We start from the raw sequence: 59,951 nt of genomic DNA, 5'->3' as shown, positions 1-59,951 counted from the left end.
GGAAATGCCCCCGGCGAACAATGGGGTGGGTGGGCCGGGGCCGGGGGTTAATAGGGGCTATTGTCCAGAAGGGCCTCCGAGGGCGGAAGGGGTCAACGTCATAAAGATCGCATCCAACTCCCCCCCCCCCCCCGGCCTCCCCCTGGGAACCCCAGGAAAAAAGAGGGGAGGGGGGGAGAAAGGTGGGAATCAGCTGCGGCTAAAGGCATTGAGAATAAAATAAGACAGGGCGTAAAGCCAACGTAGTGGGTGATTTGGATTCCCGCTCCCATCGGTCTGAGGGGGCCGGGGCAAGGATGATGGGATTTGCATTGCAAACAGGGGGAAACCCTCAGTTTCTGAGGTTCCGGCGTAGTTTTAGAGAATTCTGTGTCTTGTCTTATCCATCTTGTTTTTTATCAATTTAATTTTCCTTTCCTTCCTCCTTTTCTTTCCTTCCCTTCTTCTTCCCTCCTTTGCTTTCCTTCCTTTCCTTCCTTCTTTCTTCCTTCCCTTCCTTCTTCCCTCCTTTCCTTCCTTCCTTCCTTCTTTTCTTTTCCTTCTTTCCTTTCCTTTCTTTCCTTCTTTTCCCTTCCCTTCTTTCTTCCTCTTCCCTTCCTTCCTTTTTTTCCTTTCTTTTCTTCTTTCCTTCCCTTCCCTTCCTTTCCTTCCCTCACTTTCCTTTCCTTCCTTCCTTCCTTCCTTCCTTTCTTTCCTTCTCTTCCCTCCTTTCCTTCCTTCCTTCTTTCTTTTCCTTCTTTTCCTTTCCTTCTTTCCTACTTTCCCTTACCTTCTTTCTTCCTCCTTTCCCTTCCTTCCTTTTTTTTCCTTTCTTTTCCTTCTTTTCCTTTCCTTCCCTTCCTTCTTCCCTCCTTTCCTTTCCTTCCTTTCCTTCCTTCTTTTCCTTTCCTTCCCTTCCTTCTTCCCTCCTTCCTTTCCTTTCCTTCCTTCTTTTCTTTTCCTTCTTTTCCTTTCCTTTCTTTCCTTCTTTTCCCTTCCCTTCTTTCTTCCCTCCTTTCCCTTCCTTCCTTCTTTTCCTTCCCTTCCCTTCTTTCTTCCCTCCTTTCCTTCCTTCCTTCCTTTCCTTCCTTCTTTTCATTTCCTTCCCTTTCCTTCTTTCCCTCCTTTCCTTTCCTTCCTTCTTTTCTTTCACCTTCTTTCCTTTCCTTTCTTTCCTTTTCCTTCCCCTTCTTTCTTCCCTCCTTTCCTTTCCTTCCTTCTTTTCTCTTCTTCTTTTCCTTTCCTTTCTTTCCTCTTTTCCCTTCCCTTCTTTCTTCCCTCCTTTCCTTCCTTCCTTCTGTTCCTTTCCCTTCCCTTCTTTCTTCCCTCCTTTCCTTTCCTTCCTTCCTTTCCTTCCTTCTTTTCATTTCCTTCCCTTCCTTCTTCCCTCCTTTCCTTTCCTTCCTTCGTTCTTTTCCTTCTTTTCCTTTCCTTTCTTTCCTTCTTTTCCCTTCCCTTCTTTCTTCCCTCCTTTCCCTTCCTTCCTTCTTTTCCTTCCCTTTCCCTTCTTTCTTCCCTCCTTTCCTTTCCTTCCTTCTTTCCTTCCTTCTTTTCATTTCCTTCCCTTCCTTCTTCCCTCCTTTCCTTTCCTTCCTTCTTTTCTTTTCCTTCTTTCCTTTCCCTTTCTTTCCTTTTCCTTCCCTTCTTTCTTCCCTCCTTTCCTTTCCTTCCTTCTTTTCTCTTCCTTCTTTTCCTTTCCTTTCTTTCTTCTTTTCCCTTCCCTTCTTTCTTCCCTCCTTCCTTCCTTCCTTCTTTCCTCCCTTCCCTTCTTTCTTTCCCTCCTTTCCTTTCCTTCCTTCCTTTCCTTCCTTCTTTTCATTTCCTTCCCTTCCTTCTTCCCTCCTTTCCTTTCCTTCCTTCTTTTCTTTTCCTTCTTTTCCTTTCTTTCTTTCCTTTTCCTTCCCTTCTTCTTCCCTCCTTTCCTTTCCTTCCTTCTTTCTCTTCCTTCTTTCCTTTCCCTTCTTTCCTTCTTTTCCTTCCCTTCTTTCTTCCCTCTTTTCCTTTCCTTCCTTCTTTTCCTTTCCTATTCACCTCTGTCCCTCTCCTTCCTACTTTCCTTCCCTTTCCTTCTTCCTTTTCCTTCCCTTCCCTTTCTCCTTCTCCTTCTCCTTCCCTTCTTCTCTACATTATTTTTAAAACATTTTTGCCTCCATCTCGCCACCCCCCAGCACAAGGTGGATCCTTGGGGGAGATCTCCCTCTAATTTAGCTTCACGTCAACCCTACGAGGTAGGAGAGGTTGAAAAAATGAAGCCAAAGTCACCTTCCCAGAGGTGGAATTAGCACCCGTGGGTTCCTCAAATCTCTTTTTGAGGTTTGTATTTAGGGCACCCTATGCTGCTATTGGCTGGAAGAGTCTATCAGAGCTTGGATGGCCATTGGTCAGGGATGCGATAGTGGGTTGGACTAGATGACCTCTGAGTTCTCTCCCAATCCATCCTTCAATGATTCCTTCCTTGAATTGGGATTCCTACTCTGGGCAGGGGGCTGGGCTAGATGGCCTCCAGGAACCCCGCCTATTTCAGATTCAGGGATTACTTCCTTGAAGTCCCTGGCCCAAATTACAGAAAAAATGCTTAGAGGGAATGAGAGGTGCAAAGTAGTAATAATAAACATTTTAATGCAACACACTTAATTGAGGAGGCATTTTCATTTCACTTTGCCTCTTAAACTCAGCGGGAATAATCTAAGCAATGCCCTTCCCTTAATAGTATTTCTTGACCTTAACAATTTTAAGATGGGTGGGACTACAACTCCCAGAATTCCCCAGCCGGCATGGGGAATTCTGGGAATTGAAGTCCATATTTCTTAAAAATGGTTAAAAGTGTTCATGCTAAGGCATAGTAACTTAAAACGGGTTAATAATACGCCTTAGCACCCTTAAATTTGCAAGGATTAATTAATTTGGTGCATCGTAGTCTGTTTTTCAGCCTGCCCTGCTGTTATTTGGTAATTTAATAAACCATATTGGTCAATTCAGAAATAGAATAAAATAGAATAACAGAGTTGGAAGGGACCTTGGAGGTCTTCTAGTCCAACCCCCCTGCCTAGGTAGGAAACCCTATACTACTTTGGACAAATGGTTATCCAACATCTACTTAAAAACTTCCAGTGTTGGGGTATTCACAACTGCTGGAGGCAACTTCTGTTCCCCGATTAATTGTTCTCACTGTCAGGAAATCCTCCTAGTTCTAAGTTGCTTCTCTTCTTGATTAGTTTCCACCCATTGCTTCTTGTTCTGCCCTCAGGTGCTTGGAGAATAGTTTGACTCCCTCTTCTTTGGGCAGCCCCTGAGATATTGGAAGACTGCTATCCTGTGCCCTCCCCCTAGTCCTTCTTTTTCATTCAACTAGACATACCCAGTTCCTGCAAACCGTTCTTCCTATGTTTTAGCCTCCAGCCCCCTAATCCTCTTTGTTGCTCTTCTCTGCACTCTTTCTAGAGTCTCCACATCTTTCTACATCGTGGCGACCAAAACTGGATGCCGTATTCCAAGTGTGGCCTTACCAAGGCCTTGTAAAGTGGTATCAACACTTCATGTCATCTTGATTCTATCTTTCTGTTTATGCAGCCTAGAACTGTGTTGGCTGTCTTTGGGGAAGAAATGGGTTGATATCATTAAAAAGGTTTCTTGATTCCTGTGAAAATCCTGGCTTGGATGTGGATCTTAATCACGCCTCCCAGCCAGTTGCTATTCCCAGATTGCTGCTGGAGGAATTGCCAGTGGGTTGGGCTAGATGATCTCCAAGCCTCCCCCCCACCCCCGTTGTGATGGTTCAGGGATTCTATCATTGAACTTTGTGAATTTCTAATCCCAAAATCTGATTGTATCCATGATTCTTCATTCCGCCATTTAGCTGGGAACCCCTTAGCTGCCCCATAACACAGAATTTTTGGGGTGGGGGGGGCGGGGAACAAGGAAGGGGATGTTTTTGGCACCTCCCAAGAACGGAATAAGAAGTAATTTCAATATTTTAAAGTCAACAACCAGATCACAAGCTGGAAATAAAGCTCAGCAAACGATTGCTGTTAACTATCTGGATTTCTATAACCTTACATCCAACTGGATAGCTAGAATTGCTTTTAAAAAAAACCAAGATTTTCAAGATTAGGGAATTTTTTTGGGGGGGGGACCCGGTGTGAACTGATGTCATTGTAAGTCGACATCTTAGGTGGCCCCTCCCCCTTTGCAAGAAATAAAAAACAGAATGGCTTTGCTCCAGCAATGGAACTGCCATTTACAGAAGCAGTCTACCCCCAAAACCAACCCCCCCCCCCTCACACTTCCATTCCAAAGATCCTTTGTGTTTTTGCATTGGTTGGATGTACTATTCTGGAATCCGAAAGGAAGAGAGGAAAACAACGCACGCATGTTGTGTAAACATATATATATATATATTCTTTATGTATACATATATTTAATTGGCATCAGAGGAATTAAAACCACAGCAATAATCTGAAAGCATCCTCTATTGTTACAAAGTTTTCTGGCCGGTTACTTCCAGCCAGTAAATTGTGGTATAATCCACGATATACTTTTCTCCTTATTAAAGATACATAAACGGCAGAGCCTTCACAAAAGGCGAGCAGATTTCTGACAAAAATGAAAGAAACTTTATAAAGTCCACCTCCCAAGGGAGTACGGAATTTGCAGGACCAGGAGTTCCTTAAAAATGGGAAGAGGGGAGGGTTAGGGGGAGGGAGGGGAAGGAAGGAAGGGAGAGGGAGAGGGAGGGAGGAGAAGGTGGAGAAAGGGGGAAGGAGGAAAGGAATGAAGCAGGGAAGGAAAGAGGGAGGGAGGAAAGGAAGGAAGAAAAGAAGGAAGGAGAAAGCAGGAGAGGAAGGGAAGGAGAAAGCAAGAGCGAAAGGAAGGAAGGAGAAGGCAGGAGAAAGGGGAAGGAGGCGAGGAAGGAAGCTGGGAAGGAAAGGGAGGGAAGGAAGGAAAGTAGGACAGGAGAAAGGAAGGAGAAGGCAGAGGGATAGAGGAAGGACAGAAAGAAAAGGAATAAAAGAAGAAACAAAAAGGAAGAGAAGCAAGGGAGAGAGGGATGGAAGAAAAGATGGAAGAGAATGAAGGAAGGAAATGAAGAGTGTCAACTTTTTTTTGATACAAACTACTCCTTTTAAAGCCTCCCCACCCCAAAGCCCCCTTCTTTCCAAAGGACATCGCATTCCCAGAGGATTCCCACAGCCTTCCGGGCCCCACTCCCCTTTGCAAAGCAGCTCCCCGATTGGACAACGAAGCCCCAGCCCCTAACCCACTGGGTTTGATACAGCCTGGGGTCTTTATAATTGTCTCTCTCTCTGTGTTCCTGCAAAACTCATGCCTTCATTATGAAGGAAAAAAATGGCAAGAAGAGAAGGGGTTCTCTTTTACCCCCCTTCCCCAACACGGGGAGGATCCCCATCCCCCTAATTCTTCTCCTGGTTGGAAATCCACGGATGGGGCGAGTGGGCCTTTCCAATGACCTCTTCCGGGGGGTCTTCAAGGGGTCAGCCACCAGCTCTACCACGGTCTCCAGATGAAGGCTGCGGCTGGTGGGGTGGGCTTCTTGGCGGCGGACGGCTTCTTGGGCGCAGGAGACGAGAGGAGGGAGAAGGTGGCATCGGAGATGGTGTGGATTTTGCAGAAATGTTTGATCAGTCGGGCCTGGGTCTCCTTCTTGGTCTGGCAGAAGGAGAGGAAGCAGAAGGCTTCCCTTAAGCAGCGCAGGTAACCCGTGTGGAAATCGAATTCGGGGTTTTTCACTCCTAGAAAAAAAGATGGAACCACGGTTAGTTTTTCTCGAGCTTGAAAGCGAGAAACGTTTTGCAAATATGCTCCGTTACATTCGTCACCATTTTCTCCAAGGAGTGGCACGACGGCCTAAGAGGCGGAGTGCTTGCCTCACCCATCAGGGAGGCTTGAGTTCGATCCTACCGTGTTTTCCCGAAAATAAGACAGGATCTTATTTTCTTTTGACCCCTGAAATAATCCACTGGGCCTTATTTTCGGGGAGTGGTCACCTCATGGCTGCTTGACGTGTTGCAATATTTTCAGGGGAGGGCTTATTTTAGCACATGCGCTCCAAAGCCCGATGGGCTTATTATCCGTGGAGGTCTTATTTTGGGGAAAACATGGTTGGTAGAGGCAGGTATTCCTCTCTCTCTCGGCACAATGAGGATATATCTGCTGAATAAAAAAAAACTCTGTTCTGGTGACGGGAAGGGCATCTGGCCAGGAAGCATTTCCGCTCCATTCAGTTGCTCAAGATTGCGCCCTGCGAGGGATTATGGGGGTCTTTCAAAGAAGAGGGTGATTTGCGCCAAAGAAAGAGGCCATAATTTGGCCCCGGGGTTGTTCCCAACACCTTTGCAAGGTAGGCAGGAACGAAGGAGGATTGATTGTGGCCTGGGAAGCTGTCATTCTTTGCAAACACCTTTCTTGGTTTGCTATGTCTGTCAATCAATGAACCTCAAAAAGAAACATTTCCAAACTTTGAAGCACAAAAAAAGCTCTCATTTCCTGGCCAGGAATTATTGTTATTATTTATTAAATTGATTTGCCCACTTCCCCCCCACTCTATCTTGTTTCCTACAAGACTGTGGGAAAGAATAAAATTGGGATTTTATAATCCCCCCCCCCCCTTCGATGTCCATCTTAATTTTGCATTTACCTGATTCCTGCATCTGATGCTGTTTCTTCAGATAGCTGACAGCCGTTTCTAAAATGTCAGCTTTCTCCAACTTGGTATTGGGTTGGTGGCACTGGAATTCCCTCTCCAGCAAAACTTTCAGCTGCTCGATGCTGCTGTTAATCCGGTCGCGGCGCATTTTCTCCACCACCGGTTTCCTTAGCTGTGAGAAAGAAGAGAGGAGAGGAGGAGAGAAGAGAAGGGATTAAAGGAGAAGGAGAGAAGAGAAGGAATTAGAGAGAGAAGAGGAGAAGAGAAGAATTAGAAGACAAGAGAAGGAATTAGAGGAGGAGAGGAGAGAAGGAAAGGAATTGAGAAGAGAAGGAATTAAAGGAGAAAGAAGAAGATAGAAGGAATTAGAAGGAAGAGAAAGAATTAGAAGAGAGAGAGAAGGAATTAGAAGAGAGAAGAGAAGGAATTAGAAGAGAAGGAATTAAAGGAGAGGAGAAGATAAGATAAAAAATAGAAGGGAAGGAAGGAAGGGAAAAAACTATTAAAACCTCAGCTAAACACGAAAGAAGCAACAGTCGTGAGATTTTAAGGAAGGAAGGGGACTTTTCCCTTTAAAAAAATACTGTTTCCTGCAATCAAGTTTATATTTTTCTGTTTTTTTTTATTTAGAGGAGGCCTTCAAACAGAGGATAATAGTGCCAAGCTGTATCTGGCAGGGGGGTGAGATTGGATGACCTCTGAGGTGCCTTCCGTTCCATGATTCTACTGGCAAACATCCTTCCCTAAAGAGGTCGAAGTGGACAATTTTTTCCCCTTGCAGAACCTTCCTTCCTTCCTTCCTTCCTTCTTCCTTCCTCCTTCCTTCCTTTCTTCCCTGCCTGTTCCCATTTCGCTGCCTGCCTCTGTTCAAAGAACTGCATCTGAATCGTATCCTGTTCTGATATTATTTTAATTTATGTATTAACTTGCTGAGAGCCATCATCCTGGATGAACAACCAGCCAGGAATCCCTGGGGCAGAGACCCAGATGTTAACAGAATTACAGAATAACAAGAGTCGGAAGGGACCTTGGAGGCTTCTAGTCCAACCCCCATGGCTTTTTAAAAAAAAAAGTCAACCAATCAATCAGAATAGAGCCGGAAGGGACGTTGGAGATCTTCTAGTCTACCCCTTGCTCAAGCAGGAGACCTTAGACAATTCCAATCAATCCAGAATAGAGCCAGAAGGGACCTTGGAGGTCTTCTAGTCCACCCCCCTCAAGCAGGAGACCCTAGGCTGTTTCACTCAATCAGAAGAGAGCTGGAAGGGGACCTTGGAGGCCTTCTAGTCCAACCCTCTCTTGCCCAGCAGGAAAACCCCCTACCATTCCAGACAAACAGCCCTCCCGTCTTCTTTACAAAACCTCCAGGGAGGACCCCAAATTACCTTGTTTTTTTCCTTGGCCAGCATTTCTCCCCGTCCAGGTTAAAGTGGCATCGGGCATTGCCAGCGGGGGCCATTTCTCAGGTCGGTTGGCAAGGAGGGAGCCAAAGAGAGAAGAGCAGAAGGGCAGCCTGTCAGAGGCCAGCTGGATGGGAGCTCCCAAGTCCCATCCCTCTATTTATACCCATCCTCGGCTGGGGAAACGCCGTGAGTTTCACACGAGTTGGCATTTCCCACATCGCCCGGCCAATCCTGGCTCGTGGTGGGGAGGCGGAGGGGAGGCACCGTTTCAACCCACGCTTGACTGATTTTCAATGCCTTGTGGGGGGGGGGAGAGAGTTACCTTCTGCCTCTGGGGGTGGGAGACTAAGCCCCCCTGACCCAAAGTGCCAGAATCTCTGGGAAAAATCAAATCTCTACTCCCAATCCCTCTTGGCCAAGCAGCCCCCCCCCCCCCTAGATCTGGGATCACTAGCATTCCTTCTTTTTCTTCTTCTTTTTTGGGGGGGGGGATTTTATTTATGCATTTTTTCGTCTTTAAAATACATGAGTGCTTGATCAACAGTGTATTACCTGATCAATTTGTTTATACCAAGTATTAATAAACCAGTAGATAGAATAGAAGGGGATAGAACAGAATGTAGAATGTAGAATATAGAATGTAGAATATAGAATATAGATATAGAATATAGAATATAGAATATAGAATATAGAATATAGAATATAGAATATAGGACTAGAATGGAATATGGAATATGGAATATAGAATATAGAATATAGGACTAGAATAGAATATAGAATATAGAATATAGAAATGAATAGAATAGAATAGAATAGAAAAATAAAAAACAGAATAGGATAGGATAGAAATAGCATAGAATTAGAAAGAATTAGAATAAGAATAGAATAGAAATATAGAATAGAAAGTTTTAGAATAGAATAGAATGCAGAATAGAATAGAATGAATAATTCTTATTCTAATTCAAAATTCTAATTCTATGCTATTTATTTCTATATTCTATATTTTAATATAGAATAGAATAGAAAGCATAGAATTAGAATTTAATTAGAATTAGAATAAGAATAGAATAGAAATATGGAACAGAATTAGAATTGGAACTAGAATAGAACAGAATGCAGAATAGAACAGAATGCAGAATAGAATAGAATGCAGAATAGAATAGAATAGATAATAAAATATAGATAGCATAGAATAAGAAAGATCATAAAATTTATACTATTCCATTCCATTCCATTATTATTCTATTATTCTATCTATCCTGCCTTTTATTCTATTCTATTTTCTATTCTGTTCTATTCTGTTCTATTCTATTCTATTCTATTCCTATTCCTATTCTCTATTCTATTCTATTCTACTCAGAAGCGTGGACTTCAACTCCCAGAATCCCCCCCAGCCTGGGGAATTCTGGGAATTGAAGTCCACGCCTCTTTTTTTTAAAAAAGGTCATAAAACCATGTTTTAAAGGGACGGCGCGCGCGGGGCAGATCAAAGCGCGTCCAATTGGCCATGCGGGGTTGTCACCACTAACCAGATGGCCTTTTGGGACAGGGCTTCTCTCCCTCCCCCCTCCCCCCCACCAATGAGGTTCAAGCACTGTTACTAATGTCTCCGATGGTGCCAAGGCACACTTCTATTGTGTCAACGCCGAGGGGGAGTGTGGGAAAGGCGGATGAGCTGAAACCCACCCATCCTTTGAGGGAGCATCTATGCTCCCCCCCCCCCGCAAACAACACGTGGTTCCTTGTTTTTTGGGGGGGAAGATGGGGTGGAACTGTGCAGACGCCAAGGAAAAACACACACACACACACACAAACAACACATACAGAGGACAGGAAGAAAATTCCCCATTTTACTGACTGCGTGGGTGCAGAGAGTCTCTTTTTTTCAAAGGGGGGGGAGCCAAAGTAGCTGGGGAAGCTGGTCGAAAGATTAGGGAAGTAGGCAGAAGACGTAATCTAGGGGGAATTGCCAGAGGGGTGGAAACAGAGGGGTGGGGCAAAGAAGAGAGAAGGGATCTTAGAGGTCATCTAGTTCCACCCAGCTCCGAGGTCCCCTTTTTCCCCCCGCACCGTTGTAACTTCACTTGTAACGGTCACTAAGGGAATTGTTGTAAGTCGAGGAGTGGAAGAGGCCATCGGTCCGCTCTGGGTGAGGAGGGGAGTCAGCCAAAAGCCCCTGCAGACGGAAAAAATACTAAGAGAAGAGAAAAGGAATGAAGAGAAGAGAAGGAATTAGAGGAGAGGAGGAGAGGATTTAAAGAAAAGAAGGAATTAGAGAAGAGGAGAGGAGAAGTGGAATTAAAGAGAGATTAGAGGAGAGGAGAAGAAGAGGAATTAAAGAAGAAGAATTAGAGGAGGGGAGAGGAGGAATTAAAGAAGAAGAGAAGGAATTAGAGGAAAAGAGAAATTAGAGAAGAGGAGGAATTAAAGAAGAGGAGGAATTAAGAAGAGAAGAGAATTAGGAGAGGAGAAGAGAAACGGAATTAAAGAAGAGAAGGGAATAGAGGAGAGAAGAAGAGAAGATAAAGAAAGAAGGAATTAGAGATGGGAAGAAGAAGAATTAAAGGAGAAGAGAAGGAATTAGAGAAGAGAAGAAGAAGAATTAAAGGAGAAGAGAAGGAATTAGAGAAGAGAAGATGAATTAAAGAAGAGAAGTAATTAGAGAAGAGAGAAGAGGAATTAAAGAAGAGAAGAGAAGGGATTAGAGAAGAGAAGAGGATTAAAGAAGAGAAGAGAAGGAATTAGAGAAGAGGAAAGAGGAATTAAAGAAGAGAAAGAATTAGAGAAGAGGAGAAGAGAAGATGATTAAAAAAGAGAAGGAATTAGAGAAGAGAAATTAAGAGAACAGAACAGAAAATTAGAACAGAACAGAATAACAGAGTTGGGAGGGACCTTGTAGGTCTTCTAGTCCAGCCCCCTGCTCAGACAGGAAGCCCTACACCACTACAGGCCAACAGCTATCCAATCACTTCTCATTGCACAATGCCAACCTCACAAAGTCAGCCGTGCCAGGCTGACCTGTGGCTGGATGGCTATGGGTGGCAGGGGAAGACCCTCGCCAAGGCTCAGAGGAGGCGTCACACGCTTCCCCTCCTCATTTCCGCCTTCCCCGTGTGCTTAGCCCCCCCCAAAAAAGTTTCTTGGTATAAGGCTCACTCTCTTGATTGGGTTTACGTGTGTGCCCCCCCCCACTGCCCAAATCCACACGCCCTTTTTATCCTGGCCTCGTGCAATTCCCACCGCCCCCCCTCCCTCCTTCCCTCCCGGGCCTTAAGAGGGATTTATTATTTCCTGCTTTATTAACTCTGAAAAGCTGGGAGGGGGCATGGGGGTGGGATGGGAGCTCTTTGCACGTAAATAGCCGGCATTGGGGGAAACAAAAGCCAGCTTGTGGGGCAGAGTCCCTGTGGGATGTGGAAAGGGCTGACCTTTTCCTCCCCCCCAACCCCCCCCAAAGGGCCCAGCCTGCTGAACAGACTGGTGCCCCCAATGGGCAGAATCAATTAGATCCTCAAAATCTTGCTTTGAGGAATCTCTCCGGGCCGCTGGGAAAACCCCGGAGCAGGCTGGCTGGTGGCCAGGGCTGGTGGCTTTCCAATTGAGACTCAAGATTGCCCTCCTCTTCTTCACCCTGTCCAGGGTTGGGCTAGAAGACCTCCGAGGCCCCTTCCGGCTCTATTCTGATTGATTGGTAGTTTGAAATGGTCTGGGGTCTCCTGCTTGAGCAGGGGGTTGGACTAGAAGACCTCCAAGGTCCCTCCCAGCTCTATTCTGATTGATTGAAATGGTCTGGGGTCTCCTGCTTGAGCAGGGAGGGTTGGACTAGAAGACCTCCAAGGCCCCTTCCAGCTCTGTTCTGATTGATTGATTGATCAAAATGATCTAGGGTCTCCTGCTTGAGCAGGAAGTTGGGCTAGAAGACCTCCAGGCCCCTTCCAGCTCTATTCTGATTGATTGGTTTTTGAAATGGTCTGGGTCTCCTGCTTGAGCAGGGTTGGACTAGAAGACCTCCAAGGTCCCTTCCAGTCTATTCTGATTAATTGAAATGGTCTGGGTCTCCTGCTTGAGTAGGGTTGGACTAGAAGCCTCCAAGGCCCTTCCAGCTCTATTCTGATTGATTGGTTGATTGAAATGATCTAGGGTCTCCTGCTTGAGCAAGGGGTTGAACTAGAAGACCTCCAAGGCCCCTTCCAGCTCTATTCTCATTAATTGGCTGATTGAAATGGTCTAGGGTCTCCTGCTTTGAGCATGGGGTTGGACTAGAAGTCCTCCAAGGTCCCTTCCAGCTCTATTCTGATTCTGATTATCTCGTGTCTATGGAGATTCTCAGTCATCCAGGTTGTCCCAAAGGTATTTTTTAATTTTTATTTCAAGAGGCCACTGGATTTCTTGTTTTTCTCCGAAGACCTTTCGCTTCTCATCCAAGAAGCTTTTTCAGCTCTGACTGGACGGTGGGGAATGGAAGACAGAGTGGAGGAAGCTTCTTGGGATGAGAAGCAAAACACCTTCAAAGAAAAACCAAAGAGTTGAAGAAGTTTCTTGGGATGAAAGCGAACCTCTTCAAAGAGAAACAACAACAAAAAAAAACAGTTGTCTTCTGATTAAAAAAATAATATATTTAGAACTTCATCTTGGGATGGATCAAGGATTGGCTGCATCCTTTAAATCCCCCTCCCCAAAAATCTCTACAAATCTTTCAAGTTCTCCCCCCCCCACTTCTCCTCCATCCTCCGTCCCTTGGCCTCGAACCCAAGCCAGATGTTCAACCACGGTGGGGAAAAGAGAGACAAGCTTTTTCCCAATCTCTTTTCAGCCGCTGGTGATCAATGGCTTTTGGCAAACCACAAGAGCCGGTCAATGCAATGCAGATGGTCCTTTCGAGGGACGCTGGTCTCTCTCCTGCCCCCTCCCCGATTCTCACCCCACCAAAGGAAAGTCAAATACCATCCCTAATTCGGCTTGTACGTGGCACGCTTCCCTTCTCAAGAGCCTTCAATGGCTTGAATGGGGGCTGCGGTGTGGGAAACCGAGGGCCTTCCGAAGCTTCTCGCGGCCCCCACATCTGCTTTCAGCCTGGCGGATGGGGGAGGGGCAGGGAAAGGAGAAGGTGAAATGGTTTGGGGGGAGAGGGAGGAGGAGAAATGAAGAGAAGAAGAAGAAGAAGAAAGAAGAAGAAGAAGAGGAGGGAGGAGGAGGAGGAGGAGGAGGAGGAAGAGGAATGTAATCGTATATGGTCTCCTGCTTGAGCAGGGGGCTGACTAGAAGACCTCCAAGGCCCCTTCCATCTCTATTCATTGGTTGATTGATTGAAATGGTCTAGGGTCTCCTGCTTGAGCAGGGGGTTGACTAGAAGACCTCCAAGGCCCCTTCCAGCTCTTTTCTGATGAAATGTAATGGTATACGGTCTCCTGCTTGAGCAGGGGCTGGTCTAGAAGACCTCCAAGGCCCCTTCCATCTCTATTCTCATTGATTTATTGATTGAAATGGCCTAGGGTCTCCTGCTTGAGCAGGGGGCTGGTCTAGAAGACCTCCAAGGTCCCTTCCAAATCTATTCCGATGAAATGTAATGGTATATGGTCTCCTGCTTGAGCAGGGGGTTGAACTAGAAGACTTCCAAGGCCCCTTCCATCTCTATTCTCATTGATTGATTGATTAAAATGGCCTAGGGTCTCCTGCTTGAGCGGGGGGTCAGACTAGAAGATCTCCAAGGCCCCTTCTAGCTCTTTTCTGATGAAATGTAATGGTATATATGGTCTCCTGCTTGAGCAGGGGGCTGGTCTAGAAGACCTCCAAGGCCCTTTCCATCTCTATTCTCATTGATTAATTGATTGATTGAAATGGCCTTATGTCTCCTGCTTGAGCAGGGGGCTGGTCTAGAAGACCTCCAAGGTCCCTCCCAGCTCTATTCTGATTCGATTGATTGAAATTTTTTTTTTAAAAAAAACCCACTGGTTGCAAAACACAAGATCTTTAGGATTCTGCAAGGATCCGAGATTCATTTGGGCGCTCCTTCTGGAAAATAAAACGAAAACCTCATTTTCCAGGAATTCACATTTTTGTAGAATGGAACAAGCACCAATGGCTAAGAGAGACCCTGCAGAAGGCCATGGACCCCTTTGGAAAACCAGCAAAGGATGGAGAAGAGGGGGGGGGGTGGAGGATTAACCCCCACATTCGTCCAGAAGTGGAATGTCTTCTGCTTTAGATCGAGGGTTGGACTAGAAGACCTCTAGAGTCCCTTTCATTGTTTTCTGCCGCATCGCATCCAGAAGCCCTGTAGCTTCATCTCCACCCACCCACCCCTCACAAAAAAACCCCTCTCCTTGCCACATGGCTGAGACCCTCCGTCCTGGGGGGAGGTTTGAAAACCCTCCGTCGTTCCCACACATTTCCTGAATGGCATCCACCCTTTGACACAACGGCGTGTGCCATTCACAAAAAGCCACATTAGTTCCACTCTTCGACTCGGCTTTTGTCTTCAGTGGGAAAAGAGGCCGAAATGCTGCTTTTTTTTTTTTTAGGGTTTGGGGGTTTTCCCCCCCCCCTCCTCTTTTGAAATCTTGCATGTGCCTTGAAAAAAAACAACCCCAAACATCTGGCAATGATGTGGGAAGACTGTCTTTCAAAGCCACACTGGGCACTAAAAATCGCACGCCGGGCTAAAAAATCCGGAAGCGCCTGTGACTCGGAGGAGCCCCCTAAAAGGAGCAAATTGCACCCTCTTTTTATGTCTTTATGGCCGGGCTATCCCGACTTTTTCTTCTCAAGTCTGGAGAGGCGTGGGAAGAGGAAGCCTCCCCATTTTCCCAGCTGAAAACTTTCAGGCCTCTCCTGGGAAAAAAATGGAAAAAAAATTGCAGAAAAGGTTTGCATACAATTGAGTGTAACAAGTACAAATGAGAGAGAGAGAGAGAAATAAGGTATGTAGGTAGGTAGGTAGATACATGGATAAGAATGGATGGATGGATGATGATGGATGATGGATGGTGATGGATGATGGGTAGGTAGTAGGTAGGTAGGTAGGTAGGTAGGTAGGTAGGTAGGTATAGATAGATAGATAGATAGATATAGATAGATAAGATAGATAGATAGATAGATAGAGATAGATAGATAAGATAGATAGATAGATATAGAGATAGGAGAGAGAAATAAGATAAATTAGATAGATATAGATAGATATAGATAATAGATAGATAAGAGAAAGATGATAGAGACAGACAGACAGACAGACAGAGATAAATGGAAGGAGAGATAGATATGGATGATAGATAGATAGATAGATAGATAGATAGATAGATAGATAGATAGATAAGATGGAAAGATGGATAGATATGGATGATAGATAGTATGATAGATAGATAGATAGATAGATATAGATAAGATAAATATAAATTATATAGATAGCTATATATAGATAGATATAGAATAGATAGAAGAAAGATGATAGAGACAGACAGACACAGAGATAAATGGAAGGAGAGATAGATATGGATGATAGATAGATAAATAGATAGATAGATAGATAGATAGATAGATAGATAGATAGATAGATAGATAGATAGATAGATAGAATGGAAGGATGTATAGATATAGATGATAGAGAGAAATTAGATAGATAGATAGATAGATAGATAGATAGATAGATAGATAGATAGAGGATAGAAGGATGGATAGATATGGATGATAGAAAGAAAAAGAAAGAAAGAAATAAGATAGAGATAGATAGATAGATAGATAGATAGATAGATAGATAGATAGAAATGAGATAGATAGATAGATAAGAGAGATAGAAATTATATATGTTATAATGCTACATCGTCAGAGTGTTAAAAACCATTAAAGAGATAATACACTATTAATCAATTTGGCCATTAAGCGTGTGATAGGCCCATCCACCCGCCTCCCACCTGTGTTTAGCTTTGTTGTTTTTACATCAGGCATGTTAATCGATGCTCCTATTCCTTCCTCCCCTATTGAGCGCAGCTTAATCATCATCATCATCATGTTAAGGTAACGTCGGAAGATATAAGCTGTTCCAAGTAGGGCGGGTTTTTTTAGAATCAGAATGTTCAAGTCTGATAAATTTAGAATTTCCAAATAGCGAGGTATCCCTTTGGGTATTGCTCCAAGGGCTCCGATTACAATCGGGACAACACACACGATTTCTTTTTCCACAGTCGCTCAACTTCCATTTGCAAGTCCCCGTATTTTGTGATTATTTTTCTTGCTGTTTATCTTCAATCCGTGTATCTCCAGGTGTTGCAACGTCAATGAACCACACTTTTTTCTTTTCAACTATTGTTATGTCAGGTGTGTTGCGGGCCAAGTGCATGTCAGTCTGGATTCTGAAGTCCCACAAGATCTTGACTTTCTCATTCTCTAAAACCTTCTCAACCTGATGTTCCCAGTGGTTTTTGCTCTACTCAAATCCAAACTTTTGGCACAATTTCCAGGGAATGATCTTAGCAACGCGGTCATGGCGTTGTAGGTAGTGAGTTTGTGAAATTTTGCTGCACCCCTGATCAAGTGGTCGACTGTCTTGTCTTTCTCATTACAGAAGCCATGTTTACTGTTGGTGGTAACATGTTGAATTTTTGCCTTCATGGTTTGTGGCTAAGACTTGTTCTTGAGCTGCCAAATAAAGCCTTCTGTTTCTTTTTCAGTGCTCCTGATCTTAACCCGTTCCAAGTTAGCTTTTGGTCAGCTTTGCCTTCCATACTTTTCAAGTATTGGCTATGCATAGCTTGTTTTTCCAATTTTCAGCTCGCTTCTCAATTACTTCTTCCTTATATTCAGCTTTTGACTTAGTTGTCTTTAAAAGGCCTCCTTTATTTACTTCCTTAATCATTGGTTCTTCACTTTTCTGGATGTAATCATTCAAGCTGTGTTATTCTTCTTCCACAGTCTGTTTTACTTGTAGGAGTCCTCGACCACCCTCTGCTCTTGGTAGATATAATCGGCCAACATCACTTTTAGGGTGCAAAGCATGATTCATTGTCATAAGCTTCCTTTTTTCTGTCCAAATTGTCCAACTCCATCTGGGTCCAGTCAATTATTCCTGCAGAGTATCGGATCACAGGTATAGCCCAGGTATTTATGGCTTTTATGATGTTTCCTCCACTCAGTTTGGACTTTCATATCTTGCGAAATCGTCGAATGTACTTGGGGATTTTAGAGGCCTCTGACTTAATGCAAACAGAGTCAAGGCTTTAACCTCAGCCTCTGAAATCCCCAAGTACTTGTAGCCTTCTTCTGGTTTTATTGCCTTTTATCATTTCTTCATTCTCAAGTTGTATTCCATCATCTTCTAGGACCTTGCCTGCCTCTTCGGCCCTCTACAACTGTGATATCGGGCGTGTTGTGCTCCAAATGATGATCCGTTTGTGTTGTTGTTGTTATTGATCGCACAGTCAGCCAGATGTTCAGTCTGGGTTTGGCATTTTACCTACCAAGTCTTTACCAAGGACCTGGAACAGGCAAATTATTATTATTATTATTAATTCATTAATTAATTATGTTGTTGTTGTATTCCTCCCGCCATCGCAGGAGAAGGGATTGAGACAATTTCTCCTCTTCTGAACGCCCTCTTCTATAGAAGAATTTAAGGAAGATCTTTTTAAAAATCACCTTATTCTTTTTTTTTAATATACTTTTTTTATTTTCCATTTTCATAACATATAATCACTCGTATACTATTACATAGCCAATATCCTATTGTATTAAGTAGTAATTACATCAGTTCCTCTTGCCATCAACGCCCAGAAAGATAAAAAATCATTATTAGCTCTTTGCTCTCCATACACCTCTTTCTTCTACCTCTCTCCTACTTCCTTCTTCCCTCCATCATCCTTTTCTAATCTACTTCCCCTTCCTTTCTCCTTCTCCTCTCTCTCATTCCACTCCTCCTTATCCTCCTCATCTTCCCCCTTACCCTCTCTCCTATCCCTCCTTCCTATCTTTCTTCTCTCCTCTGTTTCCCACTCTTCCTCTCTTTGGTGTATTTCAGCTTCCATACTACTCTACTTCCCCTTCCTCCTTCTCCTCTCTCTTCATTCCACTCCTCCTTATCCTCCTCTTCCCCCCTTACCCTCTCTCCTATCCCTCTTTCCATCTTTCTTCTCTCCTCTTTCCCACTCTTCCTCTCTTTGGTGTATTTCAGCTTCATACTACTCTACTTCCCTTCCTTTCTCCTTCTCCTCTCTCTTCATTCCACTCCTCCTTATCCTCTCTCATCTTCCCCCCTTACCCTCTCGCCTATCCCTCTCTTCCTATCTTTCTTCTCTCCTTTCCCACTCTTCCTCTCATTCACTCGGTGTATTTCACCTTATTCTTGGAACGGCTAGCTTCCTCTCTGCAGTGACTTGAGCGCGAAAAAAACATTTGCAAAAGCTCACTTTTCAGGAACTTAGCACATCCCGTTCAAATACAGATATTTATTGGGTTTTTTTTAATATTTATTTGTTTTTTTTATGGTTGCAAGTGTGCTTTAGGAAAATGCCCATTTCTCTCTCTCTCTCCCTCCCTCCCCTCTCTATCTCTCTCTTGGGGAGTGTTCCCAGCTCCCCAACAGCGCTTGGAAAACCTAATCCCTAATTTTTTGGCGCATCTCGGATTCTCCACCTGCTGTCTCTTTTTCTTTTTTTCTTTCTTTCTTTTCTTTTTTTAAAAGAGAGTCATTATGCTTTATTAACCGCTGACTGGAGCATGGAAAACAAATCCTGGAAGAGGTTTTTTTTTTCTTCTTCTCCCCCCCTCTTTTTTTTCCCTTTCTTTTTTTTTTCTTCTTCTTCCACAGAGGGTCCGCTCGATCCTGATTGGCTCAGGAGTGTGGGAAACTTTGGAGAGCGAAGAGATTCAGGTATAAATAGAGGAAGGGGAGTCTGGGGCTGTTGTATACAAGAGGAGTGATTGATTCCTACCCAGAATGACGCCTTCAAACCTCATGTTCGCGGACCAAACCAGGAGGCTGACGGCTAAGGAGAAAAACAAAGTGAGTAGAACTCCCAAAACTTTATTTATTTTTTAAAAAAGAGGATTATTTTATTTTTGGCTTCGGCTTTTCCTTACGCATCTCCTTTTTTTCTCTCTTTCTCTCTCTCTCTCCTTCTCTCCCCCCCATCCCTTGCAGCTGAGAAAACCGCTGATCGAAAAAATGCGGAGAGACCGAATGAATAGCAGCATTGAGCAGCTGAAACAGCTTGTTGGAAAAAGAATTGCAAAGCCAGCGGGCTGGTTCGAAGCTGGAGAAGGCCAACATCCTCGAAATGGCCGTCAGCTACCTGAAGCATCAGAACCGGACGCAGGGTGCAGGTGAGTCGATCGATGGATCGATCAGAATAGAGCCGGAAGGGAGCTTGGAGGTCTTCTAGCTCTGACCCCCGTCCCGAGCGGGAGCCCCCAAACCGTTTTCAATCGATCAGGATAGAGCTGGAAAGCACCTTGGCGCCTTCTAACCTTCCTTGAGATAATTGGCTGGGCAAAAGGGCTGGAGGGCTTATTTATTTTTTACTTCTTGGTTTATTAAATGGATATGTGCCCATCTCAGCAGCAGGGGGATGTGGGCGGCTTACAACAAGGTATAAATAGCAGTATGAAAGGTTAAAAGTTTTAAAATGAGAGATTTTTAAAATGAGAGAGAGAGATGATAGACAGACATGATAGATGAATGAATAGATGGATGGATGGATGGATGGATGGATAGATGGATGGATGGATGATGGGTACATAGATAGATATGGATAGATAGGTAGGTAGGTAGGTAGATATGGTAGGTAGGTATGGATAGATATGGATAGATGGATGGAAGGATGGATGGATGGATGGATAGATAGTAGGTAGATAAATAGAGGTAGGTAGGTAGGTAGATATGGATAGATATGATAGGTAGATAGGTAGATAGATAGATAGATATGGATAGATGGATGGAAGGATGGATAGATAGAGAGGTAGGTAGATAGGTAGGTAGCTATGTAGATATGGATAGATATGGATAGATAGGTAGGTAGGTAGGTAGGTAGGTAGGTAGATAGATATGGATGGATGGATGGATGGATGGATGGAGGGAGGGAGGGAGGGAGGGAGGGATGGATGGATGGATGGATGGACGGACAGACAGACACAGACAGACAGACTAGCGGGGGATGGATGGGTAGATAGGAAGATGATAGATAGATAGATAGATAGATAGATAGATAGATAGATGATAGAGAGAGAGAGAGAGATAGATAGATAGATAGATATAAGAGAGCGAGAGCGAGAGTGAGAGAGGGAGCATTAAAAGGAGCAAAGGGAGGAAGGAAAATACAAAGTAGGTGGAGGAGGGAGCATCTCCTCTCAGGCCACTAACCACAAACTAACCTTGATGGTCTTGAAAGCCCCCTCTAGCACAGAGTTCCCAAAACTTTTCTTTCCTTAACTCCAAACTGCTTATCAGAAAGCTTAAGCCAACTCAGTTTAAACCTTCCTGTTGTTCTGACAGCTCATTGATTTGTGCGGTTCCCGAAAGGGGTGGGGTGGGGGGGAAACCAAATCGATCCAATTTGGGATAATTTACCCAGTTTTGGAAGTGTTTTTTGAGCCAATGCCTGGAAATGGGGACACCTTCCCCCCCTCCCTCTTGAGATCAACTGCATCAAACTTTGCTCCCAAGGGGACTCCAAGGGACTAGAAGCTTGACTCAGAGAAAGTAAAATGTCAACTGTTGTTTTTTTTGGCTTCCCCAGCTGGAGGACCTGCTCCCAGGAGAGGGAAGTGGACTTCCAAGAAGGCTACGCCAGATGCCTTCAAGAGGTCTCCCAGTTCCTGCTCCTACACAGCGTTCACCCCCAGACTCAAAAAAAGCTGATGCACCATTTTCAACACGCCGGCCCCCTGCCCACGCCGGCCCCCTGCTCTCCGCCTCGTTGGAAGCAATCTTAGTCCCAAGAAGAACTTCCATTCTCTTTGGAGACCATGGATGGAGTCCACTAGATGATGATGAAGATCTGAAGGACTGGTCTCTCCTTTGACCTAGGACCCTGCCTCCTCTGCTTCCATCCTTTTGGGGGGGGGAAAGTTTTTTGGGGGAAAGTTTGAATATCCCCTTTTGGGGGCAGGGGGATAAATATTATTTATTCTCAAGAGTGGGAAGCAGAGAAAGAGGTTGGGAAGTGGGGCAGAGTGGGGAAAGCCCCCTGCGCCCCGTGGCTGGGCGGAGTCCTTGGCCGCGTGGCGCTAGGATGAGGGGGCTCCCCTCCCACTTTGGCTCAACCAGGTTGAAGGCGGCGGGAAAAGCAAAAAGAGGGGGGGTGAGTTTTCACCCTCCGTGATGTTCACTCCATATCTTGCTTTATATTAAAGAGACGGGGGTGCTTAAGGTTGGATGTTATACATTTGGAAAGTTAAGCAGGGTTTGCGTGGGGGGTGGTGGTTGTGTGGGGGGAGTTGGACATTTCAGACCAACATTGTGGTGTCTGGTTTGTGGTGGGGGGTGTTGGTCGTGCAGTTGGCATACTGTGTATGCGGTTGGTTTGAGACAATAAATACAGATGTGAAAAGGTATTCCTGTGTCCCTCTGTTTTCTGGGCTTCGATTTTGGGTTGCTGTGTATGGCTGGGGGGAAGAAGTTATAAATGAATACATCCATATCTATCTATCTATCTATCTATCTATCTATCTATCTATCTATCTATCTATCTATCTCCATATGTCTGTCTATCATATTTATCTATCTGTCTGTCTATCTATTCATCCATCCATCTATTCTCTAGTACAATATCTATCCATCCATCCATCCATCTCTATCAACTGCTTGTCTATCATATCTATACATCTGTCTATCATATCTATCTATCTGTCTATCATATCTATCTATCCATCCATCCATCCATCCCCTCTCTAGTCTGCCTCTTATCTCTCTCTCTGTCTGTCTGTCTGTCTATCTATCTATCTATCTATCTATCTATCTATCTATCTATCTATCTATCTATCTATCTATCTATCATCTATATCCATTGTCTATCATATCTATCTATCTGTCTGTCTATCTCTATCCATCCATCTATCTTCTATGTACAATATCTACCTACCTACCTACCTCTCTCTCTCTCTCTCAACTACTTGTCTATCATATCTGTCTGTCTGTCTGTCTGTCTGCCTGTCTATCATATCTATCTATCTATCTATCTATCTATCTATCTATCTATCCATCCCATCTCTAGTCTATCTATCTGTCTCTGTCTGTCTGTCTGTCTGTCTTTCTATCTCTCCATCCACCCACCCACCTATCTATCTATCTATCTATCTATCTATCTATCTATCTATCTATCTATCTATCTATCTATCTATCTATGTATCCATCCATCCATCCATCCATCCATCCATACACACACAAACACATATTCAAAATCTGTAGTGAACAGTACATTGTCTGGGTCAACTTACTTTATACAAAATCTTGATAACAATGATGACATCAATAAATATACATAATAACTTTCAGCTTACTCAGATAGCTTCCATCCCGCGATGAAGCCTTTAATGACCATCAAACCTACCCCAGATCCTTGGGAAGGACGCAGTAGGTAGACAAAATGCCAAATCCGTGTGAACATCTGGCGGATTGTGTGACCGCCATAACAGATAACGGAAGGGACCTTGGAGGTCTTTCTAGTCCACCTCCTGCTTAAGCAGGGGACCCTAGGCCATTTCAGTCAATCAGAATAAAGCTTGAAGGGTCCTGGAGGCTTCTAGTCCAACCCTCCACAAACAGGAGACTCTATGTATTATTTAATCAATCAATCAATCATGAGAATGAGCTGGAAGGGACCTTGGAGGTCTTCTAGTCTAACCCCTGCTCGAGCAGGCAACCCCAGACCATTTCACATCAATGGGGACAGGGGGGAAAATCTCTCCTGTGCTAGTCATTTCATGTGAATACCTGAACGTTGTATATACTAAAATAAATTATATATTATTCAGGAGTTTCTTTCTGGTGTTTGCAAAAGGCTGAAATCACTGCCCTCTTGTGGCCGGAGGTGGAATCAAAAGTCCTGCAAATAAGTTTTATTTCCCTCTTATTATTTCAACCTCACTCAAAAACGCAGGTTCTCCTCCATCTTTTTACAATAACCCTGTGAGGTAGGCCATGCTGAGAGAACATACCCTGAATATTTTGAATTTCAAAAGAACTCTTGTAAACACAAACTCCCCCCACAAAAAAACACAGACACACAAATGAACCTCAGTCAATAAAGTCATTGACTTTAATTTTTCCTCCTCACGAACCCACAAATATAGAATCTGAAGCAAAGGAAGGGAGGCCAACCCCCGATTTTTAATTGTTAGAAACAGAAGTAACTGCAGGGGGAAAGCCCCAAATTTCCTGTTTTTTTTCCATTAAAGAAGCTGAAATCTTTTTTTGCATTCGAAATTTTTTAAAAAAATCTCCCTGCTGTGTCATCAACATTTGTTTTTTTGACCCGCTAATCTGCAGCTCCGGGAAAGGAAACGTTATCTCAGCCAGCCCGTAGAAATCAGCAAAGATTTTGAAGCGCAGGCAGAAAACGCATTCGCCGTCTCCGTTAAGATATGAGTTTATCTTAATCTCAATTTTAAGCAAAGGCGGCGATGGGCGGCGATTTCAGCTGAATGAGTCAATAAATAGCAATCAATTGAGGGCATTTGCTTTGAAAATGCTAGTAGTTTTCCTAATTTTTCCAATAATGATGGGGGGGGGGGAATTGAGGGAATGGGGAGAGAAAAAGGAGGAGGATTCTGAAATTTTTTCCCTCTCGAGATAAGTGGTGGAGAAGTGACTGAAAAGTATAATAGAAAATCCAGAGAGGTCGCTAACATGAAACATTAAAATTAAAAAGAAGGAGGCTAATTAAGAAATGGATGGGAAATTACATCCATCCGTCATCGTTTTCCTCCAAGGAATGAATAACACTAGGAAAGAATGCAAAGTTTGATTACGGTATATATTATTCCCTTTGGCACATATTTCAGGGTTGAATGTCTGTCTGGATTTGTTTCCGATGAAAAGCCAAAAAAATGTTGGGTTATTTTATCTTGGCATATTTGTTTCAGGGGTTGATTACTGGCTCTCAGTAGTCCAGCCTGTTCGACTTGTGAGTCAGAGGAACAGGCTGCCACTTGAAGCCGTCAATCTTTCTGCAGAAGCTACAGAGTTTCTTGACTGTGGCAACTTCAAGATAGGTGGACTTCGACTCCCAGAATTCCCCAGCCAGCATGACTGGACTTCATCTCCCATGAATTCTCCAGCAAGCATGGGTGGACTTCATCTCCCAGAATTCCCCAGCCAATATGGAGGGACTTCATCTCCCAGAATTCTCTAGCAAGCATGGATGGACTTCATCTCCCAGAATTCCCCAGCCAGCATGATTGGACTTCATCTCCCAGAATTCTCCAGCAAGCATGGATGGACTTCATCTCCCAGAATTCTCCAGCAAGCATGGGTGGACTTCATTTCCCAGAATTCCCCAACCCAGCATGGATGGACTTCATCTCCCAGAATTCTCCAGCAAGCATGGATGGACTTCATCTCCCAGAATTCTCCAGCCAGCTGATGGACTTCATCTCCCAGAATTCCCCAGCCAGCATGGATGGACTTCATCTCCCAGAATTCCCCAGCCAGCATGGATGGACTGCAACTTCCAACTCCTGCCTGCTCCATTCCGCAAAGATTTGGGGATGAGGAAAGTAGGAGACCAAAATTGTCTTTTTGCCGAATGGGGTTAGAGGGACCCTAGAGGTCATTTAGCCCAACCCTGTTCAGTGCGATTGTATCTGAATACCAGAACAGGCTGTATCCTCATTTCACACGGCACCCAAACGAAGAAATCCCACACCCAGAAAAAAAAACAAACCACAATACAGTTAGTTCTTGACTTACAATAGTTCATTAGTGACGCAATCCCCGTTTTGGCGACCTTCTGATCAAGGTGAGAGGGGGGGGGGAAATCTGGATTCACTTTGCAACCGGGCCACTGATTTTTTTTTTAAAAAAACCGCAGCGAGGGTGGCAAGAAAGTTTATCAAAGCTCCCTCCACCAACGTCTCGCTTAGCGACATCAATCCTGGGCTGAATCGTGGCCGTAAATCGAGGACTAACTGCAACGGAGCATAGAATGGGATCCAATATTCGGGAACAGGCTGAAACCAGTTCTAGATGTTTGACTTGCTGAATATACAATTAAAGCTTTATGTACACAAAGGAAGCAGCACCATATTAAGGTCACCAGAGCAGCTTGAAGTGGGTGTGGAGTCACAGAGAATTATTTTCATTTTCACTTCGACTTTCAAGCTGAACTCTCGATCTTTCGGGCGGGGAGATTTTTATTTTTATTTTTTGAAAAAAGAACTTATTTTCCAGGTGACTAACTCGAAGGGCTGAATCCAGAGGGAATTTAATTTTTAAAAAACAAACAGGAGGCATTTAAGGACGTGCCAGGATGCCGTGCCGGGAATCGAGTGGGTCGGAAAGCTACTTGATCTGGATCCGAAGCCAACTTCAGAACCACTTGATCCTGATGGCTTTCTCTCTGTCTCTGGGATCGGTGTAATCGGGAGGAGAAAAAATGTTCCTGGTGAGTCCGTGCTGTAAAACAGAAGGGAATCAATCTATCTATCTATCTATCTATCTATCTATCTATCTATCTATCTATCTATCTATCTATCATCTATCTATCATCTACCTACCTACCTACCATCTATCTAAATAGATAAATAAATAAATAGATCTATCTATAGACCTATTTCTATCTATCTATCTATCTATCTATCTATCTATCTATCTATCTATCTATCTATCTATCTATCAGCTATCTATCTATGTAAATAGATCTTATAGATCTCTCTCTCTCTCTCTCTCATCTACCTACCTACCTACCTACCTACCTACCTACCTACCTATCTATCTATCTATCTATCTAAAGAGATAAATAGATAAATAGATCTATCTATAGACCTATCTATATCTAGAGAAGGGTGGTATATAAATCGAATAAAAAATCGAATAAATCGAATATCTCTCTATCTCTCTATCATCTCTCTATCTCTCTATCTCTCTATCTCTCTATCTCTCTATCTCTCTATCTCTCTATCTCTCTATCATCTATCTATCTATCTATCTATCTATCTATCTATCATCTATCTATCTATCATCTATCTATCTATCTATAAATGTATCTATTTATCTATCATCTATCTATCTATCTATCTAAATAGATCTTACAGACCTCTCTCTCTCTCTCTCTCTAAATAGATCTATCGATAGACCGATTTACCTACCTACCTACCTACCTACCTACCTACCTACCTACCTCTATCTATCTATCTATCTATCTATCTATCTATCTATCTATCTATCTAAATAAATAGATCGATTGATCTAGACAGACAGACAGACAGATAGATACGTAGATGAAAAGCTTTCCAGGGCCAAAATGGCAAGGAAATAGACACAGCGAGCAGGTAGAACAGCCTGCCACATGAAGTAGAAGTAGAGGAGGGCTTCCACGTCCCTGTCACCAGGGACTAGCCACTTTTAAGTTATGAATGTTGCTGTAATTTTAAATTGTTGTATTGTTTTATATATTCCCCCCTCCCTTTTTATTGTAAGCCGCCCGGAGTCTTCGGAGAGTGGGCAGCATAGAAAACTAATACAAATACTTGGGCCTTGCGGTTAAGGGAGGGGAGCAGCCATGCGTGAAAGATTGCGTTTCCATTGCAGCTCAATTGTCTGGCATGGAGACAGGGAGAAACTTCCGGTAAACAAACACAATGTCTTTGTGTGTATGTGTGTGTGTATGTGTGTGTGGCGTGTGTTCCTTCTTCCAGTAACTGGGGGAAGACAAAAGTGAAAATGCCAAATTTTGCACCTGGAGGATTTGGAAAATTAAAAAGCATCCGATGGCTTCCCAGACTGGAAACTCTTCATCCGTGACCCCTGGCTGGCAGAGATCCTCTTTGTGGAGGGAAGCAAAACATTGACACCCCCCCATGAGAAAAATGCCCCCTTCCCCAAATCCTCAACCCGTTTCTTAGATCCGGCGTTCAAATGTGCAGGCCCCAAATGCAGGAGGGGAGGAAATATATTATTTGTATCTGCGTGGATTATCAATCTACTTTAAAAAACAGTAATAATTAAGGCTCAGCGTCTCAGATTAAAGGCATGCCAATGAGGGGGGGCACAGCAATGGTTGGGAGGGGGGGCTTAAAGTCAGGGTGGGTGGGGCCAAAGAAGGTGGGGAGGGGCTACCTGTCATCCCTTTGTTCTGTTTTTTAAAAAAATCCCTTTTTTAAAACACTTTTCAAAAGACCTTCCCCTCCTCTGTCGTTTTGCATGGGTGAAGGAATATAGCAGTAGACTTATATACGCTTCATAGGCCTTTCAGCCCTCTCTAAGCGGTTTTACAGAGAGTCAGCATATTGCCCCCAACAATCCGGGTCCTCATTTTACCCACCTCGGAAGGATGGAAGGCTGAGTCAACCCTGAGCCGGTGAGATTTGAACCGCTGAACTGCTGATCTAGCAGTAGCCTGCAGTGCTGCATTTAACCACTGCGCCACCTCGGCTCTAGCTACTGCTCATCCTACTACAACATTGGCTGAGCAAGAAACCTTTTCACGACGACCCCACAGGGTAGGCCAGGCTAAGATTTCTACATCTCCGGATGGAGTTACTCCATTCCATTACAGCTGATAATTTTTCAGGTGCTGCCGACTGCCCTGGCGTAGGATTTCCCCCCCTTCCTCGCTACTTCCTTTTCGTTGAAGGAGAAGAGAAAGCAGAAATTAAACCTCCCCTGAATTGTGTGATTTTGTAATAAAAACTTCCTCGCTGAACTAAAAGAGAAAGGAAGGGAACCATCAAACCAAAACCTTTTCTCTTTTGGTTAAGTTGGAGTTTTCTTTTTTGGAAACGGCGTCTCGGCCTTAAGATAATTTTTTTTTTCTCCTCCCACAAGCGCTGAGTAAAAGCAGACTAGGTATCAACTGGAAATCCCAAAGAGTAGCTGATTATTTACTTTTGCACGTCTCACACACACCCTTCGTGCAAAGTTCAGGAAGAGAAAGGAGGAACCGAAGAAAATATATATTTGCGGGGTCACCGCTCAAACTGTTTGGTGGAGCGGGAAAAAAAAGGAACGTTTCCCACCGAAGGGGGAAAAAAAAGGACCTTTAGTTTCTTTCCCACCTGTGCCCATCTTACGACGGACGTATAACGGTGGTTTCAGCCTCCCTCTCGGCTTTTCCCTTTGGGGATGATGGGACTTGTAGTCCAGCCGTCTCCGGAGCTGCAGCATTCTTGCCGAAATCCTGAAATTCTCTGAGAATTGCGTTTTAAAAAAGTTGGGAAAAGTTGAAAGATTTCTGCTTTCCCTGGATTTCAGTGGCGTTTTTTTTCAGGCAAAAAGGGATGTTCCGCTTTGCAAGGCTCTGTAATGTTTTGCTGCTGGCATTAAAATATTATTATTATTATTATTTTAAAAGAACAGCAATGAACAGGCCAACAAAATGGCAGAATTAAACTTTGGGTTTGTAAACCCGGAGTGCGTTGTGGGCCTTTCGTTTTTCTACCTTGAATATTGGCTCTGTTTCCTTGAAAGAGGATTTGAGTCAGCGAAAACCACTTCTTTGAAACATGCAAAGGCATTTTTTGCTCATTTTGCTACAGAAGTGTGTTCTGTGGTTATTTCCCCCCCCCCCTTTCTTCTTTCTTTCTTTCAATCTGACTCAAGAGAGATCTTGCCTGAAAATGCATCAGATCTGCCTAGTTGGTTGCTATTTTGTTTAATTTTTTGGCAACCTCTGTAGCAAAAAAATGGGGAGGGAAAAAAAAATAACGACAATCTGGGCAAACATTTTTGGTCAGAATAAATAGATGACCTTTTAAATTCTTAAATTTAAAGTCTAAATTTCTTTTTTTAAAGTCCTGTTCCTTGAAGGGGAGGCCTCCGCTTACGAGCCCAACATTCCCGTCGCTAAGCGAGACATTGGCGAAGTGAGTTTTGCCACCGTTGTTTAAGTGGATCGCTGCGGTTGTTAAGTGAGTAGCCCCGTCGCTCAGCGAATCCGGCTTCCTCCATTGACTTGGCTGATCAGAAGGTCAGAACTAACTTTTGATCAGCGAAGTCAATGGAGGAAGCCGGATTCGCTTAACGACTGGAATCGCTGAACAACGTCATCCCGGGGGTGTGTGTGTGTGTGTGTGAGACACTGCAACCGTCATACATATGAGTCAGTCGCCGAATTTGGATCACGTAACAGGGAGGCTGCAATGGTTTTAAGTTTTAAAAAATAGTTGTAAGCCCCCCCCCCTTTTTAAAAGCAACATTGCAACTTCGAACCGTCACTAAATGGACTCCTTTTTTTCCCTTCTTTCCATGGCCGTCTCTTGATTTCCTCTTTCATCTTTGCTTTCCCCGTTAAAGCTGGTGATTTTATATTTTCCCTGGCTCTTTTTAAACCTGCGTGCTCCTGGTTAATCCTTAGTGAAAAAGGAAACATACTTCCTGTAACTGAATAATAGTAGAATTTTGAATTTACAGGGTTATGTAAACCGGCTAGCTAATATTTTATGCAATTATTACAAGATGGGGATTGCATAATAGCTGTTTGCACGTAGGAGGAATCTCCCAGTTTTTTTTCCTCCCTTTAAAAAAAACAACTACTAGAGAAAAACGCAGACCTTCTTCTCACGAAAACATGGAAAATTAAGATTCTGGCCAACTCTCCTTTCCAAAATCCCTCTGTAAATTTTAAAAGCCTCTTCCAACAAGTTAGTTCTGTGCAACGTCCCTTAGAAACAGAAGGAAGGGAAGTGAAGGGAGGGGAAGGAAAGGAAAGAAAGAAGAGGAAAGGGAAGGGAAGAAGGAAGAGGGAAGGGAAGGAGGAAGAGGAAAGGAAGGTAAAAAGTGGAAGGGAGGGGAAGGAGAAAGAGGAAAGGGAAGGGAAGGAGGAAGAGGAAAGGAAGATAAAAAGTGGAAGGGAAGGAAGAAGAAGAAAGGAAAGGAAAGGAGGAAGATGGAAGGGAAGGAGGAAGAAGAAAGGAAAGGAAGATAAAAAGTGGAAGGGAAAGGGAGGGGAAGAAAGGAAAGGAAAGGAGGAAGATGGAAGGGAAGGAAGAAGAAGAAAGGAAAGGAAGATAAAAAGTGGAAGGGAAGGGAGGGGAAGGAAAGGAAAGGAGGAAGATGGAAGGGAAGGAAGAAGAAGAAAGGAAAGGAAGATAAAAAGTGGAAGGGAAAGGGAGGGGAAGAAAGGAAAGAAAAGGAGGAAGATGGAAGGGAAGGAAGAAGAAGAAAGGAAAGGAAGATAAAAAGTAGAAGGGGAAGGGAAGGGAGGGGAAGGAAAGGAAAGGAGGAAGATGGAAGGGAAGGGAAGGAGGAAGAGGAAAGGAAGATAAAAAGTGGAAGGAAAGGAAAGGAGGAAGAGGGAAGGGAAGGAAAGGAAGATAAAAAATAGAAGTGGAAGGGAAGGAAAGGGTGAGGGAGGGAGGGAGGAAGGAAGAAAATGCCGAATAAAAAAAATCTGGAGGGTACCTTTGAGGTCATCCAGCCCAACCCCCTGCTCAAGCAGGAAACCCTCTATCATTTCAGACAAATGGCTGTCCAATCTCTTCTTTAAAAACTCCCCCAGCCACCCACAACGTCTGGAGACGCAGCTTCTGTTTCCCTGCTTGGTTGGTTAATCATTCACATTTGGTTGATCACTTAAAAAGGAATTCTCTTTTTTTTTTTTAACCCTTCCCTGGGCAAATCGAAAGGTACAACGTGGAGAAGCCGAAGTTCTTTGGACTTTGGGGGAAAGGGCCAGTTTGCCATTTGAATTGTGCATTTCCAGTTCTTATGACCTCCTTCTGAACTGTGTGAGTTTGTGTGCGTGTGTGTGTGTGTGTCTCTCTCTCTCTCTGTTTGTGAGTGTGTAGAGCTGGCCTCCGTCAGCTCGGAGCGACGTGCAAAAGAAAAAGATCTTTTGAATCGTTTCCAAGATCAGAAACTTGTTCCCCCCCCCCTTTCCAGCTTTGCAAACCAGCCACAAGCTGGAGCGAAAGGTTAAATAAATGTAAATAAAACTTTCTCTAGCTGGGAAGGCAGGTTAGGCCCCCTCCCCTCCCCTCCCCTCCCCTCCCTCCCTCCTCCATCACATCCAGGAAAAGGGTTGCACTCTTTGGCAAACCAAACCGACAGATGTCATTTGCTATGGTTAAATGCCATTTTCTTGAACTTTAGCTCTGGAAAGAAATGATTCATTTTTCTTTTTCTTTCGTTCGTTTCTTCTTTATACGCTGCGCAGCAGAGAAAGGGGCTCTGTGTGCTGGGAAGGATTCTCGGAACCACAGGTCGTTCCCTGGCTTGCAACAGTTTCATTTAGTGATGGTCGGAAGTTGCCACGGCCCTGGGAACGTGGACCTAGCCCCGTTTATCATTGCTCACATCCCCCCCGTGTCTGGGTGAGCAAAATTCAGGACCTTGGACCCTGATTTATAGTTATGATGGTGGCTGTGTGCTGGAGGAAGAAGATCCCACTTTTGTGGTGTCTAGGAAGGGAAGGGAAGAAGGAAGGAAGGAAGGAAGGAAGGAAGGAAGGAAGGAAGGAGAGGGACAGAGGTGAAAGGAAGGGAAGGAAGGAAGGAGGGAAGGAAGGAAGGAGGTGAAAGGAAAGGAAGGAAGGAGAGGGACAGAGGTGAAAGGAAGGAAGGAAGGAAGGAAGGAAGGAAGGAGAGGGACAGAGGTGAAAGGAAGGGAAGGAAGGAGGTGAAAGGAAAGGAAGGAAGGAGAGGGACAGAGGTGAAAGGAAAGAAAGGAAAGGAAGAAGGAAGAAGGAAGGAAGGAAAGAAGGAAGGAGAGGGACAGAGGTGAAAGGAAGGGAAGGAAAAAAGGAAGGAAGAAAGGAGGGAGGGAAGGAAGGAGAGATGAAAGGAAAGGAAGGAGAGGGACATAGGCGAAAGCAAAGGAGGAAGGGAAGGAAGGAGTGGGACAGAGGTGAAAAGAAAGGAAAGAAGGAAGGAAGGAAATAAATACAGAATAAAAGAGTTGGAAGGGTCTTTAGAGAATAACAGAAGAAAGAAGGATGGGAGGAAGGGAGGAAGGAAGCACAGAATAAAAGAACTGGAAGGGACCTTGGGAGATCTTCTAGTCCAAGCCAACTGAATGGGGAAGCCAGATTCCCTTAACAACAGTGTGACTCACTTAACAACTTCAGCGATTCCCTTCACAAACGAAAAATCGTCAAACTCACTTCATGCCTGTCTCGCTTAGCAACGAGAATTCCAGGCTCACTTGTGGTCATAAGCCGAGGACTGACTCTACAGACCCAAGAAGAATCTGAGGCTGTTAACAACCGAACTATGGACGGATTAAAAAAAAACATGTTAGGGCCTCAAACGATGATTTCCTGTCCTCGGCTGAAAGACGAGCTGTCTTGGGAACGGCAGATGGGAATTTGGGATGGGAAAACAGCTGTCTTGTTTGCTAAACCGCAGTGAACATTAAGGGTGGGGGGGAACATCTGGGAACAGCAGCGCAGGGGAAAGCAGAGGCAGAGAGCCAAGAAGAGCCACGAAGAAGGAAAAAGGAATATCCGGAAAAGGAAGAATGGAGTTTCTGCATTTGATTGAAAAATGAAGATTGATCTTAGTTGATGCCTTGAAAATAAGGGGATGAATTAGGAATTCGAAGGGGGGAATCGTGCGAGATTGGGCAAAATGGCGGGTCCAGTGATAAGCAACGGGCTTATTTTTTCTTCTTTTTGTCCTCCTTCCTTCCTTCCTTCCTTCCTTCCTTCCTTCCTCCTCCTCCTCCTCCTCCTCCCTTTCTTCCCCCTCCTCCTCCTTTCTTCTTCGCTTCCTCCTCCGCCTTCTTTTTCTTACTCCTTCTTCCTCCTCCTCCTCCTCTCCTCCTCTTCTTCCTTTTCCAACTGGTCCTCTTCTTCTTCCTCCTTCTCCTCCTCTTCTTCTTCCTCCTGCTCCTCCTCTCCTTCTCCTTGTTCTTGCCTTTCTTCCCCTCCTCCTTTTTTCTTCTCCTCCTCCTCCTCCACCTTCTTCTTCTGCCTCCTGCTCTTGCTCCCCCTGCTCCTTCTCCTCCTCTCCTCCTCCCCTTTCTTCATCTTCCTTCTTCTGCTCCACCTCTTTCTTCCCTTTCTTCTTCCTCTTCCTCCTCTTCCTCCTGCTTCTCCTCCTGCTCCTCTCCTCCTCCTCTCCTTCTCCTTGTTCTTCCCTTTCTTCCCCTCCTCCTTTTTTCTTCTTCTCCTCCTCCGCCTTCTTCTTCTGTCTTCTGCTCCTGTTCCTCCTGCTCCTTCTACCTCCTCCCCTCCTCTCCTTCCTTCCTCCTCCTCCTTCTGCTCCACCTCTTCTTCCTTCTCCTGCTCCTCTTTCTTCCCTTCCTTCTTCCTCTTCCTCCTCTTCCTCCTGCTTCTCCTCCTGCTCCTCCTTCCCTTTCTTCTTCCTCCTCTTCTTCCTCCTGTTTCTCCTCCTCCTCCTCTCCTTCTCCTCCTCCTCTTCTACTTCCTCCTGCTCCTCCTCTACTCCTCCTCTGCCTCTTCTCCTCCTCCTCCTCCTTCCTTTTTATGAAAGATGCTTCACATCGTCTTGATGATCCACTTGCTGTTCCTTCCGGATACCTGGTCCTGTGAATCGTGGGAATACTCAATTGGAGGGGAGTGTTGTCCCAAGTGTGACCCAGGTAGGTTAAAGGCTCTCTATTCTGCATGGAATAGAAGGAGGGCCGAAGAGTGAAAGAAACGGGTAATCGTAGCAGGTCGAGCTGAGACTGAACAGAGAACAAACAGAGTTAGATGGGACCTTGGAGGTCTTCTAGTCCAACCCCCTGCTCAAGCAGGAAGTCCTAGACCATTTCACATAAATGGTTAGAACAGAAATAGAAAATAGAATAGAATAGAAAATAAGAAAATAAAATAGAAGATAATAGAAGATAATAGAAAATGGAAATGGGATGGGATGGAATAGACTAGAATGGAATGGAATAGAATAGAATAAGGAATGGAATGGAATGGAATAGAATGGAATGGAATAGAATAGAATAGAATATAGAAAATTAATAGAATAGAATAGGGAATGGAATAGAATAGAATAATAGGGAATGGAATGAAATGGAATAGAATAGAATATATACAATTAATAGAATATAGAATAGAATAGAATAATAGGGAATGGAATGGAATGGAATAGAATAGAATGGAATGGAATAAGGAATGGAATGGAATAGAATAAAGAATGGAATGGAGTAGAGTAGAGTAGAGTAGAGTAGAGTATAATCATAGAGCTGGAAGGGACTTTAGAGGTCTTCTATTCGAACCCCCTGCTCAAGCAGGAAACACCATTTCACATAAATGGCTAGAATAGAACATTCCATTTTCCATATTCCCGCAATCGCTATGTTTTTGATGATGGACTTTCCTTTCAGGCAGGGGGCTGGACTAGAAGACCTCCAAGGCTCCCTTCCAGCCCTACGATTCCATGACTCTTTTCGACCTCTTTACTCTAGGACTCCGCGTTTTAACGCATTGCACCCGTAGTACCAATACAGTCTGCGTTCCCTGTAACCCCGGATGGTTTATGGACCACCCGAATGGACTGACCATGTGCTTAAAGTGCCGACAATGTTCTCCAGGTAAAAAAAACAAACCAATCGATCAATCAAACAGATCAACCAAGGGGATCTCTGGGTGGGATTGGTCAAGTTGAGAAAACTAGTTCCTCTGATTTTAGCCCTTAGACTTATATACCGCTTCACAATGCTTTACGACCCGCTCTAAGTGGTTTACTGATTCAGCCTATTGGGTCCTCATTTTACTGGCCTCGGAAGGACGGAAGGCTGAGCCGACCTTGAGCTGGTCAGGATTGAACTTTTGGCTGTGGGCAGAGTATGCCTGCAATTCTAACCACTAGACCACCAGGACGAGAGAGGGGGGGGAGGGAGGAAGGAGGGAGGGAGAGAGGTAATTGATAAGATAGAGAGAGAGATTGTAGATAGAAGAGAGAGAGATGATAGATATTGTACATAGACAGAAGATGGATGGATGGATGGATGGATGGATGGATGGATGGATGGATGGATAGATAGATAGATAGATAGATAGATAAATAGAAGAAAGAGAGACATAGATATTGTAGATAAGACAGGAGAGAGAGAGAGATGATAGATATTGTAGATAGACAGAAGATGGGTGGGTGGGTGGGTGGGAGGGTGGGTAGGTGGGTGGGTGGATGGATGGATGGATGGATGGATGGATGGATGGATAGATAGATAGATAGACAGATAGGTAGGTAGGTAGGTAGAAGAAAGAGAGACATAGATATTGTAGATAAGACAGGAGAGAGAGAGAGATGATAGATATTGTAGATAGACAGAAGATGGGTGGGTGGGTGGGTAGGTGGGTGGGTGGATGGATGGGTGGGTGGATGGATGGATAGATAGATAGATAGATAGATAGATAGAAGAAAGAGAGATATAGATATTGTAGATGGAAAAGAGAGATGATAGATATTGTACATAGACAAGATGGATGGATGGATGGATGGGTGGGTGGGTGGGTGGGTGGGTGGATGGATGGATGGATGGATGGATAGATAGATAGATAGATAGATAGATAGATAGATAGATAGAAGAAAGAGATATATAGATATTGTAGATAAGGCAGGAGAGAGAGAGAGAGAGAGAGAGAATAGATAGATAGATAGATAGATATTGTAGATAGAAGAGAGAGAGATGATCATGAGAGATATTGTATGTAGACAGAAGATAGATAGATAGCCCTCTCTAAGCGGTTTACAGAGTCAGCCTCTCTTGCCCCCAACAATCTGGGTCCTCATTTTACCCACCTCGGAAGGACGGAAAGCTGAGTCGACCTTGAGCTGGTCAGGATCGAACTCCTGGCAGCCCACAGAATTGAATCTGCAATGCTGCCTTCTAACCACTGTGCCACCACGGCCCCTTGGGGGGACGGGGGATAATAAACCCCTGAGGATAACCGAAACCGATTTGGGGCTCATGGGCGAGAGGCCTCTGAGTCAGGCTATAGGACCTCGAGGGGACCCAGCCTTTGGAGAACTTTTGTCATTCTGCCTTGCAGGGAATCACATGCAAGTGAAGGAGCGGTGCCACTATTCGCAGAACACGAAATGCACCTGCCAGCCGGGTTTTTTCTGTTCTTACCAACTGGAGGAGGATTCTTGCGACATTTGCGTGAGGCACTCAAACGCACCCCCGGGTTTTAGGGTGACGCAAGTTGGTAAGACCCCCACAAGGCGAGATCGGAGTTCCTGGTCCCCTTTCTTCACCAAGAAGCCCTCTTAAAATTCAGTTTTGCCTTTAACAGAACTACAGAGTCGGACCTTTGGAGGTCTTCTTGCCCTGGACGTAAAACCGAGGACCTGTTAGTTCTGGGGGGGGGGGCAGGGGAAATGTCCTTTTCTAACAGAATTAGGGAAATTCTCCAAGGAACGCTGAGCTATCTACCCCATCCTTTGCATTTTAGAAATAGAACTCCAATGACGGACCTGTGGCACGTGTGCCAGAGGTGGCACGCAAAGCCCTCTCTGTGGGCACGCGTGCTGTTGCCAGTTGCGCTTCTGGTTTCTGGCGTGTACATGCGTGCTGGCCAGCTGGTGGGTTTTTTGGCCTTTTTTGAGATTTTTTTCAGGCTGTTTTTGACCTATTTCCAGGACGTTCTTGGGACATTTTCAGGCTGTTTTCAGGCCAAAACAGGCCTCAAAAATGGCCAAAAACAGACCTCGAAAACGGCCAAAAATAGACCTCCAAAACGGCCAAAAACAGGCCTCAAAAACGGCCAAAATATGCCTCAAAAACCGCCAAAAACCGCCAAAAACCAGGCCTCAAAAACGCTAAAACCAGGCCTCAAAAATGCTCAAAAACTGCCAAAAATGGCCCCCCAAAACAGCCAAAAATGGCCAAAAACAGCCCTAAAAATGGCCTCAAATGGCCAAAAACAGGCCTCAAAAACAACCAAAAACAGACCACAAAATGGCCAAAAACAGGCCTCAAAAACAACCAAAACCAGACCTCAAAATGGCCAAAAACAAGCCTCAAAAACGGCCAAAATATGCCTCAAAAAACAGCCAAAAACAGCCCAAAAACCAGGCCTCAAAAACGGCCAAAACCAGGCCTCAAAAATGCTCAAAAACTGCCAAAAAACAGGCCCCCAAAACAGCCAAAAACGGCCAAAAACAGCTCTCAAAAATGGCCCCAAATGGCCAAAAACAGGCTTCAAAAACAGCTAGAAACATCCAAAAATAGGCCTCAAAAACGGTAAAAAAAACATCTCAAAACAGGCTTCAAAAATGCCCAAAAGCAGGCATGTGTGTGCCGGCTTTGACCGGTCACTAAATGAACTGTCGTAAGTTATGGACTATCTGTACATAAATCCGTTCTTCCGACGCTGAAAAGTAGGTTTTTCTCTTGCTTCCTCATGTGCCGAGACCCTTCAACATCTTTTATTTTTATTTTTACAGGCACCGAAACTCAGGACGTGAAATTTGAACCCTGTCCTCCGGGGACATTTTCATCGAAAGAAATGTCCTTGTCTTGCGTGAAATGGACCGAGTAAGGAACTTCCGGCTACTTCTCATCTTGTTTGAAACCACACCCTCTAAAAAAAATCCTTCTCTTTTTTTCTCTTTTCTAATAATTCCTAATTCCTTGATGGATGTTGTGGCCTAAATCCCGCTATTTGGACTCTCATTGGCCCACCTAGTTAGATTTAACAGATCTGTTGTGGCCCGCCAGCAGATCCCGCGGAAGATTCGGAGAGCCACTACTATCGGTTTGCCCAATCAGGGAGCAACCCACCTCTGCCTCCCTCCATCTCTCCCTCCCTCCTCTCCTTCCTTCTTTCCTTCCTTCCTTTTCTCTTTCCTTCAATGTTTCTTTTTTCCTTCTCTAATCCTTTCCTTCTGTCTTTCTCCTTTCCTTTCTTTCCCTCGTTTTCCTTCCCTTCCTTTCCCTCTTTCTCCTTCATTTTCCATTCCTTTTCTTCCCTTCATTCCTCCTTCCTCCCTTTTCTCTTTCTTTCAATGTTTCTTCTTTTCTTTCCCTAACCCCTCTCCTTCCCTTCCCTCTTTCTCCTTCACTTTCCCCCCTCCCTTACCTCTTTTTCCTTCATTTTCCTTCCCTCCCTCCCTCCCTTTTTTCTTTCCTTCAATGTTTCTTTTTTTTCTTTCTCTAACCCTTTCCTTCCCTCTTTCTCCTTCACTTTCCTTCCATTCCTTTCCCTCTTTCTCCTTTCTTCCTTTCCTTCCTTCCCTCCTTTTTCTCTTTCCTTCAATGTTTCTTTTTTTTCTTTCCCTAACCCTTCCCTTCCCTCTTTCTCCTTCACTTTCCTTTCCTTTCCTTTCCTTTCCTCCTTTCCTTTTCTCTTTCCTTCGCCGAGGTGGCGCAGGCTACTTCAGCTGACTGCAGTTCTGCAGTTCGGCTGTTCAAATCTCACCGGCTCAGGGTTGACTCAGCCTTCCATCCTTCCGAGGTGGGTAAAATGAGGACCCGGATTGTTGTTGGGGGCGATATGCTGACTCTGTAAACCGCTTAGAGAGGGCTGAAAGCCCCATGAAGCGGTATATAAGTCTAACTGCCATTGCTATTAATATTCCCTCTTTCTCCTTCATTTTCCTTCCCTCCCTCCCTCCCTTTTCTCTTTCCTTCAATGTTTCTTTTTCTTCTTCTTTCCCTAACCCTTCCCTTCCCTCTTTCTCCTTTCCTTCCCTCCCTGCCTTTTCTCTTTCCTTTAACGTTTTTTTTTTCCCCCCTTTCCTCAGTTGCAGTGAGAAAGACATGGTCAAAACACGCAGCGGTAATGCAACTTCTGATGTGGTGTGTGAGCCCCTACCTCAAAGCCACCTGCCTCTAATCTTGGGTCTCGGCATCCCCGCTGTGCTGATTCCCCCGGCCTTCCTTTTAGCCTTCCTACTTTGGAGGAAGAAAGGTAGGTGGCTCAGAACAGCCGTGACAGTTAATCACATCCATGCCAAACAGAAGAACGATCGGCAGTTTTTTTTTAATTCCAATTTCAAAGCGGTAGTCCTCCACTTACGACCAAGGTTGAGTCCCAACTTTCCTGCAGTTCACTGAATCCCTGCGGTGAATAGGTTAGGGACACCGTCGTTAAGCGGATCCGCCTTCTCCGGTCGACTTTGCTCATCGAAAGGGGGATCAGGTGACCTTCGCACACAGCGACGGGCGTAAGTGTGAAACAATCGCCGAGCGTCTGAATTTTGATCAAAGTCGATCGTGGGGCTGCCACGAAAGGGGTCAAAAATGGTCCCAAGCCACTTTCGGCCAGCGCCGTTGTCACGTCGAGCCGTCGCTAAGTGAACTGTCGTAAGTCGAGGACTGCCGATATCCATATCTGCCTAGCCCAAGGATCTTGGGAATTACTCCAGAGATGGGGGAAAGTGCCAGATCCAGTTTAAACATCTGGCCCGCTGTGCGACCAACCACAACAACCACAATAACAATAATAATAATAATAATATAAGTCTGACAAATTATTACATTCTCCAGAAAATAAAAGCTAATAACTGTTCCCTCTGCCATAAATTCTATATTTCCTCCATCCAGCATAAAAGAGAGGTGGGATTGTTTTTGCTAGTTTATCATTTTAACGTTTGGTTAAAAAGAAAATTCATATTTCTGAAATAAAATCTCTTTCTTTTTCGTTTGCAGCCTTCGGCAAAAAAAAAGAGGTAAGTAGGAATATACTTTAACGTCTTCTTTGGATTTGATCACTTGCTTTAATTTCTCACGGTGAGAAATTAAATTCTCAGGTTCCGAGAATGCGGCTGTAGGATTTAAAAATAAAAATCGGCCTGTACACACACACACACACACACACTCACTCACTCACTCACTCACTCACTCTAAAGTTCCCTTCCTGTGAATTCTTCCGTTCCTCAAAGCGGCGATGTTGCAGGAGCACTCACAAAATGGGAGCCCAGGGAAGGATACTAAAGAATTGGGGGGAGGAATTGAAAAAAATAAAATGTGAGGCTCCCTTTGCCCCCACACCCAATGATACAACAACAACAACAACAACAACAATTATGGCACAAACCAGCAGTGGTAATTCCAGTGGTAATTGGCACACTGGGTGCTATTCCAAAAGCACTGGAATTACATTTAAAACAGTTAAAAATTGACAAAATCACCATCAGTCAAATGCAAAAAGCCGCACTGCTTGGATCTGCACGCATATTACGAAAATACGTTACGACGTCCTAGGCCCCTGGGTGGGGCCCGACTAGTAACCAATGCCAAATCCGGCGAAACAACTGGCCGCTGTGATACAACTGTATAATAATAATAATATTAATATTAATATTAATAATAATATTAATAAGAATATTAATAATAATAATAATAATAATAATAATAATAATAATAATAATAATAATAATGGCACAAACCAGCAGTGGTAATTCCAGTGGTAATCGGCACACTGGGTGCTATTCCAAAAGCACTGGAATTACATTTAAAAGAATTAAAAATTGACAAAATCACCATCAGTCAAATGCAAAAAGCCGCACTGCTTGGATCTGCACGCATATTACGAAAATACGTTACGACGTCCTAGGCCCCTGGGTGGGGCCCGACTAGTAACCAATGCCAAATCCGGCGAAACAACTGGCCGCTGTGATACAACTGTATAATAATAATAATATTAATATTAATAATAATATTAATAATAATAATAATAATAATAATAATAATAATAATAATAATAATAATAATAGTAGACTGACAGGCACTTGGCCCACAACACATCTGACATAACAATTGCAATACCTGGAAATGCACGGATTGAAGATAAACAGCAAGAAAAAAAAATCACAAAATACCAGGACTTGCAAATTGAAGTTGAGCGACTGTGGAAAAAGAAATCGTTTGTTGTCCCGATTGTAATTGGAGCCCTTGGAGCAATACCCAAAGGGCTCCCTCGCTATTTGGAAATTTTAAATTTATCAGACTTGAACATTCTGACTCTACAAAAAACCACCCTACTTGGAACAGCTTATATCCTCCGACGTTACCTTAACAGTTCCCAGGTCCTTGCTTAGGACTCGAGCTGTTGAGCTACCAACCAGCCCCAAAGGCTGTGAATCTCACCGCCTTACGGGGATGGTTTAATCCCACTTTCCTGCACCCTGCAGACAGGGTTGGGCTGGATGACCTTTGGGGATCCCCCTCCCCCGGTTCCAGATTGCTGTGATTCTTCGGGTCTCCTGACCCAAAGACCTTAAGGAAGGTTCTTCCCCCTCGCCCCCACCCACATCTCATTGATAAATGAGCGTGAATTCTGAATTAATACTCTTTTTTTTTTTACAACATTTCTCCAGGTTCAGGCAGAACAGCCACAGGAGAAGGATCATATGATGACACCCATTCAGGAAACTGCCCCAAACATTGGAGAGCCGAGTTACGCATAATGTTGAGAGGCGACAAGGTTCACAATACTACCGAGGCCAGCCACAACTTGTGAGTTTGTGGTGGGAAAAAGCTGACTGTAATTAGATGTCCTCTGTTGGGATCTGTTTGAAAGCATCCCGTTCCAGATTCATGGACCAAGTTGAAACACATGCGGACCTACAGAGGGGAAAATCTCTCTTCTCAAGGAAGGGCAAAACACTGATCTTACCAGAAAAGAACACTACAAAACACACACACACAGACACAGACAGTAACACAATTTTTCTGGCAAGCATCGGCGTTCTCGCAGCATCCGGGAACAAGCAGGGGGTTGGACTAGAAGACCTTCGAGGTCCCTTCCAGCTCTATGACTCCACGCTTTGAAAATGAAGAGCCCCCTCTGACTGCGGGTAGTCCTCGGCTAACGACTGAGCCTAAAGTATTTCTGTTGCTAAGCGAGGTATTGGCCACAGTTGTTAAGGTGGAAGTGGTTAGTTAAGTGAATCTGGTCTTCCCCGGGGACTTTAATTGTCACTAGATCACAAAGAGGGATCACCGGAGCCCGGGACGCAACAACCATCGTAACCATGAGTCCGTTACCAATTCCGATGGCGTGGCCATCATAAATACGAGACAGTTGCCAAGCTGACTCAATTCTGATCCATTCCGAATGCCGCGACGGTTGTAAAAGTGTGAAAAATGGGTCAGTTTTCAGCGCCGTTGTAACTTCAGCCACTAAATGAACTCTTGAAGTCCAGGATTCTCTGTAGGGGCATTTTCTTGTGAGTTTTGGGAACGTGTCAAAGGCTTTTGAGATAATCCAAACACAAGTTCCACATGAAGGAACTTCGTTGTTGTAGGGTTGACTGCTTCCAAATTTCCCTTAGTCCAAAAAAGGAGAGTATTTGTGAATTCTTAGTGTGCCAGGCCTTGTTTTTTTTCTGAACCAGGTGAGGTTGTGTAGTGGGACACAAATCTTTTGCAAATCTAAGGGACCACAACACAGGATAGAATCCCCTTCGTGAATCCGTCCTTCCCACAGCGTTCTGGATGGCAGTGTCCCTCCAAAGAGGACAGACGGTCCTTGACTCATGACCTGTCCTTTTAACGGCCAAAAAAAGACCTGTGGGGGAGGGAGGGAAATGGCCCAAGGTCCGTCTGTGGACGTATTGTGAGAGGGACAGTCGTGAGGTGAGACGTTCTCCTTCATCGCAGGCTCGCAGGCCGAAACTCGGACGATCGATCGTCGGTCAGAATTATTCTCTGGTGGCACTGCTATGAGCCGGGATGGGAGGGTGGGCAAGGTGACCTCTGGGGGACCCGGAAACTCTAAAATGTATGGCCATTCCATGCATGATTGTGCGAAGGTCCGTCAAGAAGAGATGGGGAGGTCAAACAAAGACATGGACGATGCATTGATTGGTTTCTTTAAAACAGTGTGTGTGTGTGTGTGTGTTTGTGTGTGTAGTGTGTGTGTGTTGTGTGTGTGTGTAGTGTGTGTGTGTGTGTGTGTAGTGTGTGTAGTATGTGTGTGTTGTGTGCCTCTGTGTGTGTCCAGCTAGCATTTACACTGTTTGCTATCAGGTGGTGTACACAGAGGTGGTATTTAGCCGGTTCGGATTGGTTCGGACGAACCGGTAGCGGAAATTTTAAGTAGTTCGGAGAACCGGCAAACACCACCTCCGGCTGGCCCCTCCTACAACACAATCCTAAAACGGCTTCAATATGTTAAACCAAAGGATCAGCTATCAAAACCTGAAATATTTCTCCCAAGATTGCAATGTCCATATTTCAGGTGATGAGGATTTAAAAACAACAACAACACTATGCCTTATTTCTCCATCTTGGTCCCTTGAGGCTATGCGGACTTCAGTTCCCAGAATTCCTCAGCCCATTGGTGCTGCGCTGGCTGGGGGATTCTGGGAGTTGAAGTCCACGCACCCTTTCAAGTAGGCAAAACTGAGAGACGTGAGCGATTGAGAACGTTGCTGGTTTTAAAAGCAGCACCTTTCTTAAACTATCCCATCCTTTTCCTCTTGGGAATTTGTTTCCCCTTAAATATTTAATTTTTTTTTAAACCTCAATCCTCATTGCTGTGGGAAACCTTGGAGGGAAAAATGAATATTATGTAGGTTTTACTTCTGGGATTGTTCAAGGCCAGATGAAAAGCTAACAAATAAATTCATAAATGAACGAACGAGTAGAAGAGGGGATTTCCAATTTTTCTTGAACGAGAATTTTAAGCCTCGGCACAGTAAACATACTCAGGACATCGCAATCCGTCCTTTTCCCTTCCTGTAATTGTTCCTTGGATTAACTGGTACATATGGTCCTTCACTTACGATCACAACTGCACCGAAAATGCCTGTTGATAAAAAGCGAGACAGTCGCTAAGTGAGTTTTGCCCCATTTTACCACCTTCCTTGCCGCCGTTGCTAAAGGAATCACTGCAGTTGATAAATTAGTACGCCGGGCGTTAAGCGATTCTTGGCTTCCCAAATGACTGCTTGTCAGAAGGTTGCAAAAGACGTTTGAGGTTTTATTTAATTTGTATGCCGCCCTATTCCCGAGAGACTCAGGGCGGCGTGACCTGCCATAACTACGAGTCGGTTGCGAGCGTTCCGAATTTTGACCACGTGACGACGGGAATGCTGCAGTTCTCATAAGTGTGAAGAATGATCCTAAGTCACTTTTTTCAGTACTGTCGCAACTTCGAACCAGAGGTTCGCCAGTTTTCAGTCTCGTTTTCGACACCGTGCGCAGGCACGCAGGCTGCGCGTGCGAGAAAAGTGCATGCGTGGAAGGGGCGGGTGTGATGCAAGCAGTGGCGAACCATAAGTGAATCCCACCGTAGCTTTGAACAGTCAGTAAATAAACTGTGATAAGTTGTGATGTTGTAGAGGAATAGAAAAAATGTGGAACGTGTGTTGACGTGTCATTTCGTGATGTTGGTGGAGTCCCAGGGCTCTGTGCCAGCGTACAATCCCCACACGTGAAAAAAATATTTCCAAACTTCGGGAAAGTTTCCAAACTTTCTCTTAACTTTTGAGAGACAATTTTCTAGGCCCCTGGCAGGACTCTCCCATGTTGGAGGAAAAAAACTGAACAAAGCTTTAATTGTTCTGTCCCAACCCCACTGATTAATAAATCAGATTTTTGACTCAGCGTAGCCCCCTTAGCTTGGATACCCGGTGAAAATGTCTCCCTCTTCAGTTTCCTGGGCAGAATTTTTTAGCTACCAGAAAGAAAAGGACACTTAGTGGCTCAGATGCTGAGATTGTTGATCCGAAAGGCTGGCAGTTCGAATCCCGAGCGCCGCGTAACGGAGGGAGCTCCCGTGACTTGTCCCAGCTTCTGCCAACCTAGCAGTTCAAAAGCACATTAAAAAAATGCACGTTGAAAAATAGGAACCACCAATTTTGGTAGGAAGGGAACAGCGTTCCATGCGCCTTCGGCGTTGAGTCACGCCGGCCACATGACCACGGAGACGTCTTCGGATAGCACTGGCTCTTCGGCTTTGAAACGGAGATGAGCACTGCTCCCTAGAGTCGGGAACGAGTAGCACATATGTGCTCTAAGCGGAAGCTTTACCTTTTATCTTAGAAAGAAGGGAGAAAAGGCCAAGAAGGATGCAATTAAAGTAAACCAAGAAGTAGAAATAGGAATTATTGAATTTTGCAACCAGAGGCCTGCCGATTCATTCTGGCTCTTAGCTTTTGAAGCTCAGGATTGTTCCGGTCAACCAGGAGGCCGAATTTTGTAGTGGTCCAGGCTTCTTCATAACGTCCCGCTGCCAGATACGTTCGGGCAGTCCGTAGGAAGGCTTTGGACATTTCCTCCTTCCTGTGGTCAGCAAGGACGTGGCTAAGGGCCAAGGAACTTTCAAGCTGTAAGGCGTGAATAAATTGTTTTACAGCCAGCTCTTCCTCCGAAGTGGCTAAGAGCAGGAAGGCTGAGGTGCAGAAATCACTGATCTGAGTTTTCAAGCTGTTTGTCCCATGTTTCTGGACCACTTTCTGGATGTCTGCCAGGGCACTTTGGTAATCTTCCAACTGGGTCCAGCAAGTGGCACGTTGGCGAAGGTATTGGGGGTTATTGTGGCTCGCCAAGGTGGCTAAAGTGAGATATTTCACAGCGCCAAGGGGGCATTGGTCCTTCATCATTACCTTCGCTTCTCTGGCTGCCACCTAGGGATGGAGAAAACGGTGCTTTAGAATAGAAAAACACAGCTAGAAGGGACCTTGGAGGTCTTCTAGTCCAACCCCCTGCTTAGACAGGAAACCCTACATCCCTTCAGACAAATGGCTATCCAACATCTTCTTAAAAACTTCCAGTGTTGGAGCATTCACAACTTCTGGTGGCAAGTTGTTACACTGGTTGATTGTTTTCACTAATTTCTCCTTAGTTCTAAGTTGCTTCTTTCCTTGATTAGTTTCCACCCATTGCTTCTTGTCCTGCTCTCAGGTGCCTTGGAGAATAGCTTGACTCCCTCTTCTTTGGGGCAACCCCTGAGATATTGGAAGACTGCTATCATGTCTCCCCTGGTCCTTCTTTTCATTCAACTAGACATTCCCAGTTCCTGCAACCGTTCTTCATATGTTTTAGCCTCCAGTCCCCTAATCCTCTTTGTTGCTCTTCTCTGCACTCTTTCCAGAGTCTCCACATCTTTTCTACATCGTGGCGACCAAAACTGAATGCCGTATTCCAAATATGGCCTTCCCAAGGTCTTATAAAGTGGTATTAACCCTTCATGTGATCTTGATTCTATCCTTCTGTTTATGCAGCCTAAAACTGTGTTGGCTTTTTTGGCAGCTGCTGCACACGGCTGGCTCCTATTAGTTTGCAAGACCATTTAAAATTTAAATGGTCTTGCAAACTTTTGTTCCGTCTGAAGTCCATCTCACGGATCCAGAAGTGATGTTTGTGTGATGACTCGGGGCCTTCTGAAATGCAGCGTTTAAATAATTGGGCTAAACCATACGAAGAACAGTTGCAGGAACTGGGTCTGTCTAGTTGAATGAAAAGAAGGACCAGGGGAGACATGATAGCAGTCTTCCAATATCTCAGGGGTTGCCCCAAAGAAGAGGGAGTCAAGCTATTCTCCAAAGCACCTGAAGGCAGGACAAGAAGCAATGGGTGGAAACTAATCTAGGAGAGAAGCAACTTAGACCCAAGGAGGAATTTCCTGACAAGGAGAACAATTAACCAGTGGAACTGCTTGCCTCCAGAAGTTGTGAATGCTCCAACACTGGAGGTCTTTAAGAAGAGATTGGACAACCATTTGTCTGAAGTGGTGTAGGGTTTCCTGCTAGAGCAGCGGGATGGACTAGAAGACCTCTGAGGTCCCTTCCAACTCTGTTAAATATGGGGTTTAAACTGTCAAAGTGAACTGGACCGAATCGAAAGTTTTGCTACCTTGCCTTGGTGTGTCGGCCGAACCAAGAACGATAGCATTCATTGTTTTGGAGGTCCCACAAGATGGGAACACGGGGTTCTCCAAACCCAGGTTCGACGTGCTATTTAAGTGGGTGACGGACTTACCTGAGCAAGATTTTGCCGCTGGCTGGCATCTAAAAACCCCATCAGGTGCTCCAAGTCTTTGTATTCCTTTCCAGCTAAAGTAGCCAAAATGTGGACCCCGTTTAAGTTGCCCAACACCGCTTGCAGAATCCCCAGCCGGGAGTTGACGGCGTCGCTGGATTCTCTTTGTCCGAATGTCCTTTGGAGATACGACAGGGCCATCTTGGGTCTTCCTGGGGGCCAAAATCGAGACGGAAAGGACACAACATTGGGCAGCTGAACAGTTAATCCTTCTTTAACTTGCCAGCCTTAGCGACGGACCAAATCATTTTTCTTCCATCCTTCCTCTCCAATATAATGAGGGGAAGGGTTCCCCGCACACTCCTGTCCCTCAGAAGGGACTAGCGGCGTTCAACGAGACCACGCCACTTTGTACATAGCCATAGAAATGTTCTACAGTGCGGGATGTTCTCAAATCTAGAGGGGTAAGAAAGTGTTGCTAATCTTTTTGGTGCTGAGTGCCAATGCGTGCACGCAAAACCCAAAATGCAACGTGAGTGCCCCCTTGCATGCATCCCTGTTCTGACCCCCTCGTGGCCTGTGAATACACAAGAACACAGGCTTGGCTGTCTGCCACTATTTAATGAATGCGATAACAACTCCTTTGGCTGAAGGCCCAGGCAAACTCACATTCAAGATAATCGGTGGGCAGCTACCCAGAAGCTCCAAGAAAGCAGTGCAGATAATTCCACAAGACACGGCTAGAATACAGATTTCTTCAATAGTAGTTCGCACGGTTGTTTCCCGCAAATGTCCCCTCCCAATGCCTCTCTTATAACCTCTTAGCACCTGCGATTTCTACCACTGGTTCAATCGAACCGGTCTGAACTGGCTGAATCCCACCTCTTAGCACCTGCGATTTCCACTACTCGTTCGGGTGAACCGGTCTGAACCGGCTGAATCTCACCTCTTAGCACCTGCGATTTCCACTACTCGTTCGGGTGATCCGGTCTGAACCGGCTGAATCTCACCTCTTAGCACCTGCGATTTCCACTACTCGTTCGGGTGAATCGGTCTGAACTGGCTGAATTCCACCTCTTAGCACCTGCGATTTCCACTACTGGTTCAATCGAACCGGTCTGAACCGGCTGAATCCCACCTCTTAGCACCTGCGATTTCTACTACTGGTTCAATCGAACCGGTCTGAACCGGCTGAATCCCACCTCTTAGCACCTGCGATTTCCACTACTCGTTCGGGTGAACCGGTCTGAACCGGCTGAATCTCACCTCTTAGCACCTGCGATTTCCACTACTCGTTCGGGTGAATCGGTCTGAACTGGCTGAATCCCACCTCTTATCACCTGCGATTTCTACTACTGGTTCGATCGAACTGGTCTGAACCGGCTGAATCTCACCTCTTAGCACCTGCGATTTCCACTACTGGTTCGGGGGAACCGGTCCAAAGAGGCTTAATACCACCTCTGCTGGGAATTAGCCACAATTGTGTTGAGGGAAGGTTGGGCCACAGCTAAGAGACCCATCTTTAATCTTTCAGCAGTGAGGAGAAATATCTAAATAAGGTTGGGGTCCGAGCTAGAACCGCCCCCTCCTTTCTGCTCCCCGATTTGGGGGCCAGTTCTACTTGAAATCATTCCTGATCTCTCCTACCTTTCGCGATCTGGAGGTCGACCCACAGCATGTGAGCTTCACTGTCCTGGTGGTCCATTTCCGCCAACGATTCTGCCACTTTGGAGAGCGTCTCCAAGGTCTCCGTGGCGAGTGGGTCTTGTCTATCGCCAAGGTCTGTCAGCGCGTCCCTGCAGTGTTCCCGCAGCCAAGAGCGGATCCGGACTTGAGCGTCCGGCTTTAGAGAGCCGATTTCAGCCATGGCGGAGGCTGGATCCCCTCGGAGGGCTGAGATCAGATCTTGGGTTGACTCCTGAAGGGGTGGAGAGTAGAAACAGGCCAAGCGTTGAAGCCCTTCCTGTTTTTGGAAGATCCTAACAAAGCGAAGGGTGCGGGAGAAGACCCCGTTTCTCAAGCTTCAAGGAACACTTGAAGCCGTCGTCAAATTTCTCCTTGGCAGACATTAGGACTTGGCTGAATATTATTGCAATTGGTGGAGAAGGTGCCGTAATTCTATATCACCTACATTTGAACTTCATTTTTTCCCCCACAGTGTCCTCTTTTCTCCTCTCCTCCCTTCCTTCTTTCCTTCCTCCCCCCATTATTCTTTCCTTCCTTTCTTCCTCCCTTTCCATTATTCTTCCCATCCTTCCCATTATTCTTTGCTTCCTTTCTCCCTCCCCTTCTCTTTCTCCTCCCTCCTTCCATTTCCATTATTCTTTCCTTCCTTTCTCCCTCCTCTTCTCTTTCTACTTCCTTCCCATTATTATTTCCTTCCCATTATTATTCTTTCCTCCCTCCCCTCCCCTTCCCTTTCTCCTCCCCCTCTCTTCCCATTATTATTTCCTCCCTCCCTCCTCTTTTTTCTCCTTCCTTCCTTCCCATTCTTCTTTCCTTCCTTCCTATTATTCTCTCCTTCCTTCCTGCCCCTTCTCTTTCTCCTTCTTTCCTTCCTATTATTCTTTCCTTCCCCTCTACCTCCCTTTCTCTTTCTCTTCCCTCCCTCCCTTCCCATTATTCTTTCTTCCCTCCCTCCTTCCCTTTCTTTCTCCTTCCTTCCTTCCCATTATTATTCTTTCCTCCCTCCCTCCCCTTCTCTTTCTCCTCCCTCTCTCCCTTCCCATTATTATTTCCTCCCTCCCTCCTCTTTTTTCTCCTTCCTTCCTTCCCATTATTCTTTCCTTCCTTCCTATTATTCTCTCCTTCCTTCCTGCCCCTTCTCTTTCTTCTTCTTTCCTTCCTATTATTCTTTCTTTCCTTCCTCCCACTTCTCTTTCTCCTTCTTTCCTTCCCATTATTCTTTCCTTCCCCTCTCCCTTCCCTTCTCTTTCTCTTCCCTCCCTCCCCATTATTCTTTCCTCCCTCCCTCCCCTTCTTCCTCCTTCCTCCTTCCCATTACTATTCTTTCCTTCCTTCCTCCCCTTCTCTTTCTCCTTCTTTCCTTCCCATTATTCTTCCCTTCCCCTCTCCCTTCCCTTCTCTTCCCTCCCTCCTTTCCCATTATTCTTTCCTTCCTCCCTCCCCTTCTTTCTCCTTCCTTCCTTCCCATTATTATTCTTTCCTTCCTTCTCATTATCCATCAATCCATCCTTCCTTCCTTCCTCCCTCCCCTTCTCTTTCTCCTTCCTTCCCTTCTCTTTCTCCTTCCTTCCTTCTTCCCTTCCTCTACCATTACGGTGAATATCTCCTACCCTTCAACTGCTCTGTGAGATTGAAAGCTGTCAATCGAAACAAGGAAACGCAATTCCCACCTCCTTCTGATCCAGGGCCAGGTGGATGAATGCTTTCCCACAAAGTGCCCGGGTGTGTCTCGGATCTTCTTTTAAGATGGTGTTGAAATCAAATATGGCGGTCTTCTTTTGCCCCAGGAGGCCGTAACAATGGGCGCGCAACAGAAGGCAATCGGCAGCGTTAACCCCTAGGGAAAATAAAATAAAATAAAAATGAAATCCGGTGCTTTTCATTTGGATACCCTGATCTCAAAAGGGACAACAAGCTTACTACGGTTTTAAAAACATTTTTACCCTGCTCTTCTGTCTCATCCTTAGAACTGGCAGCCTTACCCCCCCCACACACACTTTTTAATGAATAGTTTTATTAAAGGTTACAATAATAAGGAGCCGAGGTGGCGCAGTGGTTAGGGTGCAGTACTGCAGGCCACTTCAACTGACTGTTATCTGCAGTTCGGTTGTTCAAATCTCACCGGCTCAGGGTTGACTCAGCCTTCCATCCTTCCGAGGTGGGTAAAATGAGGACCCGGATTGTTGTTGGGGGCAATAATGCTGACTCTGTAAACCGCTTAGAGAGGGCTGAAAGCCCTAGGAAGCGGTATATAAGTCTAACTGCTATTGCTATTGCTACAATGACAAGCAGTAAGAATAAATACAAACTAGAGATAGAAGAATAAGAAGGTAGAAAAGAAATGGAATGTTTTTAAATAAGAATAGCTAGTACATTGCTAATGGCGACTCTCTATTTGTTCCATTAACCAAATCCTGGTCTTTGATTTAAAGGAAATTACTTCTCTCCCTGGGAGACTTCTACTCCAACCAGCCTACCCCAGAGGGTTGTTGTTGCCAGCCAAAAGAAGGAGAGAAACTTTTTTCTCTTGGGCTTCAACAAGGAGAGAGAAGTGCAACTTGTAAGCCAAGGTGGCTCAGTGGCTAAAGATGCTGAGCTTGTCTATCATAAAGGTCAGCAGTTCGGCAGTTCGAATCCCGAGCGCCGCGTAACGGAGCGAGCTCCCGTGACTTGTCCCAGCTTCTGCCAACCCAGCACTTCGAAAGCAGGTGAAAAATGCGAGTAGAAAAATAGGAACCACCAATTTTGGTTGGAAGGGAACAGCATTCCGTGCGGCTTCGGGAGTTGAGTCATGCCAGCCACACGGCCACGGAGATGTCTTCGGACAGCGCTGGCTCTTGGGCTTTGGAACGGGGATGAGCACCGCCCCCTAGAGTCGGGAATGAATAGCACGCGCCTTACTTTTAAGCCAAGGAAATGTTATTTTGAATATCTCACCGTCTGCGGTGATGGCCAAAGAGAGATAAGCGATGGCTTCCTTCAGATAAGGCTCCCCTGGTTTATTTTTCAGGATGGTCACCGCCCTGGTGTGACAGTGGCTTTTCCACAGGGCTCGGTCGTCTTCTTTTAAAACCTTCACGAAGCTCTTCAGGTGGGACAGATTTCTTGTCTCAAGCATCCTCTTCAAGTACTTCATTTGGAGGGGAAAGAAAAGGAGAATTACAGATGGCGGCTAACGTCCTCAAATATTAAGCTGCTTGAGATGGGGATGCCAGATTTGTTGGTTGACCATCGATCGTCAGAGAGATAATCCACCATGAGGCGGGGGGGGGTCAGACTAGATGGCCTCTATGCTCCTTCCACCTCTCTCGGTAAAGGGACACTCAGCTGCGCTACAGGAAGCCTCGAAAGTGTCCAGAATTACTAGGAGTCCAGTGGCATATATGTTTTATTGAAACCAAATTACAGTTGAAATTTTAATAGTATCTGACATAAAATTATAGCATTAACATTATTAACATTAATATTATTAATGTTATTAATGTTATCAATGTTATTAATATTATCAATATTACCAATACTATTAATATTATTAATACTATTAATGCTATTAATGCTATTAATACCATTAATATTGTTAGTATTATTATTAATATTATTAATACTATTGATATTATTGATATTATTAATATTGTTAGTATTATTATTAATATTATTAATACTATTGATATTATTGATATTATTAATGTTGTTAGTATTATTATTAATATTATTAATACTATTGATATTATTGATATTAATATTGTTAGTATTATTATTAATATTATTAATACTATTGATATTATTGATATTATTAATGTTGTTAGTATTATTAATATTATTATTGGAACTGATGTTAAAATGGCCAGTAAAAGCCCATAAGGGCATTGTGATATTGGCCCTTTGAAACACAGGATACTTGAATTTAATAAAAAAATAATTTGAATTTAATAAAATTTATATGCCGCCCAAACCCGTAGAACTACATCTATTTTTTTTAATGTTTCATTTTTATATTACCCATCTGGAGGAAAGGTACATCGGATATATTGTAAATATATTGTATATACACCTGTTATCCTTATGTAAAGGGTATAGTTGAAGTGCTCCACCCTTCCATTTCAAAGACAGGAGCGCCCTCTGCTGGACACTGGTCAGTATTTCCTGGACTAGCTTGCCCACAAATGTTTTTCGTGTTTTCCTTTACAGGGGCTTTTCAGCAATAAATGTCCTTTTTTAGGGCCGCTGTAGCTTTCAGGTGTCACTAAACAAACTGTGCAAGGTGATAGTAGCAGAATCTTGCAATGCTGGATGCGGTTCTTTCTCCCTTTCTCTACCTTGGTGAGTGTTTGAGGTGCTTTCTCACGTTACAATTCTGGGCCGAACTCGGGTTTCAGTTATCTTGACTGTTATATTATTTCTCTCTCTCTCCCCTTCCTCTCTCCCTCATTCTTTCTCCCACTCCCTCCCTCCCTCTTTCTCCTTCTCTCTCTTTCTCTAGTTCTCTCTTTCCCACCCTGTCTGTCTCTCTCTCCCTCTTTCTTTCTCCCTTTCTCCCTCTCTCTTTCTCCCTCTTTCTCCCTCCCTCCTTCTCTTTCTCTAGTTCTCTCTTTCCCACCCTGTCCATCTCCCCTACTTCTCTCTTTCTCCCTCCCTCCCTCTCTCTTTCTCCATCTCCCTAGTTCTCTAGTTCTCTCTTTCCCACCATGCCTCTCCCCTTCCCTCCCTTTTTCTCCCTCCCTCTCTTTCTTTAGTTCTCTCTTTCCCACCCTGTCTGTCCCCCCTCCCTCCCTCTTTCTCCCTCTCTCTCTCCCTCCCTTTCTCCCTCTTTCTCTCTCCCTCCCTCCCTCTCTTTTTCTCCCTCTTTCTCTCTCTCCCCCTCTCTTTCTCTAGTTCTCTCTTTCCCACCCGATCTGTCCCCCTCCCTCTCTCTTTCTCCCTCTCTCCCTCCCTCTCCCTTCCTCCCTCTTTCTCTCTCCCTCCCTCTCTCTTTCTCCCTCCCTCCCTCTCTTTTTCTTCGTCTTTCTCTCTCCCTCCCTCCCTCTCTTTCTCTAGTTCTCTCCCACCCTGTCTGTCTCCCCCTCCTTCTCTCTTTCTCCCTCTTTCTCTCTTCCTCCCTCCCTCCCTCCCTCCCTCTCCCTCTTTCCCCTCCTCTCTTCTGTTTCTCAAAGTTATTCCTTCTCCTCATTACAAATGCAAAATCTTGGAACATTTTTTTTAAAAAACCCCAGGGATTTAGGGCTGTAGTGGGGTTTTGATCTCACCTGATTGCAACCTTCCACGCGGCCTTCCTTCAGCCGCAGGAGAGCCAGCCTGGCCAGGACAGGGGATTTCTCGGAGTGCTTTGAGAGAGCCACCCACAGGATCTGCTGACTCTCTTCCAGGCGATCCAGTTGGTACAAAGCATCGGCGCACAGCAGCCTCGACCAAGTGTCTGAACTTTCCAGTTGCAAGAGCAGAGAAGCCAGTGGGTGGATCCCAAAGGAATCCCTGAGTAAAATGGGAAGGAAAAGGTGGAGTTGAGGAGAAGGGGGTATAAATTTTAGGAGAGCAGGCTGGAAGATTCAGAAGTTTGGAACCTGCAGCTTGCAAACGTCTGGAGCAATTCTGGGTTTAAAAAACGTTAGCAGGGAGGGAAGGAAGGGAGAGAGGGAGGGAGGGAAGAAAGAAGGAAGGAAAAATGTAGGAAGGAATCAAGGAAAGTAAGAAAAAGAGAGAAAGAGAGAAAGAAAGAGATAAAAGGGTGGGAGGGAAAAGGCAAGGAGGAATCAAGGAAAGTAAGAAAAAGACAAAAAAGATAAAAGGAAGGGAAGGAGGAAAGGAGGAAGGAAGAAAGGAGAGAAAAGATGAAAGACAAAAGATAGGAAGGAAGAAACAACAGAAAGAAGAAAGAAAAAGAAAAAAGAGTGAGGGAGGCTGGGGGGAGAGAGGAAGAAAGGAGAAGGGAAAGGAGAAAAAGGAAGAAAGAGAATATAGGAAGGAAGGAAGAAAAGACAGAAAGAAGAGAGAAACAAAAAGAAAAACGAGGTAGGGAGGGAGAGAGTGGGGAAAGAAGGAAGGAGAAGGAAAAGGAAGGAGAGAAAGGAAGAAAGAGAATATAGGAAGGAAACAAGGAAAGACAGGAGAGAAAGAAAAAAGAAACAAGGAAGGGAGAAAGGAAGGAAAGAAAGAAAAGATAACAAGAAAGGAAGAAAAGACAGAAAGAAGAGAGAAACAAAGAAAAAAGACGTAGGGTGGCAGGGAGGGAGAGAGTGAGGAAGGAAGGAAGAAGAAGGAAAAGGAAGGAAAGAAAGGAAGAAAGAGAATGTAGGAAGGAAACAAGGAAAGACAGAAGAGAAGGAAAAAAAGAAACAAGGATGGAGGAAGGGAGGAAGGAAAGAAGGAAGTAAGGAAGAAGAAGGAAAAGTAAGTTTTGTGCCTCAAATAATACCAACAAAATTGATCTCCATTTCTCTACTACTACTCATTCCTTCAGGTCAACCAAAGAATTAACTTTGGACTTGTTTTGTCACCAAAGAGACTTTGGATGAAACGTCCCTAAGTCCCATGTGGGGTTCCTCTTAAGATGAGATTAAAAAAAATTACTCCGTGTTGTATTTCACAACACGAACCTACCTTCATCCACCTGCAAAAGACGGCTTGAACAACAAACTCTCCCATTCATCCTTGCTGGTGGACCAACTTTGGGGAGAGTTGGAGAACCATCAAGACCACGAAAAGCCAGGGAAGGACCACCTGGAAGGTGACTCACCCATCCTTCTGGAGCCTGTCCAGCCATCCTGATTTCTCCCACCAGTCCTCGGGCCTGCGACGGACTTTCTCCTTCGTCTCCAGCATCTCCTGGACTTGCTCCTGGAGGTTGACCAAGAGGAACCCTCTCTGGTTCCACGGGACGTAGGCCTTGATCGCAAAGCCCGTCTCCTCGAACCGGAGTCCGCAGGCGGTTAGGTAATCCAAGGCGGTGAGATACGGCTGGCCAGCCCAGGCTCGCAGCAGGCCTCGCCCACACAGAGCCTTCACGCAGCTGCTCGGATGCGGTGTGAGGTCTTCGAGGATCGCCTGGAAGTCTCGGAGGGCTTCCGGATGGCGGTTGGCATGAAGGTGGCAGAAACCACGCTGCGCCAGAAGGGTGTTTCGGTACGTGGTTTCTGCGGCGGAGAGGAGACGGTCGCAAACTTCTAAAGAGGCCGAGATGTTGCCTTCTAAGAGGTAGCAATCGGCCAGGCGGACGTTCAGTTCTCGCAGGGACCCCGGGGCGATCTGGAGCAGGAAATGGAGCGTTCGGAGAACGAGAGGAATCAACTCCTGCCCGCCGTTGCTACGGACTTCATCCCTCACACGGACGGCCTCTTTGTAAGCAGCAAAATCCGCCTCCAGGACTGTCCGGGTGTGCTTCTCGATCCTTTCCGCCTCTCCTGGAGTGAAGAGGTCTTCGAAGACGCTCTTAGCCAGCTTGGGGTGAGCTTCGAAGGCAGCCTTGAGGTCCTTCAGCATCTCCGGCAAGTGGCCTCCGATGGCAAAGAAAGCCGCAGCTCGGTGCAGTAGAAGACTTGAGGTCTCTTGGCCGCTGGGCGAACCGCTGGAGGAGAAGGCCTCTAAGGCCCTGCTGGAGAGGGACACACATTCCTCATACATACGCCGCTCGAAAAGACGCCGGACCTGAATGGGGCAGACCCGGAGGTCCTCGGGAGCTATGGCAGCCAGAAAGTCATAGCAAAGATCTTCCCGGATGAGTTCGGGACAGTTGTCTGGAAGGGAGAGGCAGCCCAAACAAGCCTGAATGACCTTCTGCAGGTATCTCCCCTGTCTTCGGCTCATGAACGTCACGGTCTCAGTCCGGCTTTCCGCGAAGGCCCTGAGGTATTTGGCGACCCCATCTCGGAGGTGCGTTTGGGACAGCACCAGGGCCAAAGCATGGGTAAGGACCAGCTCCACGCAAGGGTGGACCTCCATGAGAGAGCCACACTGGCTGGCCACGCGGAGGGGGTGGCCCGCCTTCAGCGCAGCGTCCATGTTGAAGAGCAAGGCGTCCATGTTGTGTGGGTCAAAGGCCAGGAGGAAAGCAGCCGCCCTTGCGGCGTTGAGCAGCGGCGGGTTGGAAGGATGGTTCCCAAGCTTTGGGATGGGGCTTTCTCCTCGGCACCAGCTCTCCAAGATGGTGACTATGATGGCTTGGTCCTTCTTCTCAAGAGAAGCCAGCTTGTTGATGGCCATGGGGGCGCAGAGGAGGAATCCAGCAACATAGAAGGCAGCGGCCAACGGGAAGTCACCGTTGGCTAGTTGCCAATCCCCTTCCTGGAAGAAATCTCTGGCTTGATCTTGGGATCTCCAGAGCGTTGAAGGACCTTCACTCATCATACTGGCTTGGCTTGATGCCCTACCAAGAAGCAGAAGGGAAGAAAGTAACAGCTAAGAAAAATTAAAGGTGGACATGGCTTTATAACTATGGAAAGACTATCTATCAGAATAAAGCTGGACAATTAAGCATGGGTTAAAATATATGAAACATGTATGTATGTATGTATGTATGTATGTATGTATGTATGTATGTATGTATGTTGTGGACCAGCAGGTGCCGTTGGAGCTGCCACCAGACTCCGACAGCGAGGGGCCCTATGAGTCGGCTCTGGAGGATGTGGAGGACCCTGGACAGGGTTCCGACTCCGAGCAGGGCGCAGAGAGGCTGGTTGGCCACCAGGAGGCGCCTGAGCCTTGGACCAGTGTGGAGGAGACAAGGGAGAGTGAGCCGGTTGCCAGTAGTGAGTTGTTCCTGGATGCACGCCATCGAAGAGCTAGTAGGCGTCAGGAACAATTACGCAATTACAGGAGGCAATTGCACTCAGCTGGTGGTCATTAGGCTCCTCTCCAGACTATAAAAAGGCTACTTGTGCACACGCCCCTCTTTGCAGAAGTCAACGCAGTGATTAAAAGTTGGAGAACTTTTGTACCTAGTTTGGCAGGCTGGATTGCTGCCAGGGTTTGTCTGAGTTGCTGCCAAGGTCCTTATCTGTTTGCTCTGCTTGGCTTTCAGCCACCGAGGTTTTGGTGTCTTGCTATTAAAGTACATTCCAGTTAAGCTTGTCTCGGCATTCGTTACTGGACGGAGGAGGGGGTCAGATTTTCTCTCTTCCCCCTCCCTCCTCCCTAAGAAGGAGGAGGTGGAGAGGAGGAGGGAGGTGGAGGAGGAGGAGGAGAAGAGGAGGAGGAGGAGGAAGAGAAGAGGAGGAGGAGGAGGAAAAGGAGAAGAGAAGAAGGAAAAGAAGAAGAGGAGGAGGTGGTGGTGAAGGAGAAGAAGAGGAGGAGAAGAGGAGAAGAAGAGAAGGAGGAAGGAGGAGGTGGAGGAGGAGGAGAAGAAGAAGAGGAGGAGGAAGAGAAGAGGTGGAGAAGGAGAAAGAGGAGGAAGAGGAGGAGGAGGAGAAGGAGGAAGAGGAGGAGGAGGAGGAAGAGAAGAAGAAGAAGAAGAAGAAGAAGAAGAAGAAGAAGAAGAAGAAGAAGATTTTAAGAAGATACTTGGCCAATACCTAGGACGCTCGCAGCAACCCAGATCAACTATCAGCCCCAGCCAATGACATTTGTGATCCATTTTTTAAATGTCCAGTTGACTGAGTTTCATGTTTAATGAATACAAGAAATAACAACACCAACAATTGCCCTGACATCATTTCAGCTTCTGCGGATAACCCAACATCCCCATCTCTCTCTAACATTACATTTTGCACATGTGAACTTCACCCACCCACCCACCCCACCTCCCTGTCTCTTTCCTAGCCCCATCTCTTCCCACCCTTCGCTCCCTGAGACTCACCTGGGACGGGGAAGACGAGAAGAAGCATGGAGGGAGAGGCCCCTTGCATGGAGAGAAATGGAAGCTCCTGGCAGTGAACGAGGCCAGATGTCCTTCGGCAGAAGGCTGGGCCCTCTGGAGAGAGGAGCAGGCTGCCCACGTGGCTGCCAGTTTCCCCGGAGACCGTAAACACTGGATCTCCTTGCTTGAGAAGCAGTGCGTGCCTGAGTGAGCAATCCCTTCTGAGACGGCTCCTCGTTCCCTACTTAGTCGGAGGGCTTGTTAAAACAGCCTGAGAGAGACGAGGAAAGGAGAGGAGGAGGGAGGAGGAAAAATAAGGAGATAGATAGATAGATAGATAGATAGAGAGAGATAGATAGAGAGAGAGAGAGAGAGAGAGAGAGAGAGAGAGAGAGAGAATCTTGATTTGGGATGTTAGTTCCATTTGCAGAACTGAATTTTCAGAGAAATGTTTGTGGGTGGAGAGAGAGGACGGGTAGTGACAGCTGATTCTTGTGGGGAGAAAAACCTACGTAGGATTGGATGCCCCCAGGAAATCTTACGGCTGTAGCTTTTTCCTGGGAGCCTTCGAGGAGGAGGAGGGAGGAGGAGGAGGAGAAGAAGAGGAGGAGAAAGAAGAAGAGGAAGAGGAAGAAGACAAAAGAAAAGGGAGGAGGAAGGAGGAGGAGATGAAGGAGAATGAGAATGAGAAGAAGGAGAAGGAGATGGAGGAGAATGAGGAGTTTGTGGATGGAGCGATATAACAGGTAGTAACAGCTGGTTCTTGTGGGGAGAAAAACCTTCATAGGATTGGATACCACCAGGAAATCTTACGGCTGTAGCTTTTTCCCAGAATACTAAGGAGGAGGAAAAATAAAGCAAGGACAGGAGTATTTTTTCCAAGAGTTGGTATGTGAGTTCCATTTGTGGAACTGAATTTTCAGAGAAATTTTTCAGAGCGATACAACAGGTAGTAACAGCTAGCTAAAGCTAGTTTTTGTGGGGAGAAAAACCTAGGTAGGAATGGCTATCACCAAGAAATCTTACGACCATAGCTTTTTCCTGGGGGGGGGGAGGGAGTGGGTGAGGTGGCCTAGCGGTGGTGCTCTTGCCACCACGATCAGGAGGCTGTGAGTTCAATCCTAGGTGGAGGCAGATATTTCTCTCTCTGGGCACGAGGAGAATATATCTTCTGAATATAACTCTGCCCTGCCCTTTGGAACGATCTCCCCGTGGAGATTCGCACCCTAACCACCGTCCAGACCTTCCGCACAGCCCTTAAGATCTGGCTATCCCGTCAGGCCTGGGGATAAAAATTCTAATCCGCCCCACCCGAATGTTGAATGAAAGTTGCGTTTTATTGTTTTAATTTTTTTTACTCACGTATTGTCTTATGTTTTGTCTTGCACTCCCCCTCCTGTGAATTGTGGGCTGCCCTGAGTCCCCTCAGGGAAAAGGGCGGCCTATAAATAATAA

General features: G+C 45.3%; 4 protein-coding genes across 6 annotated transcripts; 2 read left to right on the top strand and 2 right to left on the bottom strand.

Moving 5' to 3' along the window:
• Window positions 1–5,484: 5,484 nt before the first annotated feature.
• Window positions 5,485–8,052, bottom strand: LOC116518666 (transcription factor HES-5-like). The gene is made up of 3 exons (XM_032232181.1): window positions 8,029–8,052; window positions 6,635–6,815; window positions 5,485–5,729 (listed from the first exon to the last, which is right to left on the bottom strand). The coding sequence occupies exons 1-3, from the start codon at window positions 8,050–8,052 to the stop codon at window positions 5,485–5,487; spliced, it is 450 nt and encodes a 149-aa protein (XP_032088072.1).
• Window positions 8,053–18,970: 10,918 nt separating this feature from the next.
• On the top strand, window positions 18,971–20,964 carry LOC116518664 (transcription factor HES-5-like). The gene is given in 5 exon segments (XM_032232179.1): window positions 18,971–19,036; window positions 19,175–19,240; window positions 19,242–19,356; window positions 20,769–20,780; window positions 20,783–20,964. Coding segments are annotated over 5 exon segments (441 nt in total).
• A 4,089-nt stretch (window positions 20,965–25,053) lies between these two features.
• On the top strand, window positions 25,054–42,242 carry TNFRSF14 (TNF receptor superfamily member 14). Of its 3 annotated transcripts, none has more exons than XM_032232109.1 (8): window positions 25,054–25,634; window positions 33,622–33,730; window positions 34,553–34,678; window positions 36,141–36,299; window positions 37,540–37,630; window positions 38,839–39,005; window positions 39,746–39,765; window positions 41,416–42,242. In XM_032232109.1, exons 1-8 carry the CDS (start codon window positions 25,626–25,628, stop codon window positions 41,503–41,505), a joined length of 771 nt encoding a protein of 256 aa, XP_032088000.1. In that variant the 5' UTR covers window positions 25,054–25,625; the 3' UTR covers window positions 41,506–42,242. The 3 variants fall into 3 exon arrangements, with proteins under 3 accessions (XP_032088000.1, XP_032087999.1, XP_032087998.1); XM_032232108.1 differs by lacking the exon at window positions 25,054–25,634 and adding an exon at window positions 30,553–30,913 and having other exon boundaries at window positions 39,746–39,761; window positions 41,414–42,242; XM_032232107.1 differs by lacking the exon at window positions 25,054–25,634 and adding an exon at window positions 30,935–31,500 and having other exon boundaries at window positions 39,746–39,761; window positions 41,414–42,242.
• Window positions 42,243–45,137: 2,895 nt separating this feature from the next.
• On the bottom strand, window positions 45,138–57,049 carry TTC34 (tetratricopeptide repeat domain 34). Its single transcript, XM_032232178.1, has 7 exons — window positions 55,443–57,049; window positions 53,956–54,181; window positions 51,650–51,842; window positions 50,383–50,549; window positions 48,674–48,944; window positions 47,027–47,238; window positions 45,138–45,672 (listed from the first exon to the last, which is right to left on the bottom strand). The coding sequence occupies exons 1-7, from the start codon at window positions 57,047–57,049 to the stop codon at window positions 45,151–45,153; spliced, it is 3,198 nt and encodes a 1,065-aa protein (XP_032088069.1). The 3' UTR covers window positions 45,138–45,150.
• Window positions 57,050–59,951: the final 2,902 nt, after the last annotated feature.

The sequence above is a fragment of the Thamnophis elegans genome, chromosome 15, assembly GCF_009769535.1.
Source record: "Thamnophis elegans isolate rThaEle1 chromosome 15, rThaEle1.pri, whole genome shotgun sequence".
NCBI lineage: Eukaryota > Metazoa > Chordata > Lepidosauria > Squamata > Colubridae > Thamnophis > Thamnophis elegans.
Note: the sequence above shows the minus strand (reverse complement) of the source record. Positions and strands in the feature narration are given on the sequence as shown.

Coding starts and splice junctions, on each gene's coding strand:
- TTC34 (XM_032232178.1), bottom strand. CDS start 57,049: ATGATGAGTGAAGGTCCTTCAACGCTCTGGAGATCCCAAGATCAAGCC. Junction 54,182..55,442: donor GACAGGCTCCAGAAGGATGG/GTGAGTCACCTT, acceptor CATTTTACTCAG/GGATTCCTTTGGGATCCACC. Junction 47,239..48,673: donor CGACCTCCAGATCGCGAAAG/GTAGGAGAGATC, acceptor TTTGGCCCCCAG/GAAGACCCAAGATGGCCCTG.
- TNFRSF14 (XM_032232108.1), top strand. CDS start 33,622: ATGCTTCACATCGTCTTGATGATCCACTTGCTGTTCCTTCCGGATACC. Junction 33,731..34,552: donor TTGTCCCAAGTGTGACCCAG/GTAGGTTAAAGG, acceptor TCTTTACTCTAG/GACTCCGCGTTTTAACGCAT. Junction 37,631..38,838: donor TCTTGCGTGAAATGGACCGA/GTAAGGAACTTC, acceptor CCCTTTCCTCAG/TTGCAGTGAGAAAGACATGG.
- LOC116518666 (XM_032232181.1), bottom strand. CDS start 8,052: ATGCTGGCCAAGGAAAAAAACAAG. Junction 6,816..8,028: donor TGGCCAAGGAAAAAAACAAG/GTAATTTGGGGT, acceptor TCTTTCTCACAG/CTAAGGAAACCGGTGGTGGA. Junction 5,730..6,634: donor GCATCAGATGCAGGAATCAG/GTAAATGCAAAA, acceptor CTTTTTTTCTAG/GAGTGAAAAACCCCGAATTC.